The sequence below is a fragment of the Chelonia mydas genome, chromosome 2 (genome assembly GCF_015237465.2).
Source record: "Chelonia mydas isolate rCheMyd1 chromosome 2, rCheMyd1.pri.v2, whole genome shotgun sequence".
Taxonomy (NCBI): Eukaryota; Metazoa; Chordata; order Testudines; family Cheloniidae; genus Chelonia; species Chelonia mydas.
Genome location: NC_057850.1, coordinates 8,714,703 through 8,786,791, shown reverse-complemented (window position 1 = coordinate 8,786,791; position 72,089 = coordinate 8,714,703). Strand labels below are relative to the sequence as shown.

The following is a 72,089-nucleotide window of genomic DNA, read 5'->3' as shown; positions in this document are numbered from 1 at the left end:
AGGACCAATCCCCAACTAAATCATCCCAGCCAGGGCTTTGTCAAGCCTGACTTGGGTCATTTCAAATTAACCTGGGCAAAAGGAGGCTGATGGGACTGCAAAGAGAGAATTCAGCACTTTGCAGGGCAAGGACCTGGGTGCTAAGAAATAGAATACCTTTTGACACTAGAAATCCAACCAAAACCCAAAGAGGTTTGGGTGTCATTCTGGAAAGGAGCCTGGGATGCCATAAGAACAACAGAGGAGGGATATTACTAAGTTAGGTATGGAATCCGGTTCATTTTCAGTCAAAGCACTTGCATCATTGTCATAAATATAAAGGGAAGGGTAAACACCTTTAAATCCCTCCTGGCCAGAGGAAAAACCCTTTCACCTGTAAAGGGTTAAGAAGCTAGGATAACCTCGCTGGCACCTGACCAAAATGACCAATGAGGGGACAAGATACTTTCAAAGCTGGAGGGGGGGAGAAACAAAGGGTTCTTTCTGTCTGTGTGTCGCTTTTGCCGGGACCAGAGCAGGAATGCAGGTCAGAACTCCTGTAAAGAGTTAATAAGCAATCTAGTTAGATATGCGTTAGAGTCTGTTTTGTTTAAATGGCTGATAAAATAAGTTGTGCTGGATGGAATGTATATTCCTGTTTTTGTGTCTTTTTGTAACTTAAGGTTTTGCCTAAAGGGATTCTCTATGTTTTGAATCTGCCCTGTAAGGTATTTACCATCCTGATTTTACAGAGGTGATTCTTTTACTTTTTCTTCAATTAAAATTCTTCTTTTAAGAACCTGATTGCTTTTTCATTGTTCTTAAGATCCAAGGGTTTGGATCTGTGTTCACCTATGCAAATTGGTGAGGATTTTTATCAAGACTTCCCCAGGAACGGGGATGTAGGGTTTGGGACGATTTTGCCGGGGGAAAGACATTTCCAAGCAGGCTCTTTCCCAGTTATGTTTGTTAGGCGCTTGGTGGTGGCAGCAGTAAAGTCCAGGGACAAAAGGTAAAATAGTTTGTACCTTCGGTAAGTTTGAACCTAAGCTGGAAAAATAAGCTTAGGGGGTTTTCATGCAGAAAACTAGAGTTCAGAGTGGGGAAGGAACCTTGACAATCATGTTTCTCTGTCACTTTCAAAGATCCCAAAGCAGAATGAGACAGAGAAGTTGGCGTTTCTATGGGGCCATTTTGCTGCTCCTTTAGGGCCTCCTAAGGGAACATTCTGGAGGAGTTTGGTTTGAAAGCATTCAGTTAGACAATTGAAACAGCATAATCTTTTTTCCAGGAACCCGAAATATGTTCCCCTGAAACAAAACAGGCCCTTGCCTCCATCTGGCAAAATATCACAGCTGTCATCCTGATGCCCTGAATTTCATTTATTCTCCTTCTAAACTGCACAGGTATGAGAAAGTGTCAGCAGCAAAGATGCAGGGGTTCAGATGCATACAGGCTGCTTTAGGGCTACCACACACAATTATAGGGTAGTCACAATGGTACACTGGGGAAATGGACATTTAGAAAACTTGGTGGCTTGAGGGGGAGATTTTCCCCATGACATTGAATGTACAGTCATTCTTATTAAGCATCATGGCCATCACACAATTCTGTGTAGGCCTTGTCTGAATTCAACTTTTTTATTTCAATGAACTCGTTCCCAATACGATCTTTTAAAAGTGTCCTTCCTCCAACTAAATGCATCTCTGTAATTATTTGAATGGGCTGGTTCCTGGAAGAAAGACTGTGCTGTTTCAATTGTCTAGCTATATCATTGATGTCTTGCATGGGAAAATCCAGACCCTTGTCCCCACAGCTATAGTGGGAGCTGGCTATCTATTTCCCCATGTCTTCTGGTGTCAGGCTTAAAATGGGAGCCTCTGTGAATGATCTTTTTTGGACTGATTTGGTCACAGACACAAAGGCAGCTGTGGTAGGTGTAAAAAACACAATCATTTTCTCACAAAAAATACATGGAAAAACCTTTGTGTAGAAGATTTATCACGTTTGGACAAAGCTCAGGATAGTTTCTGGGTACCCTTTAATGCATTACAATCTCATTTAGGTTATGAGTTCTGCCTAGAAAATAGGAAAGCTTCTTAGTCAACACAGACTGCAATGTGATTAGTTTCTGGTCTTTTCAACACTGTAGCATCCTCGCTGCATACTTAACACATACTACTTTGTTTCCTGATATGGGCTAGGAACTGCTTTCAGATAATGCAAGATTCATTTCCAATTCTTTGCTCAAATAACCTTGAGTTTTTCAAATTTCAATGTTCTCCAAAAAAACCCCGCCCCCTCCAGTTCCTTATCTTGGCCTGAGGAGTTAATGGTATACATTTGATTGAAGAAGACAAGTGGATCTTAGTATGATGCATTATGTCATTTAAGAAAAGTCACAGCCTGGTTACAGTTGATAATCTCACTCTGATTTCATTAAGCCCCAATTTAGCACTTGAGAACAACCAGCTAACTGGATGCAGCCAATTCACCCCATTCAAAAATAATTCAGCCAGACAATAAGGTGAGCATAAAATGAGATCAGTTTCAAGGAAACCCACCAGCAGATGCTCAGAAGGACGTATCCTGCACTCTTGTTGCAGCTGTTCTTGAATCTCTCTCTCTAAGCACCTTCCTGTAGCATGACTCTGGTAAATAAATGTATGTATAAGAGCAGATTGTGGAGCTGTGTAGGGGAGCAATCTGTGGGTTCCCATCCACGCCTCACCCAAATACTCCATTATGGACAGCCACTTTGGGAGACTGCAAGTAGGATTGGAAAACCCCCCCCCCACGGTGCAGTGCCCACCTCCCTGTGTAGTCCAGGAGCAGGATAGAACTGCAGTTCCCTGGGGGAAGGGACACGCCACTGTATGTGGGAAGAATTCTGCTTCCCCCTCCATCCTCTTTCTTCTGCCGAGATCCCCAGCGCCCAGCCCAATTACAGGGGCTGCTGTGCCCAGCTATGACTGTGTGTGTGAGAGAGTTTCATCACTGGGGCAGACAGCGGGTGTTTGCACCCAGCACGGCTCAGTGCCTTCCGGGGGGGTGAACAGGGAGAGGCAGCTGCTATGCACCCTATTAGAAGGGTGTAGTTTACACTTCTCTGTATGCCTTGCCAGCTTCATTGACCTCTGTGGGAGAGTCATCCCCTTCCTCTTCTCTGCCCTTCTGGGAAAGGCTAGCCCCAATGGAGGTGCTGTCTCTGAGCAGCTCTGGGATTCAGCGGGGCATGGGGGTTGCAGCTCCGGCCAGCCCCTGGACACAAGGGCAGGTTCTTTATGGCTGTTTGACATCAAGGGCATTGGCATCATGCAGCAAAGAGACTTTTCACCAGCTTGGGACTAGGCTCGGGGAGGAGATTGGGGACGAGGAAATAAAGGAGCCAGGTGGCTCCCCTGGAGGAATGAGGGACATGGAAATGGCAGGCAGGGTCCCTCTCTTTCTCCCTTCACTCCCTAGAGGGGAAGGGAACCCGCAGGGGGAACAGATCTTTCCATAAAGGGCTGATGGGGGTCTCCCCTAGCTTAGATATTCCTTCTCCCCTTAGATGTGGATGCTGCTTCACCTACCAGCAGGAAGTCAGGGGATCCCAGAAACTCCCCAAGCAGATGCCAGTTCCAAATAAAAAGAACCACAGATGTAGTGCTCTACACTCCTGTTTATCCAAATGGCCTGGGGACATCTGAGACTTTTGGATAACTGGGCATTCAGATTAACAGAAGTGCTATTAACTAACATAGGGCTACATGGGAGACACCCTGTGGATTTGGATAACTAGGATATTCGGCTAAAGGGAATTTGGATAACTGGAATTATACTGTATTTTTATAGTCTCATGATTTTAGAGGCCCTGACTCAGAAGTTTTGAGCATTTAGACACAGGGAAAGTCCTCTAGAGGTCTGACAATGCAGGCCCTGGTGACGGATGATGTGTGCCATAGGGGTTAACAGTGGAGAACACCCGTTCAGAATTTTCCCCTACAATATATTTATTAGTGAATACATTTCTTTCTAAGTTGAGAGAGGCTCCAGCCTCAAAGTATTTATCTGGATTTCAACTGGGAATTTGATTTGGCCTATTATAAAGACAGGGACTGATTACGATTCAGGTCTGCATTCAGATTTTGAATTAACTGCTCATGCTGAGGGATGTTTGGAGTTGTATTTCCTCCTAAATATAATGATGCTTACCTGGGACAGGAACCCTCCTTGTGTTGTAGGTTTGTGTAGTGCCTAGGGCCATTGGGCCCTGATCTCTGATTGGGATCCTTAGCCATTAATTCAATAGAAATATAATAATTAATAATAAATACCTACTTAACATGGGTGTTAGGAAGCTAAATTAATTAATTAATGTTTGTTAAACCCTATGAAATTTTAGATTAAAACAGGTAGATGCTATAAATGCAATGCCTTGTTAGGGCCCAAAAACACAGATGACACCTTTGTAATCCAAGCTAAAGGCTATTAACATTCCTCTCATTACCAGATTGCACTTCATGCAGGAACATAAACAAGGCTTCGGCAAGCAACAAAAAGAGCCCAACGCAGCCACAGCATGGCATGTCTCAATCCCAAGCAATAACCCTGCATTTCCTGAAGACCATTTCTGAGCTATACATAAAACACACAAAAAGCACATGAGCTTTACCTCTCGTTGTCACAAATGCATGAATAATATATTTGCACAGCAAAGGACCTGGCACACTGAGGGCACGTCTACACTGGCAAAGTTGCAGCGCTGGCAGTTACAGCGCCGCTCAAAAAGCGCTGAAGGGAAACCACTGTTGTGTGTTCACACTGTCAGCTGCCTGCACAATAGCGTGTTCACCCTTGGGGCACTTGCAGTGGTATTTGGAGCCGTGCACTCTGGGCAGCTATCCCACAGAGCACCTCTTTCTCTTCTGCCGCTAAGTCTTATGGGGAGGCGGATGGGGTTGTACGGCATCCTGGGTCCTATCCCAATGCCCCGTGAGGCATTCAACGGTTTGTGTACGGTGCGCCCTGCCTCTTCGGGCTGCAGGAATGGATCCCGAACTGTTGACCAGTATGAAAGATATAAATCTGATTTAAGTCTTCCGCATCATACTTTCTATTTAAGCAAGAGATACCACACACTACAAACTGGAGGCCAATGTTAAGTGCATTGTCATTTGTTAATCCTGAAGTTGGACACTGGTTCCGAACAAGACTGGCAAATGCTCACTATCTTTCTGAAAAAACTCAGGTGACTGTCTAGAAACATGAGGTGCAACAGTGAAAGACTCAGCAGTTGAAAAAGTGAAGAACTCTGTCACCATATTCAAAAAATATACATACATGGCTGATAAATGCACCAATGTAAATAGGCATCAAGTATTAAAAAGTAATTGTGTACGTTATCTTGATGTCTGTGGTAGGCCAGTAGATGCATTCTAGATGTTCAGGTTATAGAAGACACATCAGCTGCACCTGTGACATCTTAGAAGAGTTAAATGCTTGTAAATTGAACCCCAACCAGGTGGCTTCTTGTGCATTTGATGGAGCTACAAACTTATCTGGAAGACATAGTGGAATACAAGCTTTGCTCAGAGAAAAAATGTAACCCTAATCTCTCCCATACACACTGCAGAGGCTATCTACTCCAGCTAACACTAGTATGAACTGCAGAATTTTCAAAAGACATTAAAAAGCCATAAATTTAATGGCTTTGTTATACTCTTTATTTCAACAAGAGTCCAAAAGGACTGAACATTTTGGAAACAAATAGAAGATACACGGGGACTAAAGTTCAAATTAGTTCAACCTGGGAAAATCAGCTGGCTTTCTCATGAGTGATCCTTGGCTGTGTATTGTCTTAAAATTACTGCAATCGTTATTACTGGCTTTGGAAGTATCTACCGAGGTAGGACAGATCTAAGTAGTAAAACTGGTGGACTACTTTTGTTACCAAGTTCAGAGAAGACTATTGCCGTTCTGTCTCTTGTAAGTCTACTGTTGAAACCATTTGGTTCATTAAACAATGCCATCCAGGCATCTGCTACAACAGTAGTAGATCTTTGTCCAGCATAGAAGCTACCCTTGGATCAATCAGAGATATCCATTGAAAATGTACTGGAAGAAGCAAAGACTTCAGTCCGGAAGTTGACTAATGAAGGCAAGTATATTGACTCTTTAAGTGAAGAGGACAAGAAGTGTTTGTTAAGCCAGCTGAAAAAGTACACAGACTTGATTCTTACAATAGCAATTTCTGGATCCTACTCAACCTCTACATAGTTTTTACAGATGCCTGTCTTATAAAACACCTACAATTGAGTGGAGTGAGGTGCTACCAGCAATGGGGCTGCCATGTGATCTGGACAGAACAGAGAATTTTGAACACAAAGTGGAATATCATACGACGAACGAAGATTTAACTTCAACTTCTTCTTCGTTATCATCACTAGTGGTTCAACCCAATCTTTGTGCTATGTTTCCTGGGAAGCAAGAAGTAGGAATTCATCTCTTGCTACTCCCACTCACAACAGCTACAGCTGAACATTCTTTTCCCTCATTGAATAGAATTTTGTGTTCTGAAAGAAGTCGCCTTCTGCCTGATCATGAGCATATCATGAAGGACTGGAAGTAACGGACACACAAGAAGACACCAAAAAGTTGTGCAAAATTACAACAAGAAACTGAGAAGGATGTAGATGTAGTGCTTCACAATAGGCTTGAGTAGCCAACTTTAATTTCTGGGATGATTTTAAAACATGAGATAAATCTAATAAAATGGTCGTGAAATATTTTTCAGTTTTTACTATGGTACCATACAGCCCACCTTCACCCTCATGTCAGCCCTCACCCCCACCCCCGCCCCCGTATATTCGAACATCCCCCCCTAATTTCAATTCTTGGGGAAAACAAGGCCATGGGTGTTACAGGAGTTATACTTAAAAGTGATATAGCACCATATATGGGAGGTTATGTAGCAAGTTAACAGAGCGCCATCTACTGGCACAAAAGAATATGTAACTGTTCATAATTTCATAGGACTACTAAAATGAATTGTTGCTGTGCACTGCAAATGGCTTCCATTGCAGAGCTCTTAACTCTGGGCAAACAGGAGCGGTGAGAGCAGGCTTTACAGCACCTTGCAAGCAGGACTACCAATGGAAAGAAGAGGAAGAGAAGTATAAAGATACCATGTGGCCCTTTACCAGGGCTGGGTGAAATACTCACAGCTACATTCAAACTCTGTAAGACTTAAGAATTTCTTTTCAAAATCACAAGTATGGGCCAAATGCATGAACAGTCTGAAAAATGTCACCTTTCTTTCTTTCTTTCTTTCTTTCTTTCTTTCTTTCTTTCTTTCTTTCTTTCTTTCTTTCTTTCTTTCTTTCTTTCTTTCTTTCCATAATAGGCAAATTAAAATGCTGGATCTGGAATTGGCAGTTGCAAAATTGGGATCCAAATTTAAACTTTTCCCAAATGTAGGAGGTTTGGCTTCAGCTTATTAGAGACAAAAGTTTCAGCTGTAAAGTTGAACCTGCACCTGACAAGCCTACCTCTACTTTGAAGGATAGTTAGAGCACTAAAGTTAGACTTAAGAGGCCGGTGTTCAAATTCCTGCTCTGGCACAGACTTTCTGTATGACCTTGGGGAAGTCACTTAGCCTTTTTTCTTAAGCTAACTTCCCTTCCCCGCACCTCTCTGTTAAAACACAGCTCCGCCTTGCAGCAGTTTCCCTCATCACTGTTTCCAAATCTCTAACCCAGTCATTGTCCTTCCCTCCCAGACAGCATTGACCCAACCAACTTTATTTCCCATGTCATGCTTGTTTGACTTTGATAAAGCTGTTCCCATGACACCAGTAACAAAAATATGACCAGGTTCCTAAAAGGTATGTGTCGTGTTTAGATGTTTTTTGTAATTATTAGAATTGGGAGTACTGGCTGTTGGGACTCTGAAAGGACAGGAAACAGGAAGGAGCTGGGAGGAGTTGGGAGGCTGGGAGAGAGCTACAGAGGGTGCAGCAGCAGCTTGGTAAAGAGGTTACCCCTTTGAAAATAAAGTCTTGTTGAAGCTTGTTCGTACATTGCCTGGTTGATGGAACATTTTGGCGATGGATCTTCTGCCTCTGAACCCACTTGCACCCTTTCTGCAATGCCCAGGTGAGCCTCCAATTGCTTTTACTACCTGGATCCATATTTTTGACACTTATCTGCTTGCAATCAGTGCTACAGAGATTTCTAGAGTAAGAAAGCATGCTCTGCTAATCCACTGCCTTGGAGCAGAAGGGCAGCATATATTTTACACTTTTCTCCTTGCAGATGATAAATATGAGACTGCACTCACTGCATTAAAGAATTTTTTTGTGCCAAAAGTGAATGTAGTAGCTAATCGCTACAGATTTTGCCAGCGTGAGCAGAAACCAGGGGAAACTATAATGGAGTATATTGCTTCCCTGAGGGGTCTGATTGTAATTTGTGACTTTGGGAATATGGCAGATGAGATGATTAGAGACCAGCTCATTGCGAAAACAACCATGCTTCATGTAAGAGAATGCTTACTTCTAGAACCACAACTTACACTAGAAAAAGCAATAACCATTGCTACTCAGATTGAGTCAGCTACAGCTGAAGCCAAAATAATGAGCATGAATACAGGAGGCACAGTCCAGGCTGTGACTCCTTTGCAGAAAAGTTCACCACCACTGCAGACACACAATTGCAAGAGGAAAACTAATGAAAACCCACCTAATCAGCAAATTCAAAATACAGTAAAAGCATGCTTTCGCTGTGGATCCCCACAACACCTTGCAAGCTACGGCAAAAGTAGCTCAGTGCAATCACTGGAAATAGACTGGACATTTTGCTAAAGTATGTCGCAGTAGCCAGTTCAATCAACAGGTGCATGCAGTTACAATACCAGATGTTACTGTGCTGAGTGTGGACAAAATCACTACTGCACATATTCCAGAACAGATAAAGTGCACTGTAAATGTTTCTGCCATACCCTCAGGCAAACCACACTCTATTCAGCTAATGTTGGACACTGGCTCAGCAGTATCTATACTAGCTGATTCCATCTATCTGCATTACTTTAAAGATGTGCCTCTTACTGAACCCAGACTTCACTTGGTGTGCTATTTGAAAAACCATATTCCAGTACACGGCTGCCTGCCAGTAATAGTTACTTTTGGTGACTGCTGTGTAACTGCAGAGTTCTACATTGTCCACAAAGGCACTCCTATCCTTGGCAGAGATTTACTGGCTGCTTTAAATCTCAGGGTAGTTAATGGACGAATTGATCTTCCTCAGCAAAGCACTCTTGCCGTACACATACCAGTTTCAGCTGGGACCCAACACCAGGTTGAGGAGAAACTTGGCTGTGCTTATGGGCTTCTGCATAAAGTTAAAATGCGGAATAATGTGATGCCTGTACGACAGAAGTTACAGCGCTTACCATTTTCAGTTAGGGAAGCTGTTTCAGAGGAACTTAGAAAACTTGTTCAAAAGGACATTATGGAAGAGATCGACTCCTCGGAATGGGTTTCACCTATAGTAGTGATGCAGAAGAAGGGTGGAGGCATTCACCTTTGTGTGGACTTAAGGGAGCCAAATAAATCTATTGTGATTGATAGCCATCCTCCTCCTCACATAGAAGAAGTGTTTGCAGAACTCCGTGAAGCAAAGATGTTTTCTACTCTTGATTTGCAAAGCGCATACCACCAGGTTATGTTGCATGAAGATAGCAGAGACCTCACAGCATTTATTACACATGAGGGACTATTTCGTTTTAAACGTGTTCCGTAAGGTCTTGCATCTGCCCCAAGTGCCTTTCAAAAAATGATGTCATTGATTCTGAAGAATCAACATGGAGTTCACTGCTATCTGGATGGTATTATTGTGTTTGGAAATACTTCTGAGGAGCATGACAATAACCTGCAGTCTGTACTAAACTGCATCAGTGCAGCAAGCCTCCAGCTCAATAGGTCCAAATGCAAATTTAGACAAACTGAACTCTCCTTTCTGGGGCATACAATTTCACAGAGTGGACTAAAAGCTGATCCAGATTATATCCTGGCAATTTCAAATGCTCCTCCTCCAACAGATTTGCAAACCTTATGTTCCTTCTGGGGTCTTACTTCCTGGTATGCAAAATTCATTCCCAATTATGCTTCTGTCATTGAACCGTTATGGGAATTACTATGGAGAAGTTCAACCTTAGTGTGGACAACGGATGCACAAGCTAGTTTCAAAATGGTGAAAGACTTGATTGTACATAGTCCAGTACTTGCACTATTCAGTCCTGCATTGCCCACAATTGTAACTACTGATGCTTCTGATTATGGACTTGGGGCTGTCCTCACACAACTGCATGAGGACAACACAGAGAGGACTGTTGCATTTGCTTCAAGGACACTAAGTAATGCTGAGAGAAAATATTCTACGGTCGAAAAAGAAGCACTTGCTTGTGTCTGGGCTACTGAAAAATGGAGAACTTACCTGTGGGGCCGCACGTTCAGGTTGCGCACAGACCACAGGCCTTTGATGACATTGCTCACCACAAAAGGACTGGGAAGAGCAGGATACCGTATTGCTCGATGGTCTGCAAGACTACTCTCTTTCAATTATGAACTGGAATATAAGCCTGGAAACCAAAATGTGGTCGCTGATTGCCTTTCTCGCCTGCCATTGCCTTCACCAGATGGTCCACCGGAGGATGAGGATGTAGCGGTTGCACTTATTAAAAGCACTCTCACTGCAGCTACAAGAAAACAATTTCAAGCTGCTTGTTCAGTGTGTCCAATTCAACAAAAACTATGGGAATTTCTGACAAAAAGATGGCCCAGTCACCCTAAAAACCTTGACCCAATTTTGCTGCCTTATTTCAGAGTTCGGGATGAACTTTCTTTGTTTGATGGCTGTGTGCTATGAGGTACACACCGGCTCCTTGTGCCAGAGGAATTACAGTCAAAACTCATACACCTGGCGCACGATTCTCATCAAGGAATTGTCCAAACCAAACACCGACTACGGGATCTGTATTGGTGGCCAGGGATGGACTCTCAAACTGAAGTACTCATAAAATCCTGTGTCACTTGCCAAATGCATGATAAGACAGCAGTGACATGTACCCCTCCATTACAGCCTGTTCCTCTTCCTGAATCTGCATGAGAAAAAGTAGCGATTGACATTGTAGGACCCTTTGATACTGCTTCAATTGACTGCCGTTATGCCATCACTTTAATAGACTATTGCAGTAAATGGCCTGAGGTAGCGTTTACATCACAAATCTCTTCTGCTACAGTAATTAAGTTCCTCTCTTCAGTTTTTAGCAGGGAAGGTAACCCCAAAGAACTGGTTTCAGATAATGGTAGTCAATTTACTTCCCTGGAGTTTAAAACTTTTCTAGCACAGAGGAACATTTTACACAGAAGGTCATCCCTATATTACCCTCAAGCCAATGGGGAAATCGAACAGTTTAACAGAAGTTTGAAAGAGAGTTTGCAATCGGTTAAACTAGAAGGTCGATTGTGAATACCCTTTACTACTGATTTCTTGCAAGCATACCAGGCTACATGACATGCCACAACGCAAAGATCACCCCCAGAGTTACTGCATGGGAAACAGATGAATACTAAACTGAACATTGCTTTGGATTGTTAAAGGCACGACCTAATGCCCCAAATGAGGATGATGTGAAAAAAAACAGTTGAACAGAACCAAGCAAAGTCTAAGGCTTTCACAGACAAGTGGCGGGGTGCTAAGGAACCAAAGTTTGAGTGTGGTTCCCTCATTAGAATATGAAAACCTGGAATTGTACGCAAAGGGGACCATAAACTCACAGCTCCTCTTAAAATCATAGTGAAGAAGGGACCTTACACCTATCGACTTTCTGATGGGCGGGTATGGAATGCTTCTTATCTTGCACCTGTCTATGCACCAAGAAGAGATTATGCCAACACTCAGTCTGCATTGGATGACTTCACCGTCGTACCAACACAACAAGACATTGCACTGGAACTGGGGCTTGAGAGACGGCCTGTCACACCCAGACGACCGCCTGTCTGGACTAGAGACTATGTTATGTAGTATCTACAGTGTTTTCAGTGTAATATTTCTGCCAACAGTATAGTGTCTTGTTTCGTATTTGTTCCTGTGGTTAGAACAACAATGTTTATTTTAATTGGGAGAGTTTCTTAAGAGAGGAGGGAATGTGGTGTTTAGATGTTGCTTGTAACTATTAGAATTGGGAGCACTGGCTGTTGGGAGTCTGAAAGGACAGGAAACAGGAAGGAGGGGGGAGAAGTTGAGAGGCTGGGAGAGAGCTACAGAGGGTGCAGCAGCAGCTTGGTAAAGAGGTTTCCACTTTGAAAATAAAGTCCTGTTGAAGCTTGTTAGTACCTTGCCTGGTTGATACAACAGTATGATACAAAACCCATTGGAACCAACGGAAGCCATTCCATTTACTCCAGCAAGCTTTGGATCAGGCCCAAAGTCATGCTGCAGACAGTGTTCCCCTGGATTCTGGCAGGGTGGCAGTCTCCTTTTTCCCCTGGAGGGGTCAGGGACATGGAGGTGGTAGATGAGGAACAATGGTGGGGTGATGGAAGCTGGTATTGCTGAACCTGCTCTGGGGTTAGAAAAAGAATTTCAACCTCTGGGCCCGTCAGGCCAGCATTTAATGTATGTGAAGAAGCCACTGACATGACTAACAGCACCGAGGAGCCACAAAAGATTTCATAGTGGATAACAGGGATTACACAAGGTGAGACATGAAGAGAAGGAGAGAGGGAAAGACGATGTGCTGAAATGGGGGTAGGAAAGAAGAGTGAGGTAGAAAATGAAATTAAAATCAAATCTTTTTTTTTACATATTTTTATTTAGCTGTTAACAATTCTGCTGCATGGATGAAATTCATCCATGTGGAATGGCCCTGTTCCACACTTAACTCTAAAACTGGGTGTAGGGGGGAAACATTTTGATTTTTTTTTAATTTTGTTCTTGATTTCTAATATTTGTTAAAATAGATATTTGATATTTTGACAATTTTTGATCAGCTCTGTAGTTGGTGGGAGATTATGCAAACAATTAATTGGAATTTTTTATTCCTCTTCAAACTTCAAAATTCCATTGAAATTTCAAAATTGTTACTGGCTTTACTTTATTCCCACTTCAACCCGGTGGCTGCGATCCTGCAAAAACTTAAGTGATGAGGTATTTCCAGTAGAGATAAGGAGGTGTTGAGTACCGTTATACAAGGCACTGATGAGACCTCATCTGGAATACTGTGTGCAGTTCTGGTCTCCCATGTTTAAGAAGGATGACTTCAAACTGGAACAGGTACAGAGAAGGGCTATTTGGATGATCTGAGGAATGGAAAACCTGTCTTATGAAAGGAGACTCAAGGAGCTTGGCTTGTTTAGCCTAACCAAAAGAAGGCTGAGAGGAGATATGATTGCTCTCTACAAATATATCAGAGGGATAAATAACAGGGAGGGAGAAGAATTATTTAAGCTTAGTACCAATGTGGACACAAGAACAAATGGATATAAATTGGCCATCAGGAAGTTTAGACTTGAAATGAGACGAAGGTTTCTTACCATCAGAGGAGTGAATTCTGGAACAGCCTTCCAAGAGAAGCAGTGGGGGCAAAAGACATATCTGGCTTCAAGACAAAGCTTGATAAGTTTATGGAGGAGATGATATGATGGGATAGCCTAATTTTGGCAATTAATTGATCTTCGACTACTAGTGGTAAATATGCCCAATGGTCTGTGATGAGATGTTAAATGGGGTGGGATCTGAGTTACTACAGATAATTCTTTCCTGGGTGTCTGGCTGGTGAGTCTTGCCCACATGCTCAGGGTTTTAGCTGATCGCCATATTTGGGATTGGGAAGGAATTTTCCTCCAGGACAGATTGGAAGAGGCCCTGGGGGTTTTTCGCCTTCCTCTGCAGCGTCAGGCATGGGTCACTTGCTGGAGGATTCTCTGCACTTTGAAGTCTTTAAACCACCATTTGAGGACTTCAATAGCTCAGACATAATTTAGGGGTTTGTTACAGGAGTTGGTGGCTGAGATTCCGTGGCCTGCATTGTGCAGGTCAGACTAGACGATCATAATGCTCCCTTCTGACCTTAAAGTCTGTGATTCTATGATGCTATGACTTAAGTTATGCACCTGTTGAGGCCCTGATTCCAGAAAGTAGGTATATTCAAGTCCAAGCAAGTGCTTAAATCCATTCCTATTCAGGAAAACACTTAAACATATGCTTAACTTTAAGCACATGGTTAAGTTCCATTGACTTCAGTGGGACTGAATGCTTAATTACGTCCTGAATTGGGCCTATATTTTTGGTCTAGTATCGGGCTGAAGGATATAAATCTGATTTAAGTGGTGGATAAGTCTTGTGCTGGTCCTCTAAAAATGCATGAATTTCTCCTCAGAAGAATAAAAATCCACTACCGTTTCTCAGTTGTTTCCCTTTCAGGCATTTTCTTTTGCAAGGCTAATAAATAATCATGACTCTTTTTCACCCTCTTGCATTTTCTCTTTTACAAACATGTGGGCATGAAGGAGTTAACGGTCCTTACGGCAGTAGCTTGTCTTTTTCTAAGAAAGACCAATAAACACTCCATTTTAATGTATAATTTGCATAAGCCTTCCTTTAATTTGTTACTTTCATTATGGCAACAGAATGAAAACAACAGATTACACCAATAAAAAAATATACAGCAATGGCAGTACCCAGAGTCATTACACTGTTAACTGAATTGCATCTTCCTCATGGTCATTATTATTATTTATAAAGAGCCTTGTAAAAACCTCCAACTAGCACATTGGGAACGTTTTCGAACTTTACCAAGGAAAGAATAAAATACCAAAATGAAAAAGGACTCCAGGAGGGCTTGGAATTGATAATGAAATGCAAAGCAAAGGATAGGTCAGAAGAGACAGGCCAATGCAGACTACTTGTGTTCTTGTCTATAGTCATCCCACCATTATTGTTACCTGCAGTACTGTAGTGCTTGGAGGTTCCATCTGAGACTGACCCAATTGCGCCAGGTGCTGTACGTATGCATTATAAGACACAGTCCTTGCTCCAAAGAGCTGACAGTCTAGACAGGATGGACAAAGGGTCGGAGAAAGGATGTATAATTGTATAAATGGGGAGCTGTGTCACAGAGGATGAGGGTGAGCCAGGTGTTAGGGCTTTAGCCTGGGAACAGGGAGGCCCAGGTTTAATTCCCTAGTCCTCCAATGGCCTCCTGTGTGACCTTGGACAAGTCACTTAGCCTCTCTGTGCCTAAGTGCCTCATCTATGAAATGAGGATAACAACACAGCCTTACATTGCTATGATTTAAATCAGCAAGCAGGAAACCTCGACTATTTTAAATAATTGATTTTAATCTTGGTTTGCATTTTGTACTTTTCAGTTATTTTACCGAAAGCAAGTTTCAATCTCATCAGCTGGTATAACCTTTAAAACATGTTGATTTGCAACTAAATATAGCTTTTAGACATCCTTTGGTACTTCTTTTTGCTAACCAGGAAGATATCATATATCTATACCCATTTATTTAAGCAATTACATAATTAAACATACATTGATTCAGATTCTAAATTTTTACATTTCTTCTTCTTCTTATGGGGCATCTCCATTGCTGGAAGTTGGCAACCATGTTCTATAGGTTTCTCTGCTAATCTCTTTGTGGATGAACAGCCCTTTTGATCCATCCAGGATTGCACATCATCCATCCATAAGAACGGCCATACTGGGTCAGACCAAAGCTCCATGTAGCTCATTATCCTGTCTTCCGACAGTGGCCAATGCCTGGTGTCCAAGAGGGAATGAACAGAACAGGTAATTTCTCCTCAGAAGAATAAAAATCCACTCCTGTTTCTCAGTTGTTTCCCTTTCAGGCATTTTCTTTTGCAAGGCTAATAAACAACATCCTCTGACAAGGAGTTGCACAGGTTGGCTGTGCATTGTGTGAAAAAACTACTTGCTTTTGTTTTAAACCTACTGCCTATTAATTTCATTTAGTGACCCGTAGTTCCTGTGTTATGAAAAGGAGTAAATAACACTTCTTATTTACTTTCTCCACACCAGTCATGATTTTATAGACCTCTATCATATCCCTCCTTAGTCTTCTCTTTTCCAATCTGAAAAGTCCCAGTCATTAATCGCTCCTAATATGGAAGCCGTTCCATACACCTAATCATTTTTGTTGCCCTTCTCTGTACCTTTTCCAATTTCAGTATATATTTTTTGAGGTGGGGCGACCACATCTGCATGCAGTATTCAAGATGTGGGCATACCATGGATTTATATAGAGGCAATATGATATTTTCTGTCTTACTATCTGTCCCTTTCTTAATGATTTCCAACATTCTGTTAGCTTTTTTGACTGACGCTGCACATTGAGTGGATGTTTTCAGAGAACTATCCACAATGACTCCAAGATTTCTTTCTTGAGTGGTAACAGCTAATTTGGACCCCATCATTTTTTATGTATAATTGGGATTATCTTTTACAATATATATTACTTTGCATTTATCAACACTGAATTTCATCTGCCATTTTGTTGCCCAGTCATGCAGTTTTGTGAGATCCCTTTGTAGCTCTTTGCAGTCTGCTTGGGACCTAACTATCTTGAGAGGTTTTGTATCATCTGCAAATTTTGCTACCTGAATGTCAAGATCCAAGATCTTCTTTTTTTGCCTCATGTTCTTCTGCCATCTACTTTCCCTTCCAGTGCCCATAAACATTCATCTACCGCTGAACCTCTTAAAATGTGTCTGCAAATCAAATCTTTCTTGTCATTAGATCTCTAACTAGCATTTGCTGAGTTCCAATCATCTCCAATATTTTTTTCATTGGTTACACGGTCCATGATATTTTCAGAATGCTTCTATAACACAATGATTCAAAGGATTGTAATGTATTTATTATGTTTTGTAATGTTAGAAAATGGTGAATGACACATTTCTTTACCAGATGATAATTTCTTTACTCAGGATTTGTGTCAAGCAGCGTTTGGATGGCTATTGGAATTCAATTAAAAATGTACAAAAACAGCATTTTAAAATAGTTTTTATTAGTTAAAAAACCCTCTCCATTAAAGATGTCATATACATAAGCAAATAAAGTTAAGTTTATCAAAATGTGTTTTTCTTTTAAAACTAAGCTATTTATTAAACAGAGGAAATATGAACTGTAAACGAATTGACAGATTGCTTCTGGTCACCATGGGCCCAATTTTCAAAGGTATTTAAATACCTAAAAATGCAGAATAGAAACTGAAAGTACTTGTATTTGGAAAAATCTAAATAGCAGCATTTGCTCCATTGCAAAGACTGAAAATAATATAGATACTTAATGCAGTGCATGACATCATAACATATTTATAATGTTTGAGATCACCTCAAAAGTTAAATATGCTTTTCCCCTGATGCTGCATAGAATTAAAAAAGGAACTTTTAACTCATTAGAATTTGAGGAGGGCTCCTAGATGCAGCATTATTTATTTAAATTATTTTAATAGATTATCATAAATTAAGACCTTAATATATGCTGACATAATTTCACATTTAATTTTAAACAGACCGTATTTAAGGCATTTAATTTAAGTTAAAAAATAAATGTTAAAAAATCATTTGAAAAATAATTACAGATTTTTGTATCCACCCTGCTAAGTGACTTGGCCAAGGTCACCTTGTGATTCTATGGCAGAGCCAGGAATTGAATCCAGATCTGCGGCATCCCAGCCGGTGCCGTACGGTCCGCAAGACCAGGTTTCCTCTCTCCCTGGGCTGCGGTATTTTCTATTAGTGTTGCTACTTATCCTTTTGAGATCAGAAGAGGACATTTGTAATGTAACCATCTCAAGTATGTAGACTGTATTATCTAAGTAATAAAAATACTTTGCACTTATATAGTGCTTTCCTTTTGTAGACCTCAAAGCGTTTTATGAAGGGTGTTAGGAACATAGGAATTGTCATGCTAGATCAGACCAGTGGCCCAATTAATCCAATACCTTATCTCTGACGGTCGTAATTACCAGATACTTCAGAGGGAGGCACAAACTCCATATTGCGCCTTTAAGGAATAAACTGCCTATATGGGAAGTTTCTTTCTAGCCCTTGGCTATTAATGCTTACCCTAGTCCCTGAAGCATGAGGAATTACAAACCAATTTTTATGAATTTTTCACCCTATCTAATGTAACAATGGAGATTCTCTTTGTCCATATAAATGTCTAGTCTCCTTTTCAAATCTGCCAAGTGTTTGGCTTTCAGGATGTCTAGTGGCAATGTGTTCTGAAGGTAAAGAATGCACTGTGTAACATACGTATTGTTCTCTCCATTTCACAGAGTGGGGGAGAATGAAGGCCCAGAGAAGTCAAATGAACATAAAAACATAAAAACAGCCATACTGAGTCAGATCAGTGGTCCATCTAACCCAGTAACCTATCTTCTGACAGTGGCCAGTGCCAGATGCTTCAGAGGAAATGAACAGAACAGGGCAATTATTGAGTGATCCATCCCAGCTTCTGGCAGTCAGAGGCTTAGGGATACCCAGAGAATGGGGCTGCATCACTAACCATCTTGGCTAATAGTCATTGATGGACCCTATCCTCCATGAACATACCTAATTCTTTTTGAACCAAGTTATACTTTTCACCTTCACAACATCCCCTGATTCCACAGGTTGATTGTGTGTTATGTGAAGAACTACTTCCTTATGTTTATTTTAAACCTGCTTCCTATTAATTTCATTGGCTGACCCCTGGTTCTTGTGTTGTGTGAAGAGGTAAATAACACTTCCTTATTCACCACACCATTCATGACTTTATAGACCTCTATCACATCCCCTCGTAGTTGTCTCTTTTCTATGCTGAACAGTCCCAGTCTTTTTAATTTCTCTTCTTCTGGAAGCTGTTCCAGACCCCTAATCATTTTTGTTGCCCTTGTGTCCACTTTTTCTAATTCTAATATATCTTTTTTGAGATGAGGTGACCAGAACTGCACACAATATTCAAGCTGGGGGCATACTGTGGATTTATATAGTGGCACTATGTTACTTTCTGTCTTATTATCTGTCCCTTTGCTAACCTAACATTCTGTTAGGTTTTTACTCTGCCTCTGCACACTGACTGGATGTTTTCAGAGAACTATTTACAATGACTCCAAGATCTCTTTCTTGAGTCGTAACAGCTAGTTTAGACTCCATCATTTTGTATAGGATTATGTTTTCCAATGTGCATTATTTTGCATTTATCAACATTAAATTTCACTTGAAATTTTGTTGCCCAGTCACCCAGTGTTGTGAGATCCCTGACATGACTGCTTACTTTGCTTAAGAGCCTTTGGTGAGGGATATTGTCAAAGGCATTCTGACGGTCCAGGTATACGGGACCACCCTTGTCCACATACTTGTTGATACCCTCAAGGAATTCTATAAGATTGGCGAGGCATGATTTCCCTTTATAAAAGTTGTGTTGATTCTTCCCCAACATTTTGTGTTCATCTGTATGTCTGATAATTCTGTTCTTTACTATAGTTTCAATCAATTTGCCTGGTATTGAAATTAGGCTTGCTGGCCTGTAATTGACATGATCACCTCTGGAGCCTTTAAAACAAATCAGCATTATATTAGCTGTCCTCCAGTCATTGGTATACAGGGTGATTTAAGCAATAGGTTACATACAACAGTTAGTAGTTCTGCAATTTCATATTTGATTTCCTTCAAAACTCTTGGGTGAATACCATCTAGTCCTGGTGAGTAATTAATGTTTAATTTATCAATCTGTTCCAAAACCTCTTCTACTGCCACGTCAATCTGGGACAGTTCCTCAGATTTTTACCTAAAAAGAATGGCTCAGGTGTGGGAATCTTCCTCATATCCTCTGAAGTGAAGACCAATGTAAATAATTCATTTAGCTTCTCTGCAATAGCTTTGCACTTCCTTAAGTACTCCGTTAGCAACTCAGTTCTCCAGTGGCCCCACTCATTGTTTGGTAGGCTTCCTGCTTCAGATGTATTTCATTTTTTTTTTTTTTTGCTGTTAGTCTTTGAGTCTTTGGCTAGTTGCTCTTCATATTCTTTTTTGGCCTGCCTAATTATACTTTTACACTTGACTTGCCCAAGTTTATGTTTCTATTTCCTCAATAGAATTTGACTTCCAGTTTTTAAAGGGTGTCTTTTTCTCTCTAACTGCCTCTTTTTACTATGTTGTTTAGCCAGGGTGGAAGTTTTTTAGTCCTCTAACTGTTTTTTTTTTTATTTGGGGGTAGAGATTTAGTTTAAGCTTCTACTATGGCAGTGGTTCTCAAACTTTTGTACTGGTGACCACTTTCATATAGCAAGCCTCTGACTGTGACCCCCCTTGTAAATTAAAAACATCTTTTTATATATTTAACACCATTACAAATGCTGGAGGCAAAGCGGGGTTTGGGGTGGAGGCTGACAGCTGATGACCCCATGGCCCCCCATGACCTCCCATGTAATAACCTGGTGACCCCCTGAGGTGTTTTGAAAAGTTTCCTTGCAGCTTGCAGGCATTTCACTCTTGTGACTGGTTCTTTTAATTTTCATTTAACTAGCTTCCTCATTTTTGTGTCGTTCCATTTTTTGAAGTTAAATGTTACTGTGGTGGGTTTCCTTGGTATTTTTCCTCTACAAGGATGTTAAATTTAATTACATTCTGGTCACTATTACCAAGCAGTTCAGTTATATTTATCTTTAGACCAAGAGATTTGCCAAAATTCAGAGGTGCTGTGTCAGCTGGTGTTAATGACAAACAGATCAAGGTAAGGGATGCTAAAGTGAGTGTACATTGGTTTAACTTTTACACCCAGAGGACAGAAGACAGGGATATGAGAAGAAAAGCAGAAAATGATCTTGAGGGATATAGTGAAGTACAAACTAAATATGAGTCAACAATGTAATACCATTGCAAAAATAGCGAGCATAATTCTGGGATGTATTAGCATGAGTGTTGTAAGCAGGATATGAGAAGTAATTCTTCCGCTCTACTCAGCACTGATAAGGTCTCAGCCTGTGTACTGTGTCCAGGTCTGGGCACCACACTTCAGGAAAGATGTGGAGAAATTGGAGAAAGTCCAGAGGAGAGCAACAAAAATGATTAAAGGTCTAGAAAACATGACTTATGAGGGAAGATGGAAAAAATAGGTTTGTTATGTCTGGAGAGGAGAAGACTGAGGGAAACGTGATAACAGTCTTCAGCTATGAAAAAGGTTGCTATAAACAGGAGAGAGATAAATTATTCTCCTTATCCACTGAGAGCAGGTCAAGCAATGGTCTTAAATTGAAGCAACGAAAGGTTGGATTAGACATAAGGAAAAACTTCCTGTCAGGGTAGTTAAGCACCAGAATAAATTGCCTAGGGATGTTGTGGAATCTCCATCATTAGAGGTTTTTAAGAGCAGGTTAGACAAACACCTGTCAGGGATGGTCTAGATAATACTTAGTCCGGCCTCAATGCAGGAGACTGGACTGGATGACCTATCGAGGTCTCTTCCAGTCCTACATTTCTATGATTCTAAAGGAGGGTGCAAACTATCATGGTGATGAGCATGGTATAAATTCTACTGACGATAGATAGATTAGATAGATAGACATTATTTATTTATATTACTATCATGCCCATGAGCCCTAGTCATGGACTAAAACTTGCTGTATGAATTTAGATGGCATAAATGGGTCCAAAGTCAAAAGTGATAACTTGACCTTGTCAATGTCCAACATTAAACAGTGTTAGACAAGGTGCAGGGTTTGATACACTGAGACCTCAGCCTGCTTAGAATCATGGAAAAACAGTATTAAAATTCCTTTAAACCTTTTATTAAAGATTGTGATGGGGTGTGCATACCCCGCGCTAGGTAAGAAATGGTTAACCCCACTCTATGGGCAGTGGAAGTCCCACCCTTCAGATCATACTGGGCATGCTCCAGTTGCTGCCTCCATATAAAAGGGAGCAACCCAGCTCATTCTAGGCTGACCACCGAGGAGGGAGAATGCTTGGTGGAGGCTCCAGCTCAGGAGCCACCTCAGCATCTAAATGTGGGAACCAGAGATTCCCGAGGACCAGACTGGAGACGGCCAGCCAACTGGAGCTGGAATCCCAGGGAGCTACCCACACCAAGGAGCTTGGAGACCCCAATGATGCACAGACCCCCGCTTCTGGACACACGGTAGGAAGTGGCCCAGGGAGGCGGGATGAGTGGTAACTCCCACCCAAGGAAGGTTGGCGTGTTGTGGTAGGATCCCTGGTGACTGGGTGGTGATCACACCCACTGGGTCCCAGCCCAGGGCCCTGTCATTGGTGAAACAGGAAGGGCCCAGGTCCCCCTGCCCCTGCTGTCACCACCCCAGGTGGTGGCCTCTGACCCTGGCCATTAGGCCACACAGCCCTGATCTCCAGGGCTGACCCTGACTCTGAGCACTGGGCCACACAGTCCTGAACCCAAGGGCAGCCATATTGACTCCAGCCATTGGGCCATGCAGCCTTGAACCCAGGGGGCGGCCACATAGGTGCTGACTCTGTGGTGTTCCAGCCCTGAAGTACACACAGAAAAATATTTGTGGGTGCTTAGCACCCACTGGGAGCCAGCTCTCCCACATATCCTCACTCCCAGCACCTCCCGCCTGCCGCAATCAGCTGTTCCACGGCAGGCAGGAGGTGCTGGGGGTGGGGGAGGGAAGAGTGGGGGGGGTGCTTGGGAGGGGGGGTGGAACTGGGTGGGAAGATGTGGGGAAGAGGTGGGACAGGGGCACAGTGGGGGTGGGAAGAGGCAGGCGGGGCCTTGAAGAAAGGGGTGGAGTGGGGGCAGGGCCTGGGGTGGAGCTGGGGCAGGAAGAGGTGGGGGTAGGGGCTTGGGGAAAGGGGTAAAGTGGAGTGGGGTGCAGGGCCTGGGGCTGAGCAGGGGTTGAGAACCCCTGGGAAAAAGAGGAAGCCAGTGCCTCTGGGCAGCCATATTGGCTCTGGCTGTTAGGCTGCACAGCCCTTGCCCTAAGGGCAGATATATTGACTCATGCCACTAGGCTGTACACCCCCGAATCCCAGGGGCAGCCATATTGACTTTGGCCATTAGCCCACACCATCCTGATCCCCAAGGCAACCATACTGACTCCAGCCAGTGGGTCATCAGATAGACGGTAACCACAGTGGTATCACAACCCTGACGTGCCCCAAAAGGAGATGGAGTGTGCATACCCTGTGACAAAGATACAGAAAAGAAGAGGGGAAGGTTAAAGCATTTGAAATGTTAAGTATGAAGTAAGGCTTTCCTTGTAACAACATCCCTTGTTCCCATTCCCTTTAGCTGAAGAAAGTTTTTAAAAGGACCCATCTCCCTGCACCCTTTCCATTTGACAGTATTTCAGATAGCAGTAAAGGTAGTGATAACTGTCCTTCTGGGGAAGAGAAAAAACATTAGCTGAGCTGGGCTGGTCCTGCTGTTGTTGCTGATGCTGTTAAAGTCCATTTCCTAAAAGACAAAACATCTCACAAAAGGGGAAAGCAGAGAACAGCAAAGGTAGAAAATGCAGCTTCTGTCTCTGGTGTTGACTTTCACTTGCAACCTCACAGCTGGAAAAACACAAGCATGGCACACAATCTGATCAGTCACTCCAAGCTCTGACAAATTCGAAACAGCATCGGGCTGTTTAGGGCATTGCTTTTATCTTCCTCTCTGATCACAGGCTCTCAGCAGCACTGCAAAAGATACAGTGTTGGCCAGCTAAGCCAGACCCTAATTAAAAAGAAGGCAAAATGAGAGGGATAGGAAAGAGAAGAAACAAAGCTGGGGATGAAAGAGGACACACCGGGTGATGGGGAGGGAAATGACAACAGCTCCCATCCCAGATGGTATTTGGGATGTAGCCAGAGCAGGTGGTGGTGCCTGTGACGGGTTGGATCACAAAACCCCTCTTTGGGACTGCCACCTGATGTGCCTAGACTACCTTTGAACCTGTTTTCCCTGCCAGCTTGGGACTTCAGTCCCTTGCCTGGTTTGAGCCAGACACGCCTGCCTGCTGCAAACACAGACCCAAGTCTGAACGGCGTCCCCCACAAACTGCAGGCTTAACTGAAAACAGCTTAAGAAGTGTTCCTGTCTCCAGCACTCAGATACCCAACTCCCAATGGGGTCCAAACCCCAAATAAATCAATCATAAATTATTCACCCTCTATAACACTGACAGAGATATGCACAGCTGTTTCCCCCCCTCCCCGTATTAATACTTACTCTTGGTTAATTAATAAGTAAAATATATTTTTAATACAAAAAGTAGGATTTAAGCAGTTCCAAGTAATAACAGACAGAACAAAGTGAATTACCAAGCAAAATAGAATAAAACATGCAAGTCTAACCCTAATAGAGTAAGAAAACTGAATACAGGTAAATCTCACTCTCAGAGATGTTTCAATAGGCTTTTTTCACAGACTAGATGCCTTCCTAGTCTGGGCCCAAACCTTTCCCCTGGTACAGTTCTTGTTCCAGCTCAGGTGATAGCTAGGGGATTTCTCATGACTGCAGCCCCCTTTGTTCTGTTCCACCCCCTTATATAGCTTTTGCAGAAGGCGGGAATCCTTTGTCCCACTCTGGGTTCCCACCCCTCCTTCTAAATGAAAAAGCACCAGGTTAAAGATGGATTCCAGTTCAGCTGACATGAGCACATGTCACTGTAAGACTTTATTACCCACTTGCCAGCACCCATGTCTACAGGAAGACTTACAAGTAAACAGAGCCATCTACAGTCAATTGTCCTGGTTAATGGGAGCCATCAAGATTCCAAACCACCATTAATGGCCCACACTTTGCATAATTACAATATGACCTCAGAGTTATATTTCATATTTCTAGTTTCAGATACAAGAATGATACATTCATACAAATAGAATGAATACATGCAGAAGAACATAAACTTTGCCCAGATGTTACATGGCATATCTAGCATAAAACATAATCCAGTTATGTCATATTTACACCCCATAAGCATATATTTATAAAGCATTATGGGGTGCAACGTCACAGTGGCGATGTCATTTGGGTCCCCATCTTTGGTCCAGGCTGGTCAGGACATCTTCTGGGATCAGGATGAACAAGGTCCAGTGATGTTACGGTAAATTACAAGGTTCAGGAGATGGTGGGGGTGGCAGCCATGATGGCAAAGCTCAATGCTTGCCCTTCTCTTGTCTTTCAGTCAGACTGCTTGCATCTGTCTGCCCATTTTCCTCCCAAACTCTCTTTTTTAAGGACTCCAAAAGGCAGTGATGGGTGGAATAGCCCATCCCCTCATGTTGTTCACCAGTCTGGCCTGATTTCTATCACACCAATTTTGACTCACTAGTTTCTGGTCGCACAAGGTTCTTGTTTACCAGGCAAAATCTTAGCACAATCTTTGAGTTATATCAATACGCCTTTTCATTTGGACTAATCCATTCTGTCTTTCTTTTGTATCTTTTCCCATCAGCATTTGTTGTTATAGGTTATTGTGACTTTTTATGAACTTTCACTCACTATTCACAGTTAAGCTAACAATTAGGGTAAATTTGTAGTCCCAGTTTTCACAACAGACCCCATTATGCTAGGCACTGTACAAACACAGGATATATAGATAGATAGGTAAGGTTTAAAGTAGCCCCATCTTCCACTGAGAGGTTGAAATCCCCAAGCATGGTTGCTTATACTGGTATAAAGGTGCTTATACTGGTATAGTTTATTCCTGTAAGAGAGGAGGAATAACCAAGCCACTATAAAGAAAAGGAGTACTTGTGGCACCTTAGAGACTAGCCAATTTATTTGAGCATAAGCTTTCGTGAGCTACAGTGAGCTACACCTCACTTCATCGGATGCATTCAGTGGAAAATACAGTGAGGAGAACCTTACTGTATTTTCCACTGAATGCATCCGATGAAGTGAGCTGTACCTCACGAAAGCTTATGCTCAAATAAATTGGTTAGTCTCTAAGGTGCCGCAAGGACTCCTTTTCTTTTTGCGAATACAGACTAACACGGCTTCTACTCTGAAACAAGCCAGTATAAGGCACGTTTGTACTGGTATAACTGTATAAACTGATATAACTATTTTGATGAAAAGCCACACCCCCACCCAACATAATTATATTGATAAAAAGTTGGTGTGGCCAGGGCTTGTCTGTGATGGTGCTGCATCTGTGCATGCACTGAAGGTGTGAAAAATGCGGATTAGAAGCTAGTTCCAAAGCAGTCTTCTAAAAACAAAGAAACAAACATATGCTCTCTATGCTCAGTAGGCCCCTGTATTCTGATTGACTCTTTCGATATACTCCCATCTAAATGGTTTCAATGCCCTTTGCTCCTTTTATTTTCTAGGCTGAAGTACCCGGCTTGTGAGAGCTGCTTGGGTCTTTAACTCATTATGTTAACTACTGAGCTGGAAGGATTCATTCGTTGATTACGATAAACTCTAATTAATGTTTGCTGTTGGAGTAATTTACCAAATTCCCAGATACGACCCACCGCCCCCATGCCCACCGGCGTGAGATGATTCATCTTGAAGGGGTAATGACTTGATAAAATATTTAATAAGTGACATTCACAGTAGATGCCCTCACCATGGCTGTTTGCACAACCGCTGTAGCTCAGCTGAGGTGGTCTCTGTGTTGTGGCCTTGTAATTTAATAGGGGAAGTCTGATGATATGGAGAAAATATTCATTCAATGCGTCTGAATGAGCAGCCTGGAAGCAGCATGACTCGACTTCAGCGTGGGCCTGGCTCGCTGCTGGGAGGAGAAGGAGCACGCTGAAGGACCTTTTGATCATTTAGGCAGCATGTGCCAGGGCTCTGCTGACATGATGGGAAGAGAGCTCTATACTGAGGCCTGGGCAAAAACTGCTCACACAGCAAGGAGGTGCCACAGACCTGATTGAGCACTGCTTGCCCAGCTGGTACAAAGGGGCTGTAGGTTAGTGTCAGGCCTCACCGATACAGAAGCTCCCGGCACAGGAGTGTTGCAGAGTGGGGTGGGCCAGAAAAGGGAGGGGACAATCTGGAGGTGGAAAGAGTCTTGGCTGGGGAGGGCCTGTGCCCTTCCATTTCTGCACCCCTGAAGTGGGCATTCCCACCTGTACTTTAGCACAGGAAAAACCTGTGGTATCTCAGATGTTGGGGTAACAACTGAGAATCAGTGACGCTTGGGGTTGCTTATTTTGCAGTTATATCCCGTGGCTGGCCTTTGCCAGCTGACTGGAGCTTGCGGGGCTCGGGATAAGGGGCTGTTTAACTGTGGTGTAGACATTTAGGCTTTGACTGCAGCCTGAGCTCTGGGACCCTCCCACCTCACAGAGTCCAAGACCCTGGACTCCAGCCCAAGCCTGAACGTCTATGCCACAGTCAAACAGCCCCTTAGCCTGAGCCGCATGAGCCGGAGTCAGCTGGCATAGGCCAGCCATGGGTTTTTAATTGCTTTCAGAAGCCCTGAGTCAGGCCTCAAAAATCATGAGATTGGCTTAAAATTATGAGATTTTTAACAAAGCTAATACATTGGGTTCTTTATCTTTGTCTGTATCCATAAGGGTTAGAAATTGACTTTTTAAATTGAAAGCTGAGATTCCCATGTGATCACATGACTCCAGGAGCTGGGGCTTTAAAAAAAAACATCAAATAGAACAAGAATTAGCAACACTGTCACTACCTAATTCCCCTGATCCCACACCTTCTCCTTTGATCGAATAGGGGAACAGACGATGAAATTAATTAGTGGCTTCTTGTTCACTTTGTGTTTCTGTTTAGCAGTGGTGTTTAAGTATCTAGCTGGATACTGCTACCTACGGGCAAGTCGACACCTCCGTGCTACATCGATTTAGCTGCACCTCTGTAGCGTGTCTGGTGAAGACCCCCTATGCTGACGGGAGCATGCTCTCCTGTCGGCATAATCACTCCACTTCAACGAGAGGCTGAAGCTATGCCGGCAGGAGAGTGTCTCCCACCAGCATAGTATGTTGTAGACACTGCTTTAAGTCAATATAACTTATGTCGCTCAGGGAGATGGCTTCTTCACACCCCTGAGCGACATAACTTACATTGACTTAAGTGGTAGTGTAGACAAGCCCTAAATGAATCTGTATATCGAGATAGCTGCTGCTTTCTAAACTAATCTATCTGTTTCTCTATGGTGTTTTACCACTCTCATCTCCATAGTTTCTGAGCATCCATCAAATTTTAAAAGAGAAGCACAAGACCTTCTCTCCTTCCTAATGGGGGTGGGGTGGGGGAAGGGGACCAAACCCACATTCAGTGTTACACGTGGAATATGTGGGGAGTATCTAGCATAGGTAGGTATCATTCCTCCTCAGAACTCACCTTTTCTGTAATGCACACAGAACATTGCAGCCTGATAATGGCCCTGCAGCTTGTGCATTTGGATTACCACTTGTGATTGGCTAAGAGTGGCACGCAAGCTGTTATTTCTGGTGACCTGTCACTCACATCTCCATCCTGCCACTTGCTTGTCTCATCCACCTCTTATATCTTTCCTTTTTACAGTGTAAGCTCTTTCAGGCCTGGACTTCCATGGACTATATGTTTATACAGCACCTGGCACAGTGGGACCCTAATTTAGTTGGCCCCTTGTTGCAATAGAAATGTTTCACAATAATAATGATGATGGTAATAACCACATGCCTTTGCCATGTGTAACTGCATGCGTGGTGCGTGGACATCTGGTGTAACTTATGTCCGTACCTTATGCAAGTCCTTGTTTGCAATAAAGCCACATTCCATAAGGCAGGTGCTATGATACTGTCAAGCCTGGCATATGTTCATCCTCAGTAATGGTTATATGTAATGGCAAAACAAGCTCTCCTAAGGTGCTGATGGTTGAACATGTCTCTTGCCGTGAAGTTACTTTCCTCTAGCCCCAAAGACCTCAGTTTAGCAGGGCACAAATGCAGGCATCTGTCACAGCCGCTGAAAACTGTTACACTGCTGTCTGCCTAGATGGCTTCTTTTCTCATTGATTTTTTTTAACTCCCCCAATTCAAGTTCTACATTTTACAAGTCAGCTGCCCAGCGGTGCCCTGTGGAGAAAAATGCAGCACATTAAATAATGCTATAGGTCACAGTGTGTCTAATGAAACATAGTGGAGGCTAGAGAGAGCGTTCAGAAGAGATTGAAGAGTATTCCCTGTCTGCTTCTGAGCTAGATGATCAAAACCAGTCAGGCCCTGAGTCACTATACACAGCTTTGTGCATAAAATATGTCTCAGAACTGAACCCTGCAAGACATTTTATAGAAAGATTGACAGTGACATTCCCATATCCCAGCCCTAAGTCCTCCCATCTGTGTCCAATAGCAGAGGTTAATATCTGTTCTGATACTAAACCAAGAGGATTATCACCTTTGTGCTGAAGTCAGGGTGTTTTACAGATGTGGGAACTGAGGCAGAAAGAGGTTAAGTGACAAGCACAAAGCCATGCAGGGAATCAGTGGCAGGGTTAACAGCAGAATCTCTGAGTGAAATCCTGGCTCCAGTGAGGTTAGTGGCAACACTCTCCTTGATTTCAATGGGACAGAATATATTACCCCATGTTTCTCCTGACTTCCAGCCCTATATCCTGTCCGATGGACCATTCTGCCAAGCACTCCCATTTGAATTCCCGAGGCCAGTACTGTCACAATCAGTACACTTTTCAAATTAAACAGGACAGGTGGGTGATAATGTTTGGGGGTGACTTCGAACCTCAGAAAGGTTCCATTTGAATAAGCAACTAAAAACTTTAGGCCAAAATCCAACAAGAACATCTTGTGTGATTTCTTTGTTGTCAAATGTTAACCTCAGCCCAGATTCAGTTGTAAACCTCAACCCTTATTTTTCTCCTGTTCTGGAACTACATTTCAGCCCCATCTTCTTGACCCTTCTTTATATATCGATCTGTCTAGGCCCTGACTCAGCAAATAATTTGAACAGGTGAGGAATCCTGCCTCTATACAGTACAAGATTTAAGCACAATGCATGCTTATGCCATACTGCCTTCGAATTGCTGTTTTAAATTGCTGTGTAGTGTTATTGTGTACTGTTAAGCAGCTGCTGCGGTCCTCTCCAGAGGGGTCGGTCTTTCAGTGGTGCTCCTTATTTATCCCTTACCTACCTCATGTAGGTGTTGTGAACCTTAATTGATGTTTGTGAAGTGCTTTGAGATCCACGGATGAAGGTTGGTACTGAAGATTCAAAGTATTGTTAATATTTTTATTTTTAATAAATATTATTTCCTCAAACTACAGTGCACTGAATTCATACAGAAAATATTGTCCTTAATGAAGATCACATTACATTCAAACTATCACATAGTAACATAAGCTTTAACTCAGAGGATTCTGATGAGACATAGAATGCTACATTCTATACTGAGTGGGAGTTTTAAAATGGAGACTGGGTGTCTTTTTGAAAGATACTCTCAAGGAGAAGCTAAGGGATTCACACAGGAATCACTGGGTGAAAGTCTATGGCCTGTGTGATGCAGGAGATCAGAAAAGATAACCATAATGGTCCCTTCTAGCCTTAAAGACTAAGAATATGTGATGTAAATAGAGAGTAACTCCGTTGAACTCAAACCCTGTGGGACTCCATAAGTGAAATCCTGGCTTTGTTGAAATCAGTGGTAAAACTCCCATTGATTCAAAAGAGCCAGGGTTTCAACTCATGTGTAGATAATTTGTCTTATTAACTCCTCCCCTTAGTACAATCTAGCTTTGGCTTTTTGGAACAAAATCATGCTGCATTTCAGAGTTTTTTGTTTTTTATTAGGAAGAGTTAGACAACTTTCCTTCTTGATTCTATGCCTGATGGCTCATTTCTGTAGTGCCATCCGGTGTGCATGATGCTATCTTTTCCAAAGAAAGCAGCAGGAAGAATGACTAATATGCAGGATGGTTTGTTTCTGTGCTGCTCAAGAGCCTGGAGAATAAAAAGTACAAAAGTAAAAGTACAAATAAAAGTACAAAAAAAAAAAAAAGAGCAGGGGGTTCAATCAAGTGTCACCTACAAAAAGACACAAGGGATTTTCTTTATTTCTGAGAGCAACTTTACATGAAATCTCATATCCTAGCTGAACGAAGGAGAGAAAAGCGAAGAGGGGGAAATGATTCTAATGAGCTGCAGACAAGAGAAAAGGAACTTTTTCATAAAACATAATTGGTTTTATTGTTCCTTTATAATTAAAAATGAGACAAGGAGGGAGGGATGAAAACCAGAATCTTTTCTCTTTAAAAATGTTTAATTTGAAGCTGGTGTGCTGCCCATAAAAGAACTTTGAAAGCCACCTCCTTCTGCCCCCCAGTTCTTTTTTTGTGTTTCCACGTTAATTCTTGTCTGCTTTCTTTTCTTCCTTGCTCCATCGTATGCCTGTTTCTCTATATGATAGACGGCAGGTTTTCCACAGACACCCTGTTTTAATGCCTCGCACATTATGGTTAGAAAGCAAAATGAATCCTGTTAACCCAAAGAGCACAGGCTGTTAGCTGGTGTACATCGCGGTGACAATAGGATGAAATTAGGAAGGGGACAATAGAGGCTGAAGATCCTAACAGTGGAATAGCCTCCCCAGGGAGGTGTGGAAATCCCGTTGCTTGGCCCATTTAAAACTAGGCTTGTACAAAGCTCTGGGGAATATATAGTAGGAAGCTGTTCTGCACTGAAAGAGGATGGGACTGCTTTACCTAATGGGTCTTTCTCGCCTCTAACATCTATGATTCTCATCCTCTGCCTCGGTCTATAAATATAGATCAATTATTAATCAAGTTTATTACAGTAGTGTGAGGAAGCAACCAAGCTCGGGGACAAAAACACAGTCCTGGCCCCAAGTTTACAGTCAAAACTGACAAGACAGATGCAGAATAAGGGGAAGGGATAAAACACACAGAGCAGACAATGGGGTGATAGCAAATGGCATGTGTGATAAATGAAGGAGGTGGGAGTAGCTCTCTTTTATGGACACCCAGCCAGCCAGTAGCTATAAAATCCCTCTTAGTAGCTGTTCTCTAATTGCTCTACCTGTAAAAGGTTAAAAAGTCTGACTGCATGCACAGGTAAAGGGAAGTGAGTGGGCACCTGACCAAAAGAGCCAATGGGAAGGCTAGAACTTTTTAAAATTGAGAAAAGACTCCCCTTTTGTCTGTCTGTTGTTGTTGTTCTCCGGGTAGAAGGGGACAGGGGAGCAGTTATGTTGTAAGAAGCTTGGGCCAGGTATGAAAACCCATCAGTATCATACCTAGAAACTACTCATTTGAAACCCCAGATATGTAAGTAGATCAGGAAATGTCTAGGAAGATGTGATTAGTTTTATCTCTTTTATTTCTTTATGACTTGTGAACTCCTCAGTGCTAACCCCAGGTGGCTTTTGTTTTGCTTGTAGCCTTTAAACTGGACCTCAAAAAAGCTATTCTTGGTGCTTAATCCTTGTAGTTTTTTTTAAATCTAGCAAAAGCCTAAGTTCCCAGATGTATTTTCTTCTTTTTTTAATTAATAAAATGTACCTTTTTAAAGAACAGAATTGGATTTTTGTGTCTTAAGAGGTTTGTGCACATGTTTAATTAGCTGGTGGCATCAGCTGATTTCCTTTTTTTTTTCTTTCTCAGCTCTTCCCCCAGGGGGTGGAGGGTGAAAGGGCTTGAGGGTAGTCCACAGGAAGGAATTCCCAAGTGTGCCTTCCTGGGCTCTCAAAGGGGTTCTGCACTTGGGTGATGGCAGCATCTACCAAGCCAAAGTGAGAGAGAAGCTATGACCTTGGGAGTTTAATACCAGCCTGGAGTGGCCAGTATTAATTTTTAGAATCCTTGCGGGCCCCCACCTTCTGCACTCGAAGTGCCAAAGTGGGGAATCAGCCTTGACAGCATGTTAGTGCCACAGTTTCTGGGGGGACAGTTAACTGGGAGGGGAATCAGCTAAATGGAAAGGCAAGAGAAGGAGGTGATGGGGCAGGGCAGAGGACAAGAGTGAGGGGAGGAATGTAAGAGGTCAGGTGTGGAGTGAGGCTAAGGTGAAGAGATTGCAGGGACGGAGGTGGGAAAGAATTAGAGGAACAGCTAATCAGCACAGGGCAGAGAAAAACCTGTGAAAACTGTAGAAAATGTTATCTGGTCCATGGGCCCCTCCAGCATAAGCAGGGTGCTGGGGGACTGGACAGGGACCCTATTTCACCCCCCTCCCTGCGGTGTAGCAGTAACTGCATGATTCACTTTCTGCAGCTGCTGCACTGCCTTCAGTCTCAGCCCCTTTGACATCAGTGGGAGTTCGGCAATTGGATCAGTGGAGGCAGGATGTCACCCTCCGGCTGCCATGGACACCATAAGCCACTGGACAAAACAAAAAATCCCGTATGATTAACGTACATTGTATGGAATACCCGTCATCCCTGACTTCTCATCCGACAGCATTTCACCACTTATGGGCCAAGTTTCGCCCTGACCTACATGCACACTGTAGGTGCGATTACACTTGCGGTGGCATGCAGCCCAAGTATAAAGAGCAGTGTAGGTGCGAGGCACGGCCTAGATGAGCAGAGGAGAGAGCCCTACGTGCCTGAACCCTAGGGTATATACCCTACACAGCTCTCTACATGCCCAATGAATACCTTCCATGTCTATTGGTATCAGTGTAGTGTACTGTTGCCTCCCCTCTGCCAGAGCCTTTCACTGCCACATGGAGCTACCAGCCACAGTGACAAGTGTGGACACAGACTGCCTTTCATTGCCGCGTGTATCTACAGTACGGTACCTGTACTCTACACTCTGCCGCAAACATAGACGCAGCCCGTGTGTTCTCTCTGAAGCCAATGAAAACCAATGCGGTTGCAGAGCATGTAAATCATGGCAGGATCCAGCCCCTAAAAGTCTGGAGGAGCATTGCAGAACATACGGGTGTCCTAGCGGTGCTTCATCAGCGATGGACACATACCATCTCTCTGTTATATGCTGGTTTGGAGCAGGGGAGTGTCACCATCTTTCATACGGAGGACCAAATCCTTTCAGTTTGCCTTTAACTCACGATGATCAGCATGTCGCTCGAGTTCAGCCTGGTGCTCCTGAAGAGATGAGCCAAGAATTACTTGGGTAAGAAAGTCAATAAGATGCCAAGCGCTATTTGTTGTTTAAACCTTCCAAATGCCCCACCACATGAAATATTCAGCAGTGAATTATAGTACCTGACATCAAGCGGAATTATTTGTTCTTGTAGCAAGTTGGTTTAAATGGAGGGTAATTTTGCTACTCCTTTTGGAAAGTATGAAGGAAGGCGTCCTACTTACCATTTTCAATGGCCCAAGGATGTAGCGTTCTTGAGAAGAAATAGTAAGTAAATAAATGCAGAAAGTATTTATGGCTATGCCTTTCTTTTTATTTCTTTTTAATAGAAATGTTTTGTTGAGGAAATTTTATCATGAGTTTGCAAGCAGAATTCACACTCTATCTTAATCTGCAACAAATAAGCTTGAAAAGAACACAGTGCTGCTTGGGGCAGAACCTAGGAGATTTACAGTTTGCCAAAATGAAAAAAATGCAGAGTTAGAACATCATCTGGAATATTTCAAGGGCAGGAAAATGATGGCATTGACGGAGATGGAATAACTGGGGTGGGGGAGGGAAGGAACCAATCTCGATTGGGGATAAGTCTGGAATCTTCCAAGGCAGGAGATGATAGAATGTGAATCAATAACTGTAGGGCATGGGATTGGACGTCTCCGGAAAAACACCTGCAGGGACTCTCAGAGCAGTAATGATACTTTCCCCCTTCCACTCTTTTCTAAATGATTCATTTGATCCAGGGCAAATTTATTTGGGACTTTATTATTACCAGAGGGTTTCTTTTCCCCTTTCTGTGACCAGCTGGTGCCAAAGCAGGGTGAGAGTCTTACTTTCCTTTTAACCTCTTACCTCCCATACCTAAGGGAAAGGAAGGTCTTATGGTGGAAGCACTAGACTAAGACACCGAAGATCTGGATTCAGTTCCCAGCACTGCCACAGTTTCCTTGTATGACCTTACTCTCTATGTGCCTCAGTTGCCCATTTGTAACATGGGGATAATACTTCCTTTCTCCATCATGTCTATTTAATTTGTAAGCACTTTAGGGCAGGGATTGTCACCTACCGTATGTCTTTACAGCACTGACGCCAATGGATTCCTGGTCTTGGTTGGGATGCACAGGTGCTACCCTAGGCATGGGAACTAGAGGTGCAGGGGGTGCTGTAGCACCCCCAGGTTTGTCCAGGCCTCCACTCCCCAGCCTGGGGCTTGGGTCCTGACCGCCGGCCCTGCTTGCTGGCCTCATGCCTAGGGCCCTGCGCCTGGGCCCCTCTCCTGGCCCTAGGCCCCGGGCCCGGGACTCCACTCCCTGGCCCTGCGTTCAGGCTCGGATTCCAGCCACTGGCCCCGTGCCCCTCTCTCTGGCCGCTAGCCCTGCGCCTGGGGCCCTGCACCCGGGGCCTCACACCCAGGGCCCCATGCCCAGGCTCCGCTCCCCGACACTGCTCCCAGGGCTCGGGTCCCAGCTGCCGGCCCCGCTTCCCAGCTGCTGGCCCTGTGCCCGGGGCTCCACGAACAGGGCTCTGCTCTTGGGGCACTGGCCCCACTCCCTGGCCACTGGCCCCGTGCCCTGCACCCGGGCCCCTATTGCTGGGGCTCTGCTACTGGCCCTGCATGCGGGGTCCTGCCTGTGGGCCTGTGCCTTGGGCTCTGCTCCTGTTCCATGCCCACCCTGCCTTTGCCCCCTTACCCCTGTCTGGGTCCCCCCTTCCCAGAGCCACGGCACTGCTCCCGGCCTTAGCTGAGGGAGGCGTGGACAGGGATAAGGGGGCTGGCTGTCAGCACCCCCACTATTAAAAGGATTCCAGTGCCACTGGGTGCTCCTGAAGTACAAATAATAAATAAGATGAACGTCTGTCTGGGACACATGTTGGAAGCACAAGCTGCAGAAGTGAATTATCAAAATGGAGGCTTTGTCAACCCTTTTCAGGAGACCATGTTTGGAAGCAGAGACTGAGCACAGAATTAGATAAATTCATGAAGGATGTAGGTGAGAGAGCCTGGAGCCTAGGGCCTGGCGCAAGACCTGAGGCCTGAACCATAATCAGCAAAGTCAGGCCATGTTGTGAACCAAAAGTCAGGTCATCTATTAAAGCAGATGTTTACAAGTTCACTGTCCAATACATGAACTTGGCAAGGGCTTTGCTAGCATTGCTAAAACACAAGCACTCCCAAGAAGCAATAGTTATCTGGTATGTGTGTGAACACACTCCAAAAGATTAGCCCAGGTACATCCTGACCTAACACCAGATAAGAGGGTTTAACAGAAGTGATCAATAGGGATGTTTTGCCCAAGACATTTGGAGCCAGGTACAAGGGGAAGTAACAAGCAGATTTCATGAGGCACATAAGGTGGTACGTAAGTTGCTTGTCCCAGTCTATAAATGTTGGGGTACATCACCTTAACAGAGGAGACAGCAAAAGTTCCCGCTGCTGACTGAGCCATTCCTTGCCACGGACACTCATGTGTTAATGTACCTGTAGCTCCTATGGGACGCTAAGAGGGCAATAAACCTGGCTTTTGTCCCTGAACCGTTCCTGTGAGTTTTTTTTATGAAGTAGCAGGCTGCATTCTCTGCTAGTACTGATAACACTGGAGCTCCAAGAACAGAAGCACTGAGCAGCTGTAGCTACATTCTTCAGCAACATTCTTAACAACAGAGGAGAGGTCCATCGATGGCTGCTAGCCAAGATGGTCATGGACACAACTCCACGCTCAGGGTTCCTAAACCTTTGACTTCCAGAAGCTGGGACTAGATGAGAGGAGGTGAATCACTCAGAGTTGCCCTCTCTGTGTATTCCCTCTGAAGCATCTGACACGGGCCACTGTTGGAAGCCAGGGTCTTAGACTAGATGAACTATTGGGCAGCCTCAGTGTGGCTGCTCTTACGTTCATAACCCAGGGGTTGGAAAACAAATAAGAATTAACACAATAACTAGCAGCACCTTTCATTGGAGGATGCGATAACATTGTGCAAGCATGATTTCACCCCCATACAAACTCCTGCAAGGTGGGTAAGTATTCACAGCTCCATTGCACCAATGGGGAAACTGAAGCAGAAAGCGATCCAGTGACTCTAGGTCATGCAAATAGCCAGTGGCAGATTTGGATAGAGAAGCTGGAGGATTGATTTGCAGTCCTTTGCTCTACATACTAGGCCACACTCCCGAAGGGAGGGGAACAAGGCGAATTGTGTCTAAGGAAAGATTGGGTTACAAATGGAAATAAAGTGGCAATACCCGTGCCCCCAAAACTTGGAATCTCCACTGCATGCACATCACCAACTAAGGGCTGGTCTACACTGAGAATTTACATTGGCATAGCCATGCCTCTCAGGGATGTGAAGAATCCCGGTATAGACAGTGCTAGGTTGACAGAAGAATTCTTCTGTCAGCCTAGCTATTGCCTCTTGGAGAGATGGTTAACTACAGCGATGGGAGAACCCCTCCCGTTGGCGTAGGTAATGTCTACATGAAGCCTTGCAGCTGTGCCACTGTAGCATTCTCAGTGCAGGCGTACCTAAACTTCTGCATTATCCTCTGCCTGTGATCCTCCTTCTCCATTCCCTCATTCCTCCTCTTCCCCAGCAGTAATTGTAGGTGTCACTTGTCAGACTGGGTGCAAGCAAATGGCATGCCTTTTGACACAGACAAATGCAAGGTCATAGAATGTAGGCTGCACTTTCAGGGTGGAAGATTATCCTGGAAAGCGATGACTCTGAATAGAATTTAAGGGTCACGGTGACTAACCAGCTGAACATGAACAATGCAGGGGCTAAGAATACTATCCTTGCACGTATAACCAGGGGAATATTGAATAGGATAGGGAGGTATGTATTAGCTCTGTACACAGTATTTGTGTGACCACTAATGGAACGGAGTGGCTAGTTCTCCTGTCCACACTTCAAAAGGGAGGTTCTAATATGGGAGAGGGCTCAGAGAAGAGCTACAAGGATGATTCAAGGTCTTGAAAATCTGCCTTATGGTGAAAACCTAAAGGAGCTCAGTCTAGTTACATTACCAACAAGAAGGTTAGAGGTGACTTGATTATTACACACACAGTGAGAAGGTATCTGATGCCAGTCCTCCTGCCTGGGTTCACAAGTACAGAACAGACATGTTTACAGTTACAAAACAAAACTTACATATTACCCTATAGCATGGGATACAGACATTACAAGTAAGATTAATGCATGCAGCATCTTACACACATTTGATAGAGTCTAAACACTAAACACATCCTTACAAGTCTAACACCCATCTTGAACAATACTAACATACAGGTGAGCTTGTCTTGTTTCCAGCTATGAATCTGTCAGTGTTCAGCTGGGGCCTACAGCCCTGGCAAGAGCATCAACCAGCATCACATACCCACTGAGAACATAAGAAAAACATAAGAATGGCCATTCTAGGTCAGACCAAGGGTCCATCTAGCCCAGTATCCTGTCTTCTGACAGTGGCCAATGCCAGGTGCTTCAAAGGGGATGAACTGATTGTCAAGTGATCCATCCCCTATTGCCCATTCCCAGCTTCTGGCAAACAGAGGCTAGGGACACTATCCCTACCCATCCTGGCTAATAGCCATTGATGGACCTATCCTCCATGAATTTATCTAGTTCTGACAAGCAGCTGTGCCAGCTGAGAAACATGGACGTTTTCATGGAGAGGTTGTCTCATGGGCACCTTGCCAGATTTCCTAATCCCAACCCCATATGCCATCCTACAGCCTCTCGGTGGCAAGAACACCACTTGCTTATGTGCATAAGTAACCCTGGGGACATATCCATGGGTATTTATCTAGGCTTCATGCACGAAGGGTTTTGTTCTCTCTTTTTTTTTTAAATCAAACACATGCTGCTTCCTTTTGCCCTTCTCTTCATCCCCCTGGTCCCTCTCTCTCTCCTCCAGGACCCCCTGCCATTGTGTCCTCCTCCCCACTCCCCCCCCACGTTACCCTGATGGCTTGTCCTGCTCTCCTTCTGGTTTCCTTCTCCCATTCCCTGCTGCTCAGAGACCTAGACCTCCTTATCCCCTGAACATACCGTCCAGTGACTATCAAGATTCCAGAGACTGCATATCTGTCTGTGAAGTATGGAATAGCCCCTTGGCAGTGGACCATGATCAAGGGGACATTAGCAAGTTGATCCCCTCTCCTCGCCTGCTGCGTGCTGGTTACTGAATACCGGGGCTGAGGATACTGTTCCTTAGTGACTCTGGTCAACGTGCAACAAAGCACTTGTGCTTTGCCCCATGCCTTATAATTAGGATCCACAGGCCCCAGCTTATCTCATACAGCAGGCATTAGATAGAGGTCAACTGCAAATAAACTTTTTGAGTCACTATGGCTTCAGATTGGTGGCTTAGGAGTAAAAGGTTCTTTTGCCCAGTTGCAATATCTCTGTTTCACTCATTCCCCACCTTTTAATTAAAATTCCTCCCCACATCACGACATTCTAAGCGCTGCGGGTCAGATTCTGACATCAGTGAGCTAGTGTAAATCTGGAGTAAATTCATAAACTTCAGTGAAACAAAATGGTTTAAGACGAATCCCATATATAGAAACGTCAGTGGAATTATCTGGATTTACAAGGTATTAATGAGAGTAAAATCTGGCTCTTTTCAGGTATTCTTCTATATGAATCATGCATGCTACCTAAATTAGCTTTCTCCCCTCATTGTTTCCATATAGATCAAAGCCTGTGCTGTACTTACTGTCACCATGTTAAAGCTCTATTTGAAATTTATTTAACCTCTGATTCACTTATCTTATTTAAAGTTAATTATACATGGAATAATTCTTGCAAATTTCCCGTGCTCCTAACAAATGTGGGACTGATTTATTGTAACTCCGAGTTCATTACATCACAAATAATTTTATCTTCTTCAACTTCAGTGGAGGACTTTCCTGTCAATTAATAAATGTTTTATGGGATCTCAGTTGGAAGGGGACTCTGACTTATTTTGTAAGTGTTACAAAGTACCTTTCAAAACTTTTTATCAAAAGGCGACAGGTGCCATTCCCTAGAATCATAAGATGCGACAGATTGCTCCAAAATGACCCTCTTATAGTCAACATCTTTAGTTTAAATTGAAAATCCTTAAACACATTGGGATTACTAATTGCTCATGGCAAGGCTGCCGAAAATGTAAATTTCTAATTAAAATATAAATTAATCCTCACAAATGAATACCTGCTATCTCCAGAATGATGAGCAAAAGTTTTATGCTGCTAATTAATGTTATCGCCTATTAGCTTTATTTACATAAGTAGATATAATTCATGCCACTTTGCTTGTGCTGATATGTAGCACTTTAAAAGTTTTTTTTTTTTTTTAAATAATGACTGATCCTGCCTTGCATATTCTAATCACAGGTTTGTTGGGTTCTCTTTCAACATGCTGGTAAAGGTATTTTCCCTTGGTTAACTCTATACTTGGTACCAAGAGGTAGGAATGGGTGGGGGGAGTAAGCTGGAAATTGCTTTTGAACATCTCTGTATAAAAGAAAGTTAATACTCATTGTGTTCAAAGTCTTGATGGAGTAGATAATTATTTACTATTCCTAGCTTTGAATATTTTTTTCTTTAGCCAGTTAAATAGACTATAAATGTTGCATAAAACCCTGTAAAGTTCCTTCCGGATTAATAAATCATTTTCAATGCTCCAGCATTCATCTTATAGATATGAATATGCATAACAATGTGGTCTGCACTTTAGGCTCATTTTCCAAGGAAAAGGTTGACCTTTTATTACAGTCTCTGTATAATGGTGCCATGTAATAAATAATACAGCATGAATTACCAACAATAGCAGCAATAAAAGGGAATACAGATCTTATTTATAAATGGGAGCTTTTGGGCTTATCTCAGTAACTTTTTCCTTATCCACAAAGTACTTAAAAAACTGCACTTTTTCTGCAAATGCATGTGTCCTGGCTAGTATTAGGAAGCACAGTTGTTTTTGCTTCTCACCTGTTCACACCTGCTGAGTGGCTTAGTTTTAGGCTGCAAGGTTTGAATGAACCAAAAACCTCCATCCAAATCTCAGTGAGGACGATCACATTTCATCTAGTTTCCACCCAAGAGGGTCCTACCCAAAGCCATGACGTGACCAAAGTCCATATGGATTTAACCCAGGTTGGAAACTGGTTTACAGTCCCTGCCAATTTCATTTTGAAATACAAATCAGAGTGACAACCATTTCTTATTCAACACAGGCCAGAGCTGCAGAATTCAGATCCAGATGTGGATATGGAACACCCCAAAACTGAGCAGGATTTGGATCCCGGGTGGTGGTCCAGCCCATTATCATGACGAGGGCCATTTGTAAAATTTGGATCTGGATCTGAGTTTGGGTTTAGGAAGACCCTCAAGAGTCTGGGGAGTTTAGCTGTGCAGGTTGTTATTGTTGGATTGAGCAAAGTATAGACTCAGAGAAATGTAGGGCTGGAAGGGAACTCAAGAGGTTATAATGGTTGAGATTCCTATGGCTTGTAATAATTTGGTCTTGCTTCCTTTGTTTGGTTTAGTGGGTGGATGCTGGGTGGTGCCGGTGGCCTGTGATATACAGGAAGTCAGACTAGATGGTTTAGTGATCCCTTCTGGCCTTACACTCTATGACTATATGACTAGTCCTGCCCCCTGGGCTGAGGCAGGATTGAGTATACCTAGCTCATCCCTCACAAGTTTTTGTCCAACCTGTTCTTAAAAACCTCCCATGATGGGGACTCCACAACCTCCCTTGGAAGCCAAATCCAGAGCTTAAGTATCCTTAGAGTCAGAAAGTTTTTCCTAACATCTAATCTAAATGGCCTTTTTTGCAGATAAAACCCATTATGGGTCTTGTACCTTGGGTGGACATGGAGAACAATTGATTAGAATCCTCTTTATAACAGCCCTTAATGCATTTGAAGATTATTATAAAGTGCCCTCTCAGTCTTCCATTCTCACAACTAAACATGTCCTTTTTTTAAACCTTTCGTCATAGGTCATGTTTTCTAAACCTTTCATCATTTTTTTACTCTCCTCTGGATTTTCCCCAATTTGCCATATCTTTCTTAAAGTGTGGCACCAATAACTGGACACAATACTCCATCTGACGCCCCGCCAGTGCTGAGTAGAGTAGGACAATTACCTTCCATGTCTTACATACGACACTCCTATTAATACATCCCAGAATTATATTGGTTTTCTTAGTAACTACGTCACATTGTTGTCTCATATTCAATTTGTGATCCACTATAAACCTAAATCCTTTTCATCAGTGCTACAGCCAAGCCAGTTATTCTTCATTTTGTGGATGTGCATTTGATTTTTTCTTCCTAAGTGTAGTACTTTGCACTTGTCTTTAATGAATTTTATCTTCTTGATTTCAAACCAATTCTCCAATTTCTCAAGGTCATTTTGAATTCTAATCATGTCCTTCAATGTGCTTGCAATCTCTCCCAGGTTAGGATCATCTGCAAATTTTATAAGCATACTGTCCACTTCATTATCCAAGTAATTAATGAATATATTGAATAGAACCCGGGCCCAGGTCTAATTCCTGTGGTACCCCACTAGATACATCCTCCCAGTTTGACAGTGAACCATTGATAAATACTCTTTGAGTTCAGTCTTTCAACCATTTGTGCACCCCACCTCTAGATCCCATTTCCCTAGTTTGCTTATGAGAATGTCATATAGGACTGTGTCAAAAGCCTTACTAAAATCAAGATATGTCTACAGCTTTCCCCCCATCCATTAGGCCAGTAACCCTGTCTAAGAAGAGATTTAGGTTGGTCTGACATGATTTGTTCTTGACAAATCCATGTTGGCTAATACTTTTCTCTAGGTATTTACAAAGTGATTGCTTAATCATTTTTTCCAGTATCTTTCCTATCTTTCCAGGTATTGAAGTTAGGCTGATTGGTCTATAACTCCCCAGGTGAAGAGTTTTTATTTATTTATTTATTTCCTAGAGCCAAAGAGGGAAACTATGGATTTCTAAGAGGAGGTGAGACTTTGGGGAGGGGATGCAGGAAACTATCCAAAGCTAACATTACAAGAGAGGACATCATGAACAATTGACACTATTTAGAAAGGTTCTAATAAGAATGTCTCCCATTCCCAGGGACATTTATGTAGGGATCTGTATGTCCTTTATGCAGCGATACCTATATCCTTTAAAGGTCTGCACATACCGTATCCTTGAATTCACCATTTGTATGCATAGTGCAAATGTACATCATGGTATAAATGCATTTGTGCACCTCTGAATAAAATTGGGGTCCTGATTCTGATCACATGCACAGTGGTGCAAATCTGGATTAACCCTACTGAAGTCAGTGGAGTTACACTAGAACTGCACTGGTGTAAGTTAGATCAGAAAAGGCCCCAGATATCTTTGCATTAGAAGATCACAAAGGAGTTATGTGAGCAGGTGTTCAGTCTGTCGTGTAATCTCAGCCCATATAATATGTAAAGTCCAAATGTACCCCACATATGAACAAACAAATCAGCAATAATCCATCACCAAATTTGGTTCAAAATTTGTTTTGATTTGGCTGCTCCTAGGATTCCTCCCTCAGGACTGCTTAGCTCACACACTAGATTCTCTCTTCCCCAGAAACCACCCTCCACCTCCATTATAGACAGTAGGGGTAAGAAATCATTGAGTCAGCAGAAAGAACGCACTTAACTCTTTCCCAGCAAGGTCAACTGCCCACAGGGTGGGGTGTTTTAGGCAAACCCTGCTAGCCTCTTACAAGCTCCTATTTTATTCTGTGTTCTGTTTTCACATTGCCATGACTCATGGTGTGTGCTTGTTCCAGAATCCTATTTATGGATACCATTAACTTTTATGGTATTACAGTGGTAAATGCTTATGACCAGCCTTTGTTGGATTAATCTTTAATGAGGTTTTCACTAAACAAAACCAGAGTGCTCTCTGACCTGCATCCACAGTAGCCCATTTAGACTATAAATGCCATCACTCCTGCAAATTTATGACATTGCTACTTAGAGTTCACTCTTTGTGAATGACAGGTATTGTTTTAATGGGCATCTGCAACTTTAGCACTGACAAAACAAAGAGAGTGAGACAAAGAGACATCAAGTTATTTCTGTTCTCCTCTAGTCCAAAACGATGTCGCAGGCAGTTCATCTTACCCCTTCCTCTGTGCTAGAGCAAAGCTGCATTCCCGCTGTACACGTAGATACTTCTAGCCCCAGTGTTACTCCAGATTCTATCTGACCTCACTGCTGATCTTATCCCCTGGGATCCCATCCACTCCTGGTGTAACTCCATTGATTGTAGATGGAAGTTACACCAGGAATGAAATTGGCTGCTGAAGTTTAACATACATTTACCCTTCCCTAATTCCATTCATTACATCTGGCTATACCCCACTTTAACCATCTTAAGTAACCCATCACGATTACTGCTTCTGGTAGTAACACATGGTTATCGACCTCTCTTCGTCATATTCTCTAGTCTAACCCTAGGGTGCCAGATCCTCTGCTGCTATAAATCAGTGTCGCACCACTGATTGCAATGGACCCATGCCAGTTTACATCATCTGAGGATCCGGCACATTAAATACCCTTAATCTGTGTTAATGGGCCATGCCCTCCAATTCTTTTCTCATTTTCGCTTTATGACTATTTCCCTATGAGACCAACAATCATGGTAGCAAAGGAGAATATTCAGCATAGCTGTCTGTATTTTTACTTACAATCAGATATGCTGGCAGGCCTCATTCCCATTGTAAAAATAAAATAATGGATAAGAGTTTCCTTTCTCTGAAGCACCAGGTACTGGACATTGTCAGAGGCAGGGTACCAGACTGGATCACTGATCTGATCCAGTGTGGCAATTCCTGTGTTCCTGTGTTTACATAGTGCCTTTCATCCCAAAAGATCCCAAAGCATTTTCTAGACTGCATATATATCAGGAAATTCTCCACCCATCTTTGAGGTGCAGTTGCCTCTTGAGTAGAAGGCCACAGATGTGTAACAGTATATAATGGTTTAGGGCAGGAGGTGAAAATTACCATTATTCACAAGAAATTTTAGAAGAAGTTAGGAAGGAAGAATATAACCACCCAGATTAGAATTTGTCCAGGACATTGGGACTAATGCCCCAAATGTTGTTAAAAGTACCATAAGAACATGAGCACATAAGAATGGCCATCTGGGGTCAGATCAAAAGTCCATCTAGCCCAGTATCCTGTCTTCCGACAGTGGCCAATGCCAGGTGCCCCTGATGGAATGAACAGAATAGATAATCACCAAGTGATCCATCTCCTGTCTCCCATTCCAAGCTTCTGGCAAACAGAGGCTAGGACACCATCCCTGCCCATCCTGGCTAATAGCCATTGATGGACCTATCCTCCATGAACTTATCTAGTTCTTTTTTGAACCCTGTTATAGTCTTGGCCTTCATGGCATCCTCTGGCAAGGAGTTCCATAGGTTGACTGTGCATTGTGTGAAGAAATACTTCCTTTTGTTTTTTTAAACCTGCTGCTTACTAATTTCATTTGGTGACCCCTAGTTCTTGTGTTATGAGAAGAAGTAAATAACACTTCCATATTTACTTTCTCCACACCACTCACGATTTTATAGACCTCAATCATATCCCCCCTTAGTTGTTTCTTTTCCAAGCTGAAAAGTCCCAGTCTTATTAACCTCTCCTCATATGGAAGCTGTTTCATACCCCAATAATTTTTGTTGCCCTTTTCTGAACCTTTTCCAATTCCAAGATATCTTTTTTTGAGATGGGGCGACCACATCTGCATGCAGTATTCAAGGTGTGGTCGTACCATGGATTTTTATAGAGGCAACATGATATTTTCTGTCTTATTATCTATCCCTTTCTTAATGATCCCCAACATTCTGTTCAGTTTTTTGACCAGAGGATCTTTATCAAAATAAACAACCGTTATCAGATCCTTGTTTAGAATTACACTGAGCACCAACCTTGTACCTTCCATCCGAGGATCTCCAAGTGTTCCCAAAGCATGAAGTGGGTGCCTCCTAACATCCCTGCTGTGGACAAGTGGTCAGAGCTTCCATTACATATCGACCTCAAACCTGCAGCTCTGACAGCACCATGCCTGTAGCAACATGCAGAGACATTGGCTCAGGGCTGACTTAGAAGGAAAAGTTCTGTCTACTCAACCATCAGCACCACTCTCTGCAGCACCACTGCTTTCCTTGTCGGCCTCCCAGCCACAGGCTGACTTTAGGGAGCTGTTTCAATTGTGCTTAGTGATAGCTTCTCTCCTATTCCTCTTCTTACATTGCCCTCATCACCATAGTATCTGAGCGCCTGCATCTCAGCAATAGATGGTGAAGCCGCCCCACAGCATACAAACACACACTCACAATCTCTTTTCTTCATTTATATGCACAGCTTCAAACTATTCCCTGTGGAGCTGCACACCTAGGCTCGGTTCATCCTGTATATACAGGTAGACATTAACCTGGTGCAACATGTTATGACATCACAAGGAATCATAGAATCATAGAAGATGAGGGTTGGAAGAGACCTCAGGAAGTCATTTAGTCAAAGCCCCTGCTCAAAGCAGGACCAACCCCAACTAAATCATCCCAGCCAGGCCTGTGTCAAGCCAGGCCTTAAAAACCTCTAAAGATGGAAATTCCACCACCTCCCTAGGTACCCATTCCAGTGCTTCACCACCCTCCTAGTGAAATAGTGTTTCCTAATAGCCAACCTAGACTTCCCCTACTGCAACTTGAGACCATTGCTCCTTGTTCTGTCATCTGCCACCACTGAGAACCGCCGAGCTCCATCCTCTTTGGAACCCCCCTTCAGGTAGTTGAAGGCTGCTATGAAATCCCCCCTCATTCTTCTCTTTTGCAGACTAAATAACCCCAGTTCCCTCAGCCTCTCTTCATAAGTCATGTGCCCTAGCCCTCTAATCATTTTCGTTGCCCTCTACTGGACTCTCTCCAATTTGTCCACATCCCTTCTGTAGTGGGGGGACCAAAACTGGGCGCAATACTCCAGGTGTGGCCTCACCAGTGCCGAATAGAGGGGAATAATCACTTCCCTCCATCTGCTGGCAATGCTCCTACGAACGCAGCCCAATTTGCCATTGGCCTTCTTGGCAATGAGGGCAAACTGCTGACTCATATCCAGGTTCTCGTCCACTGTAATCCACAGGTCCTTTTCTGCAGAACTGCTGCTTAGCCAGTCGCTCCCCAGCCTGTAGCGGTGCATGGGATTCTTCCGTCCTAAGTGTGGACTCTGCACTTGTCCTTGTAGAATCTCATCAGGAGGAGGGGGGCAAACAAACTCTGCTTGCACAACAACTAATTTTGGAATGACATTTGGAAGGCACGAACAGGAAGCATTTAACATCTGAGATGAACTGATTCTTCAAGCCCCTGGGACATCGGGAGCTCATTGCAGTCCACGTTAGTAGGCCAGTATATGAAGACATGAAGTGTGGAAGAAGGAGTTAGTAGTTCCAAAGGTGCATTTGGGGCCAGGTGACACTGTTCTAACTCAATCATTGGCGGACCTACTCCACTTGTAGCGAAGGATATTATCTAATAAGAAACAGCTTCCAGTGTAAATGTTGGGGCTGGAGGGATCCCTATACTAAGGATGATGATACGAGTCTAATCTAGGTCATCAGTGTGCAGGCTCCCCTTGTTAACTCAGATTAGCCCTGCTGGTTTTTAGCTGATGCTCCTTCTTTTGAAAATTCCTTTATCTGAATGGCCTCTAAGTGCAAAGGGCTCAGTTCTGCCATGCTTCATCTGTTACCATGATTGAAATCAGCGATGCTATTTGCAGAGTAGTGTCTCACTCAGGGTGAGGAAAGGTGGTAGGATCTGGTGCATGGAATGTATGAACATTCCATATCAGAACTTTGGAACAACCAAGGGAGAGAAAGTAACCCTTTCTTACTTACCTGTAGAGTCTCCTGTGCCTAGTGGCATATAGATTCATAGATATTTAGGTCAGAAGGGACCATAATGATCATCTAGTCTGACCTCCTGCACAACGCAGGCCACAGAATTTCACCCACCACTCCTGCAAAAAACCTCACACCTATATCTGTGCTATTGAAGTCCTCAAATCATGGTTTAAAGACTTCAAGGAGCAGAGAATCTTCCAGCAAGTGACCCGTGCCCCATGCTACAGAGGAAGGCGAAAAACCTCCAGGGCCTCTTCCAATCTGCCCTGGAGGAAAATTCCTTCCCGACCCCAAATATGGCGATCAACTAAACCCTGAGCATATGGGCAAGATTCATCAGCCAGATACTATAGAAAATTCTTTCTTGGGTAACTCGGATCCCACCCCATCTAATATCCCATCACAGGCCATTGGGCCTATTTACCATGAATATTTAATTACCAAAACCATGTTATCCCATCATACCATCTCCTCCATAAACTTATCGAGTTTAATCTTAAAGCCAGATAGATCTTTTGCCCCCACTGCTTCCCTTGGAAGGCTATTCCAAAACTTCACTCCTCTGATGGTTAGAAACCTTCGTCTAATTTCTAGTCTAAATTTCCTGGTGGACAGTTTATATCCATTTGTTCTTGTGTCCACATTGGTACTGAGCTTAAATAATTCTTCTCCCTCTCCGGTATTTATCCCTCTGATATATTTATAGAGAGCAATCAGATCTCCCCTCAACCTTCTTTTAGTTAGGCTAAACAAGCCAAGCTCCTTGAGTCTCCTTTCATAAGACAGGTTTTCCATTCCTCAGATCATCCTAGTAGCCCTTCTCTGTACCTGTTCCAGTTTGAAGTCATCCTTCTTAAACATGGGAGACCAGAACTGCACACAGTATTCCAGATGAGGTCTCACCAGTGCCTTGTATAATGGTACTAAAACCTCCTTATCCCTACTGGAAATACCTCTCCTGATGCATCCCAAGACCGCATTAGCTTTTTTCATGGCCACATCACATTGGCAGCTCATAGTCATCCTATGATCAACCAATACTCCAAGATCCTTTTCCTCCTCCATTACTTCTAATTGATGCGTCCCTAGCTTATAACTAAAATTCTTGTTATTAATCCCTAAATGCATGACCTTACACTTTTCACTATTAAATTTCATCCTATTACTATTACTCCAGTTTACAAGGTCATCCAGATCCTCCTGTAGGATATCCCTGTCCTTCTCTAAATTGGCAATACCTCCCAGCTTTGTATCATCCGCAAACTTTATTAGCACACTCCCATTTTTTGTGCCGAGGTCAGTAATAAAAAGATTAAATAAGATTGGTCCCAAAACCGACCCTTGAGGAACTCCACTGGTAACCTCCCTCCAGCCTGACAGTTCACCTTTCAGTATGACCCACTGTAGTCTCCCCTTTAACCAATTCCTTATCCACCTTTCAATTTTCCTATTGATACCCATTATCCAATTTAACTAATGATTCCCCATGTGGCACAGTATCAAATGCCTTACTAAAATCTAGGTAAATTCGATCCACTGCATTTCCTTTGTCTAAAAAATCTGTTACTTTCTCAAAGAAGGAGATCAGGTTGGTTTGGCACGATCTACCTTTTGTAAAACCATGTTGTATTTTGTCCCATTTACCATTGACTTCAATGTCCTTAACCACCTTCTCCTTCAAATTTTTTCCAAGACCTTGCATACTACAGATGTCAAACTAACAGGCCTATAATTACCCGGATCACTTTTTTTCCCTTTCTTAAAAATAGGAACTATGTTAGCAATTCTCCAATCATACGGTACAACCCCTGAGTTTACAGATTCATTAAAAATTCTTGCTAATGGGCTTGCAATTTCATGTGCCAATTCCTTTAATATTCTTGGATGAAGATTATCTGGCCCCCCCCGATTTAGTCCCATTAAGCTGTTTGAGTTTCGCTTCTACCTCAAATATGGTAATGTCTACCTCCATATCCTCATTCCCATATGTCATGCTACCATTATCCATAAGATCCTCTTTAGTCTTATTAAAGACTGAGGCAAAGTATCTGTTTAGATATTGGGCCATGAAGCACTTAATCCTTACACTGCTGTTTGTCCAGAGCAAAAGGTTTGACTCAATCATAAATTGTCTCCATGATGGCAGCACCTTTTCAGTCATCCTATTATAAGTCACCCTTCGTCCTCCATGCTTTCTCTCCCCCGCCCCCCACTCCAGAGAGATCCAGTCTGAGATGTACCTTGTGCTTCCACCATGGGGTAGCCTGGTGACATGACCAAACCCCAATAACCATCTCTGTCAATTACTGAGTCCGTGGCACAACATTTCCTCACTGATGACACAAGCTCTTCCAATGAATTACCAAGATTCTTCTTAGGCCAGGTCTACATTAGGAAATTAGGTTGGTATAACTACATCACTCAGGGGTGGGAAAAATCCACGCCCCTGAGTGATGCAGTTAAACCGACCTAACCCCCAATATAGACAGCGCTAGGTTGACGGAAAAATTCTCCCATCGACCTAGCTACCACCTCTTGGGGAAATGGCATACCGACGCTGATGGGAGAACCTCCCCTCCTCCAGTGTCTTTTCTGGAAAGGTACAGTGGCATAGCCACACCGGTGCAGCGTTTTAAGTGTAGACTGGCCCTTAAACAAAACATTCAGCTTCCTGTTGCGAACTTTCACCCCTGCCATGTTTCCAGTGCATACTGTAGTTCTGGGAGGACAATAACATTGTACAGTCTCATTTTAGTGTGTAGCTGTATCTTCTTACTCTTCCAGATGTTTGACAGATGGGAAAATGGACCACAGGCTTTGCCCATTCTTCCCTTCACTTTTTTAGTGAGCTGGCCATTAACAGATATTGTATTTCCAAGCTAGACGAAGTCATCAACTCTTTCATACTCTTCTCCATCAATCTTACACATCCACCAGTGTTGACAGCATTCTCTCTTATCTCTCTTATGCATCTGAAGAAGTGGTGTTTAACCACGAAATCTTATGCCCAAATAAATCTGTTAGTCTTTAAGGTGCCACCAGACTCCTTGTTCTCTTATCTCTATGATCTTTGTCTTCTGTGAACTGATATGAAGTCCCTCTTTGGCAACTTCTGCTTTTCTGCTCATAAAGAGTCTTTTCAGTCCAACCAAGCTGGTATTCAACACAGCCAAATCATCTGCAAAATCTAGGGCTTGCAGCTTATCTCTCACCCAAATAATATCAGTGTCCTTGACAGCAGCCGTTACTCTTTTCATCACAAAGGCTATGACAAGCAGAAGAAAAGTGGGAATAATGTATAACCTTGCCATATTCAAGTAACAATCTTAAACCATTCCATGTCTCTGCTCTCTGTCCTGATGCAGCACGCAGACTCATCATGCAAAGTTTTTATCAAAGTTAACAATGTTTGCTGGAATTCCTTTGTGTCTGAAGATCTTCTAGAGGGCTTCTCCTTGGACACTATCAAAAGTTTTCATAAAATCAATGAAGTTAAAAAACATCTTCTATGAGTATTCTGCAGTGAGCCATCTCAGGATGAAAATCTGATCTGATGTGAACACGACCCACGGGCTTGAAATCCAGCCTGTTCTTCCCTGAGTGCTTTGTCAACAGCAGTTTTCATCCTATTCAAAAGGATAATGCAAAACACTTTTGCAGGTGTGTCACCCCCTCTAGTTACCACAAATAAGCTAGTCCCCCAACACACGCTCTCAGGCTTCCAGTCACGTTGTTGTTGCCTTTCCTGGGTATCTGCAGTCTGAACAGTTCCCTCTCTTCACTGTGTTATTCCCAGCAAAAGACAGTCCGCCTATGCAGACCTGCTGGCTTTCTCTTCAGAGACCGATAACCATGTAACTGCCCCCTGTTAAGTTATCACACAACTCTTTCTATGCACGTTTATTTATTCTTGGGGTAAAAGCATTACAGAGAAAACATATTAAAACCATCAAAGAACCTATATGCAGGCTAACATGCTTACCAGAGATCACCCCAACTCTCACATGGGCGGTCGCAGGAGCAGTCCTTCAGAACCTCATAAAGGGTCTCTATTATGGTCACAAGTTCATAACAGCCTCAGCTCAGAACTAACACCCAGTCTTATGGGGCCTCAACAGGTCCCTCAGGACTGGGACCCTCCATGGACCAGGGGTCCTGTCTGTTTGCTGGACCAGGAAGAAGGCACTGAGTCACCTTAAATTCAGGCTATTTATCCAAAAGTCATTTTTTTGTCTGTTGGTCCCTGGAGAAACCAGACTGGGTCCTTGAACTGTCCTCCTGTGACAGGTGATCAGCAGATAAAAGATCCTCCCTTCATGACAAAGCTTCAAAGACTGAGTCCTTTGGAGAAAAGGTGCAATCCCCTTCTCCCCAGTTCTTCCTGGGAATTCCACTTCGCACATATCATCACCAAAACTCCTTTGATGTTTCTAATCCTTTCCAGAGATTGCATTAGTCAGTCCCCTAGAGAAGTTACGTACAATAACACATACACAATTGAATTTTTAATACAGTGGGCCCCAAAAGTATTGAACTTAATTCAGTGTTTATCTTAATTTCATAAAGTTTGTCCAGAATATTGTCATATCTGTCACAATGTCTTCTCTATTCTTTAGGATAGCTCTCCTTTCCCCAAACCATTCTATACAGCCTGCACATGTAATTTACCATCACTTCCTCTCCAGTTTTTAACATTTCAGCATCCATCTTATTATAGCTTGGTGTTTACCACTCTTCAGCTGGTTTACAGGCTTGGTTACTTCCTCAAAGGTGATTACTTCTAGTCATGTAGGTAAGTCCAGGTAAGTTCATGTAAGGGGACTGTTGCCCCCTGACTAACATTCCGTGGAGGTGTTTTAGTTGCTAGCTCCCAGTACTAAAAGTGGGGTCGATGGGAAATCAGGACCCTGAGACTGATAGTCCTCAGGAACAATGGGGAGAGGCCAATACTCCAGGTCAGCCTGAATGACAGGGCGGGCAGGCTAATCAGGGAGTCAGGAGGCCAGGGAGGTCCTGTCTTCCGTGTGAGCTGGAATTGCCTGGGTCAGACAGAGGGGGGCCGAGCTAAAGAGAAAGCAGGGGTGGAAGCTGAGCTGGGGAGCAGAGATGTGCCAGATCCAGTGAGAGCAGACCCTGTCCGGGGAGCAGAGCTGCAGCCCCAAAGCCAGAGGCACAGCCCAGAGAGAGCGGACTTGCCCTGGGAGGAGAGCTGCAGCAACCAGAGCCAGAGAGGCCAGAAAAGCAGCCCAGGAAGCAGGTCAGGGCTGGGAGCAGAGTCACAGAAGCAGCCTGCAGAGCAGACCTGTCCTGGGAGCAGAGCTGCAGCAAACAGAGCCAGGGGGCCAAAGAAGCAGCCCAGGGAGCTGGAGGCAGAGCAGCAGAGACAGAGTGGTGGAGCTGGGGCTGGAGCTGTCCGGAGCTGGGTGCGGTGAGCAGCTGGGAGAGCGTGGAGGGCCCTGGGCAGCGGGCCCAGCACAGGGAGACACCTCAGCCAAGAGGCTCTGCAGGCCGGGCTTGGATTGTACCCCCGACAGGGCGGGGGCAACGCTGGGAAGAAGGGTCCTACCACTTAGAGCCTGAGAGCGTGTGGCCACCACCAGAGCAAGTGTCCAACCCACAGCATCCCTACAGCACAGCCAGGGCCTGAGAAGGGGCCTGGGACTTACTAGGAACAGACTGTGAACTGCCCTGACAGTCCAGAGACACCGTTTGTGATGTTCCCTGCCACCGAGCAGGTTGATGTGTTTTCTTTAAACTTTCCCATTTTTCCTTATTCTTTTTAAAATTAGTTGTTGATTAAATAACTTGCATTTGCTTTAACTTGTATGTAATGGTCAGTGGGTCAGAGAAGTGCCCAGTGCAGAGAGAGTACCCCGGAGTGGGGACACCCTAGCCCCTGTCCTAGGTGACCACAGCAGGGTTGGGGGTCCAGTCCCCCAGGAATCCTGGGCCCAGCCTTGTTGGGGTTACGAGGACTCTGCCAGACAGGATAGTGGAAGGGGAGTCCTCAAGGTCAGGAGGCCACTGGGTAAAGGAAATGGGAGCGAGGACTCAGGTCCTTTCGCTAGCCCACTTCACCGGGGTAGTACAGAAGCCAGGAAAGTTCCCCACAATAGCGGGACTATTCCCCCGCTTACGTTCACATCTCTCAATGTGTGTGAGTGGTTCTGGTTGGTTGACCACAGTTTGGAAATGTTCCATCCAACAGGGTCTCTGTCCTTCCTCGGTGGTTAAAATCGTAGCACCTCGAGCCTTCACAGTACCACAAGAGTTTGAGAATTGTGATGTCAGTTGTTTAGATAATAAAAGAAGCTTTTTAGAATCCCATCTCTTCTATGCCTCCTCAGCTTCTTTTGCTTTGTTTTTCCTTCCATTCTCTCTCCTTTGGCCGATCTTTTAACTTCCTTGTCTTTGTCCACATATTCTTTGTTGAAGAATAGCTTTTACTGCCGTCTCATTCTTTGTTGAATTCTCTACTTTAATTGTTTCCTTTCTTCAGTAAGCCTCCATGTATCTGGTTGGAGCCATTCTTCTTTTTTAGATCTCCTCACCCCCAACTGCAGTCCTGGGTGCATCCATCCTTGCTCCTTTGAAATACTGCCATTTTTCTTCTCTATCATCTGTTATTGTTGTTAACTCTTCAAATCTATTGCTGAGTTGCAGGTTGAAGTCTGCCTTCACGCCTGGATCTGCTATCTTTCTGGTATCACATATACCCTCTGCCTTGCTTATTAGTTTTAGTTTGATTGTCCCAATAACAAGATGGTGGTCACTTATCAGGCTTCTAGGTGAAGCCATCATTTGCTCTCCATGTCAGTTTAGGTCTTTCCTTGTGTGGAAATAGTGTTCCACAAATGCAAAGACTCTATAGGCTGCAGAGTTCAACGAAAGGGTCTCCATTGTCATTCTGTCCTGGGATACCCATAATGTGTCTGCCCATAATGAGTTCATATCCAGTATTATCATAATCAACCTGTGCATTTAGATCTCCCATGGGGATAACAAGGCCATATTTATTAACCTTGTGAAGGGCTGTCGGCAAGCTTTGATCTGTTCATCGTTATCATTTGTTGTCACATAACACTGAACAACTGTGACTTTTGCATGGCTCATGACAAACTGAGTAATCAGTATTCTTGAGTATACAGGTTCCCATTCCTTCAATGCTTTAGCAGCTTCGTTGCTCGATAATAAGATTACACCTTACTGGTGTTTGCCATCTTCTCCTCCAGAATGTAAGACAGTCACACCTTCTGATGATAGTTGGCCTCATCCAATCCATCTCATTTCACTCAGGCAAAGTAAACTTAGGACAAAGATTTTCATTTCTCTGATCACTTGTGCCAGTCTACCTGTGCTCCAAAGTAAGCTAATGTTCCAACACCCAGTTCTTGTCTTAACCTTAGCTGTGAAGATACCCTGCTTCTGATGAAGAACTTCCTGGCAGCTTTGATTTCCCATCAGCATGTTGTCAGCTGAATTTGCTTGTTGACCAGTACAAACTTGTCTTCTGTCCATCAGATAGTGGTTCTCCACAGTTGATGTTTGTATTTGCAAATCTGTGACATACTTGTCTTGTTTCAGAAAGTATTTTACCCAAACTGGGTGTTAGCCTGACTCAGAACCCCACCAGGAGAAGCGGTAGACTGCCTTTAGTCTGGCTCCTACCTGTCTGGCTGGGGTGACCTTACCAGGAGTTATATGCCCACCAACATAGTTCTCAGGGTCATCAGAGCATGCAAACCTTCCCACCACGTCAAGGTGCAGTCTACATTCTCTGCTTCCCTGTGGTTAACCTTGCTGTATGCTAGTATTCCATGGTGTGCACAGAGAGAGAGAGAGAGAGAGAGAGAGATCTCTTTTCTCTCTGATCGGAAGGCAGTGTGTGCTAGTAGCCGGTACACTGGGCTAGTTGTCAGAGAATCTGAGTTCTGTTCTTGTAGACCTTCACACCCATACAATAAAGATCTATATAACAGGCCTTTATCACTTTTCTCCTAGTTAGTGTAACAGCTAGTGTTGTTCCTTACAAAAAATGCCATCATACTTTGGAAGAGTTTGGATCCAGCTCCAAACTTGGTGGCTGGCCTCTATGTATCATGGGATGTGCATTTAAGCTGGCAACATCTTTAACTAGCACTAAGCTGCCTGTCTAAAATAAATGCACTAGAAAAAAAATCCCCCTTCCCGTGGCCAATGTGTGGGGACAAGCCAGAGGTGGTCATCTTAGACTTTTGAAGGCTGGAAGGCTGTGGGTAAACACAGATAACAGTTCTCTCAGCTGAGTTGGTTATATCCACCAGGCTCAAGGTACTCAGTTCTTAGCAAATTGCAGACCCGCACCAAAAAAAAAAAAAAAAGAAATGTCAGAAGATACAGTGAAGCTCTTTCTATAAGGGACAACGCATTGCACTCTCTTCCCATCCAACCAGCCAAATCCTAATTGGGTCTAACATCGGTGAGATGAAGAAAGGGACAGACACGTCCCCAAGGATGAGGTCTGTGTTTGTGTGCCTGTCAGAAAAGATTTATAACATCCCATGCAATGGTGTCATCATTTCATTTTCAGAGAATTGCAAAACAGGGGAAAAATAAGTGGAAACACGTGATTGCCTGATGCTTGTTTTGTGGTATTTGTAGATTTAGATAAACTCAGTTTCCACCCTCCCTTGTTATATAGTGTCTGGTTGTTAGTAGTGACAGGACCTGATATGAATGGGAAATAGCGACACCATAGACTATATTTTCCCCCTCCAAAAGAACACAACTAATAGACAACTGCATTCTGGTAGCTGCTGGAATGGAAGGGTTTTTGAGCCACAAGATGATGTGATCATTTAGCAACTGAAAATAATAAATGGACTGGATCCCCTCAGAAATAAGAACAATGTGGTAGCAATACAGTGTTGTTGGCCTGGTAGGATGCTCTCTCTAAAGGTGTTTAACATTTCTGAACAATAGAAGCTTGACCCTTTCTGGAAGGAAGCGGGGACATTAAAAATGTTATTTTTATTTTATTCATGATCTCAAGAGGTGCTCGATGCCTTGAGGGATGAGTACAGGCAGCCTCTCTTAGGAGGCACCTCAGCACCTTGCAGGTAAAGGCTCTTTGAGGGGAAGGGTGGCTTTGTGATAAGGTACAGGACTGGGAGTCAGGAGAGCTGGCTTCTGTTCCCAGCTCTAACGAGGACTTGATGGACAAGTTGCTTAGGACACAATTTTCAAACTCTGTTAGCCACCATTAGCAGCTAAATCCCTATTTAAGGGTACAAAGATGTGCCTGATTTTCAGCAGTGCTGAGAAGCCGCAGTTCCTCCTGACTTCAGTGGGAGCTAAGAACACTCAACAACTGTGTATGTGCTGATCTGGAACACTTTGGCCTTAACCCGTCTGTGTTGAAGTTTCTCTGTAGATAATATCTCCTGGCCTTTCTTTCTGGGGTGTTGGGAGTATTAGTTACCTTTGAGATCTTCAGGTGGAAGGTGCTATAAAAGTGTAACCAGAGCCGGTTGAAAAATGGAAACAAGTTAGTGGGAAAGATGTCACTGGAATTTCTTTTCTGTTTTCTGCTTCAAACTTCCTGAAGTTCTGTAATGTGAACTGGCTCTCCAAGTAACTCTGATTTTTGGTTGGTTTCTCTGAGAGGAAAAGAGGACTTGGGGTATGCATATCATGTCTTCTGTGTGGTGAATGTGGTAGAGGTATTTTAAAAATTAAATGAGTACATAAGAGTTTAGGATGACCGATCTGTGCCTCAACTGGTGGAAAGAAGTTTCTGGGAAATCCCCAATAAGTCCGGCCCCAGGCTGTCGTATGACAACACAAACCACCAGTCGAATGCCAGATTACAAGCACTACATCATCGAGACAAAACTTTCATTGGCTGATCCAACTCACAGGGTGCTACTCTGTTTCTAGCAGAGTCTGAAAGCTGCTATTTCCTAATTAATCCTTTCATGGCTTCCTCATACAACCCAGCAACTCAATTGATGACATACGCAAATATATGGTCATCGTATTCCATCGTCCATTAGACCTCAATACTGCAACGGGACATGAATGGGTGGAGACTCGCACCCATGTGGAGTTCTGTTGAAGTGAATGGGACTCTGAGTAGGTGTTGGGGTCAAGTGACTTGCATCCAATTACAGAACTGGCTTCACTGCTATCACCTTTCCAGGCAGAAAAATTATATGAAATGTTGCCTATGACTGTACACATGCCTCTGTTGTAAACCCTCTTTGAAGTCCATGCTTTACATAAAACCTTTACTTTACAAAAGGATGAGAGATTCCCCCTCTCCCTCCCCTGTTTAGTTTATCTGTAGATAGGTTTAATGATTTTTCATGCTGCCAAAATAAAGTACTTTTCTATGACAAGATTCTTTTTTTTCCTTACAGCCATGGCATGTTAAAAAAAAAATGTAAAAAACAATCAATGCCAGCTAAAAGATGGATACATTCACTCCCGAGTAAGCAAAGTTACAGCATATTGACAAAAAGTTCTCTGTATTGGATTTTTCATTGGACTCAAGTTGCCAGTTTCCATAAATCAGCATTCTAGACTTCTACTTAGTCAGTGTTTCCAGATGGCAGCTAAAGAGCATCATACTTTAAGCTGTAATGAAACATGTCAGTGAGCGAGCCTACTCCCAACCTGTGATGGAATCCATCATTATCACAAAGCATCTGTCATACTGCCGTATGGAGAATCATGACATCTAACATGATAGATGCTCCTGTCTCTCCCCAACGAAAAGACCCCAAGCAGAATGAAGAGGGAAGTAGCCTCATTAGCTTCCATGTGGCCTATATGTGAATCATGTAAGTTACCAGGAAAAGGTTCAATTCTCACTTTAAATTGGAGGTTGGGGACAGCAGGGGATGAATGAAGGTGACAACCTTCAAGGTGACCTGATAGTGGTTTTGTTCAAAAGGATTAAATGGTTTTATAAAGTCAGTAGGAATCACCTCTGGGATTAGACACGCTTCCTCTCAGACCAACTACTCTGTCACCTATTATTTATTAGTCTTTCTACTAAAGCAGCTACTAGATATTTCCCAAAGATCAGGGCCTTGTGGTAGGTGCTGTATGTGATGGGTTGGATCACAGAAATCCCCTTGCGACTGCCACCTGAATGTGCTGAGACTACGTCTAACCCCTTTTCCCCTGTCAGCTTGGGACTCCAGTACCTTGCCTCGTTGTGCCAGACATGCTAGCCTGCTACAAACACAGACCCAGGTCTGAACCACATCCCCCAAAAGCTGCAGGCTTAACTGAAAACAGCTTAAGAAGTGCTCCTGTATCCAGCACTCAGATACCCAACTCCCAATAGAGTCCAAACCCCAAATAAATCCATTTTACCCTGTATAAAGCTTATACAGGTTAAACTCATAAATTGTCCACCCTCTATAACACTGATAGAGAGATATGCACAGCTGTTTGCCCCCTTAGGTATTAATATATACTCTGGGTTAATTAATAAGTAAAAAGTGATTTTATTAAATACAAAAAGTAGGATTTAAGTGGTTCCAAGTAATAACAGACAGAACAAAGTGAATTACCAAGCAAAATAAAATAAAACACGCAAGTCTAAGCCAAATACAGTAAAACAGTGATTACAGATGAAATCTCACCCTCAGAGATGTTCCAATAAATTTCTTTTACAGACTAATCTCCTTCTAGTCTGGGTCCAGCAATCACTCAAACCCCTGTAGTTACTGTCCTTTGTTGCATTTTCTTTCAGGTATCCTTTGGGGGTGGAGAGGCTGCCTCTTGATCCAGCTGAAGACCAAAATGGAGGGGTTTTCCAGGGGTTTATATAGTTTCTCTCTTGTGGGAGGAAAGCCCTCTCTCCCCCTGCGTAGAATCCAGCTACAAAATGGAGTTTTGGAGTCACATGGGCAAGTCACATGTCCATGCATGTTTTCTACAGGACGTTCCCAGGAAAGCTCAGATGTGGATTGGTGTCTATCAAGGTCTATTGTTAACCAAGTACTCCCAATTACTTGAATAACGCCTTCACACTATGTTGACCAAATCTGCCTTAGGTGCTTTCTATAGCAAACACTTTAAATACAAGCATAGAACCATCACTCATAACTTTAGATATAAAAATGATACATGCATACAGATTGGATGAATACATGCAGAAGAACATAGCCTTTATAAAGATATGTTACATGGTATATCTAGCATAAAACATATACCAGTTATGTCATATTTACACTCATAAGCATATTTCTATAAAGCATTATGGGATGTAACGTCTCACTGTACACACACATAGTAAGCGATAGTCAATGTCCTGAAGAGCTTACAATGTAAACAGCTTGCAAATAGACAAAGAGCAGGAGGGGAAACATGGACAAAGGGAGGCGAAGTGACTCCCCCAACATCTCACAGCAAGTCAGTGTCAGAGCTGGGACTGACTCCGGTTTCCTCATTTCTGGGTCAGTGCCTTATCCATTAGACCATGCTGTCTACTTAGGATGTTGTGATCTCAGCAGTAAGGCCATTGGGGGTTCCCTTCCTCCTCTGAGCATATTCTCTGTGTATTATTCCCTTCCTCCTCTGAGCATATTCACTGTGTATTGTTCCCTTCTTCCTCTGAGCGTATTCACTCTGAGGTGGATGAAACTTTTGTTATGAGTTGAGTTCAAACCCCAGTGAGACTGACAGGTGTGAACTCGGGCTTCAGTTAACACAGCTGTGGGCATAAGCCCCCATCTAAGACAAAAGGTGTGTGAGAAATCCCCCAAAGAGCTTTTGACTGAATATTGTTTTGGGTATGTGTGTGTGAGGGGATGGGGGGGGGGGCAAGGAAGAAGAAACAAAAGACTGAAAAAAACAAGGCCAGAGAGAGAGAGAGAGAGAGAGAGGCAAAAAGCACGAAAGCTTATGCCCAAATAGATGTGTTAGCCTCTAATGCGCCACAAGGACTCCTTGCAGTACTTTGTCAGTGACACATTAAACTACGGGCTGCTGAGGCTGAGGTCTGGTGCAACAATTTTCCGGAGTCAAAATGGAAAAGGGGGCACAGATTATTTTTACTTCTCCATTCAGCACTGGATGTGTAATATCTGGCCCTTGTGCCCTAGACGGAGGACAATGGGTGACAAGCTTTTTTGCCTTCTGCATGTAGGTGGAGTGAGCCGATGGGCAATATTTTAGTTTCAGCCCAGTACAAGACAGAAGCTAATCCACCATCCTGTTTGGTCCCTCAGAGTTGTCAATCAAAGCTTAGGCCTGAGGTGGTTTTGATGCAGTATCTATTAGCCTCTATTTAATCCAGCTGTGATCCTCTCTCATCATCCCTTGATGGAGAGCAGGTGGCACTATTGTGATATGCCAGAAAACGTCTGGCTTCATTCTAAGCAGACCCTTGGCAATAGCGGCTGTAAAACGCTGCTGCAGACAGGCCAGTTTTGGGCTGCCACATGGGATGCTCAGATTCGGTTTGTCAGCTGGGTTTCTCTAAATCCCGAGGCTGGCATGAACGAGGAGTGCCCTGGAGACAGCGGGCTCAAACCACTTGCTCGGATGGCTTAGCAATAATTCTTCCACCAGGAGTAGAATTGGCTGGTTTCTGAAGGTGACCCTTGTCTTCTTTAAATAGAAAGATGGTGGCCAGGGTATGGTGAACATGAGGGGCTAACTGAACTGGAGGTATTCTGAGTAGTCCATGACACAGTACAGGCCAAAGAGCTGTGTGATATTTTGCTCAAGTGCGTTAAAACACAAAAACCAGCTGGAGGGATTTCACTAATAATTCCTCAGCCCTCCACTCTCCTGCTTGCCGGCCTATCTCTGTATTTAAGAGTGTTATACTGCCACTCAGCACTCTCATCCCAGAGGCTTCTGTGAGACCCAAAGACTTGCCTGGTGGTGCCATTGGGCCCCTGCTGAGCTATTGGTAGTGAGCAATTTATTCCATGGACTTTTCCCTTTATTTCTGTTCAGGAAGAGACTTTGATGGAAAACAAGTATTTATTTTGTTCCGAATAATTCTATGAATGTTTCATGCAAACAAATTTTAGCCTCTGGTCATGTGGCAGCTGCTTTTGCTGATTTTATTTGCTCTTCAATATTCATTACAGCTGTTGCAGCACTGGGGATGGGTGGGTTTAAGACCCTCCCCTCAGCCTAAGGGAGATGCCACTGGACCCAGGTGTCAAATAAGTTTGGGGACAACAAATGCAAAACCAGGGTTGGGACTGAGGGTCACAGGTATAAACTCAACTCATTTGGTGTTGGTCCTTCTTTGAGCAGGGGTTGGACTAGATGACCTCCTGAGGTCTCTTCCAACCCTGATATTCTATGACCCAGAGGGGGACACCAAGCAGAGAACCCTGGACAGCACCCACTGCTCCTTGAAGGTATCCAGGGAACCAGTGGACACGGCCCAGAGGAACTCTCCCTGGAGACGTGACTTGAGGGAGGATTGGAAGTAGGCTCCGGAGTCACAGAGCAAACCCCATCCCTCTGCCCAGCTTCCTCCTCCCAGTATGGTGGACAGCCGTCTGGGCCAGCGCCAAGAGGAGGTTGATGATATTCAATATTCATTACAGCTGCATGATTGGTCACCTTAGACACATGTTAGTTTTTATGTTCCCTGACTGGTTAAGGATAACTGAAATAAGGAGGGCAGGGTGTGATCACACAGCTGGAGTCTTTGCTTCTCTCAGGGATGAAGGCTGGTAGGAGTGGGGAACTTTTAGGGCATTTAAAACGTGTTTTTCCTTTCTAGGCCACTTGAGATAAGCCTTGCGTAAGGGTTATGGGTAGAAAATGTAAGGGGCTGTATTAACAGAAGAACGACCATACTGAGTCAGACCAATGGTCCATCTAGCCCAGTATCCTGTCTCTGACAGTGGCCAGTGCCAGATGCTTCAGAGGGAATGAACCAAAACAGGGAAATTATTGAGTGATCCATCCCCTGTCATCTGCTTCCAGCTTCTGGCAGGCAAAGGTTTAGGGACACCTGGAGAATGGGGTTGTGTCCCTGACCATGCACCAAACCTCGTCCCTCTCAGATTTTGGAAGGCACTTCAGATTCTTAAACCTTTGGTCGAGTACTGTAGCTATATTTAGAAATCTCACATTGGTGTCTTCTTTACGTTTTCTCAAATCTGCTGTGAAAGTGTTCTTAAAACGAACACGTGCTGGGTCATCATCTGAGACTGCTAAAACATGAAATATATGGCAGAATGCGGGTAAAATAGAACAGGAGACAGACAATTCACGCACCCAAGGAGTTCAGTTACAAATGTGATTAACACATTATTTTTTTAACAAGTATCATCAGCAGGAAGTATGTTCTCTGGAATGAAGCATGAAGGGGCATACAAATGTTCAGCATATCTGACACACAAGTACCTTGCAACGCTGGCTACAAAAGTGCCATGCGAACGCCTGTTCTCACTTTCAGGTGACACTGTAAATAAGAAGGAGGCAGCAGTATCTCCCGTAAATGTAAACAAACTTGTTTGTCTTAACAATTGGCTGAACGAGAAGTAGGACTGGATGTAATGATCTGGATGATGGGATCGATTGCACCCTCAGCAAGTTCACAGATGACACTAAGCCGAGAGGAGAGGTAGATATGCTGGAGGGTAGGGATAGGGTCCAGAGTGACCTAGACAAATTGGAGGATTGGGCCAAAAGAAATCGGATGAGGTTCAACAAGGCCAAGTGCAGAGTCCTGCACTCAGGATGGAAGAATCCCATGCATCACTACAGGCTGGGGACTGACTGGCTAAGCAGCAGTTCTGCAGAAAAGGACCTGGGGATTACAGTGGACGAGAAACTGGATATGAGTCAACAGTGTGCCCTTGTTACCAAGAAGGCTAATGGCATATTGGGCTGCATTAGTAGGAGCATTGCCAGCAGACTGAGAGAAGTGATTATTCCCCTCTATTCAGCATGGGTGAGGCCACATCTGGAGTATTGTGTCCAGTTTTAGGATCCCCACTCCAGAAGGGATGTGGACAGATTGCAGAGAGTCCAGCAAATGATCAGGGGGCTGGGGCACATGACTTACGAGGAGAGGCTGAGGGAACTGGGCTTATTTAGTCTGCAGAAGAGAAGAGTGAGGGGGGATTTGATAGCAGCCTTCAACAACCTGAAGGGGGTTCCAAAGCTCGGCTGTTCCCAGTGGTGGCAGATGACAGAACAAGAAGCAATGGTCTCAACTTGCAGTGGGGGAGGTCTATGTTGGATATTAGGAAAAACTATTTCACTAGGTGTAACGATGCTGGTTCTGGTGGGACCCAATTGAGAGTGCCAATTTAGGACAAATTGCTTAAAGCAAGGCAGTTACAGCCCAAGGCTGGGGTTCCTTTGCACACCAAGGCAAACCAAACCAGCCAAACAGAGAAGACTTCAGTTTTGCCCCATTGGCTAACCACAAGTCACACAAGCAATTCCCTTAGACACTCCAATTTCCCAATATCACCACCAGTGCCACTTGTTATGGGGATGAATGGTTATGAAAACCAATACCCCAGTAAAAGAAAAAAGGTTCTCCCGATCCCAAAGGACCAAGCCTCAGACCCAGGTCAATATACAAATCAGATCTTACCCACAAATCATGCTGTTGCCAATCCTTTAGAATCTAAAATCTAAAGGTTTATTCATAAAAGGAAAAAGATAGAGATGAGAGCTAGAATTGGTTAAGTGGAATCAATTATATACAGTAATGGCAAAGTTCTTGGTTCAGGCTTGTAGCAGTGATGGAATAAACTGCAGGTTCAAATCAAGTCTCTGGAGAACATCCACAGCTGGGAGGGGTCATTCAGTCCTTTGTTTAGAGCGTCAGTGTAGCAAAGTCCCTCCAGAGGTAAGAAGCAGGATTGAAGACCAGATGGGGGAGCTGCAGCAGCTTTTTATAGTCTCTTGCCATGTAGTCTTTGATTTCTTTTTCCCAAAGACAAGCTGTCATCACATGGCATGGAAAAACCTCAGAGTCCTGTCCAAAGGCATGTCCCTGCATGCCTTCCTGAGTCACAAGGTGTATCTCTGCCTTCTCTCAGTGGGTCAGTTGTGTAGCTGATGGCCCTTAATGGGCCATCAAGCAGGCTAGGCAGAGCTGACACCAACTTGTCTGGGGTGTCACTCAGAAGTATAGCACAAGTTTGAAATACAGACAGTATAGAGCCAATACTTATATCTTTAAATACAAAAATGATACATGCATACAGATAGCATAATCATAACCAGTAAACCATAATCTTGTCTTAGACACCTTATTTGACCCCCTTTATACAAGATTTGGTGCCACTGCAGGGCGTTGTTTGCAACAATGTTCTATACGGTCCCAGTTCAAGTCAATAACGTCACAATAAGAGGGTGGTGAAGCACTGGAATGGCTTACCTAGGGAGGTGGTGGAATCTCCATCCTTAGAGGTTTTTAAGGCCGGGCTTGACAAAGCCCTGGCTGGGATGATTTAGTTGGTGTTGGTCCTGCTTTGAGCAGGGGGTTGGACTAGATGACCTCCTGAGGTCTCTTCCAACCCTGATATTCTATGATTCTATGATTCTATGACTGAGTGGACTTGTAGGTGCTAACGTTTGGATTGTTTTGTTTTTGAGTGCAGTTATGTAACAAAAAAATCTACATTTGTAAGTTGCACTTTCATGATAAAGAGTACTTGTATGAGTGAATTGAAAAATACTATTTCTTTTGTTTATCATTTTACAGTGTAAATATTTGTAATAAAAATAATAATATAAAGTATGCAGTGTACACTTCCTATTCTGTGTTGTAATTGAAATCAATATGTTTGAAAATGAAGAAAAACATCCAAAAATATTTAATACGTTTCAATTGGTATTCTGTTATTTAACAGCGTGATTAAAACTGCGATTAATCATGATTCATTTTTTTGAGTTAATTGTGTGAGTTAACTGCGATTAGTTGACAGCCCTACTTTCTGTATAAACCAGCAAGGCATTATTTTGAATTTCTGAGAATCCCCTTTTTTTATTCAGCTGCCTCTGTTTGCCATGGTCATTGACACATAACAATGGTAACTTGCATCTCTGTGTACAGTCCAGTTGAGAAGTTTACACTCGGAGGTCTCAGTGGTTTGAGCATTGGCCTGCTAAACTCAGGGTTGTGAGTTCAATCCTTGAGGGGGACATTTAGGGATCCAGGGCAAAAATTGGGGATTGGTCCTGCTTTGAGCAGGGGGTTGGACTAGATACCTCCTGAGGTCTCTTCCAACCCTGATATTCTATGATTCATATATCCTCTGTGTGAGAGCTCTGGCCAGGGGGTTAGGGATAGACTGTTATGCTAATTAAGCCTTGTTTTATTTGTTCCTGCTTGCACTGGTTTCCGATCATGGAATGAGCTAGAAAGCGAAATTGGCCAAAGCGCTGCAAATTTAAATTTTTATTTTATTCTTTTTGACAGAACAACAAAAAGGGGACAAAGTTTTCACAACAGTTTTCCCTTTGCACACCTGTTTTTTTACCAGCTTTTCCAGAGACAGAAGTGGAAGAAGAGACAAAAGGATCTGCCAATGTGTTCCACGGAGCCCCCAAGCAGATGGCAGGGGGGTGGCCTGAATATGGGTATCATCTTCATTGTTTCTTTCTAACAACCAAGTGCTTCTGCTTCTGACGTACCTTGGAAATATGCTGCAAAGTGAAAACATTCTTCTCTGGACAAACTGGGAAAACCAGGCGCACTCCTAATGCTGCCCCTGTTTGAAATAGTCACCTCATTGCATTAATTTCCCAGCGATATGCACAGGAATAAAACTTCCCTTGAATATTTGCAAAATGCAAATATAAAAGGTCTTTATTAATTTTATTAATTGCTATTATTATTTATATTACAATAGCACCTAGGCCTCCTTGTGTTAGCTGCTGTATAGACAATAGGCAGTCCTTGCCCCAAAGAGCTGTGTCAGAGAGGCAATTGGTGGGCCGGGAGGATGAGATAATAGAAGGCAAAGGTTTAGCAGAAGTCACAGCTGACTACTTGCCTAACCAGATGGTAGAGATCTGCAAGCAGCATGGCAGAGGCAGGTTTTCAGAAGGTAGTTTGTTGCCATGCAGAAATACGTGTGCACAGAAATGCTTGTGAATAATTTCCCTCTACTATTCACCCCATTCTTGACCCATTTCTTTGTCTCTCCATGGCTTTAATCACCTCCATTCCTGGTCCAGCCAGCTTTCTCCCTCTTTGCTGCTTTTTTAGCCTTCCTTATCTGATCTATCGTATTTCTAGGGCACCCATCACTATCAGGGCTAAACCTCAGCACAGATAATAAGCTTCCCCCTGAGCATAGCAGATTGCTCACCGTGGCCACGCTGGGGTAGCCGTGGATAGAGGGCAACTGAAAGCACCAAGGAATCAAGCAGCAGGAGCTGTTTGTATTGATTCTTCTCTTGGCACTGCCACATCACAGAATAGCATCAGCAGTTCAGCATACCTGCGGCAATCATCTGGCCGAACTGGCTGCGACACAACAAAGAAACGGAGATCATCCCAGGAAAGCCCAGAACAGCAGTCACTGCAGCTTTGAGAAGCGAGGCAAACTAGCGGCGTTGAGGATATCCCAGCAAAGATGGATGATTAAAACATACTTTTAAACTCCATAAGGGGGCCCCTATGCTATTAAGTAGGAAGATCACTTAACTGGGCTAGTTTTCTGATGGTCTTTTTTGATGTGCCAGGATTTTGGCTGTTAAACAAACTCTGGCTGTTGCTGAACTAAAATGCACCTGCAGTTCTGTCCTGGGGAAAATCACCCATTGCCAGCTAGCCCCAGTATGGGGGATCATTTGGAAAAGCTCTAATTAGCCCTGATAGATGGTTTTGAAAGCCCGCTCCAACATGGAAGACTTTGCTGGGTTGCAGAATATGTTAAAGAGAGGCAACTGCATGATCACAGCCCCTTCCATGCAATGATTGCACGATGAGTTAATTCAGCCCAATGGGTGGCAGGCAAGCCCATTTTAGAGATGAGGAAGTGGAGGCACAATGGCGTTCAGGCCTTCATTTTAAAAAATCGCTTCTAAACTCAAGGGCCCCCATTTTGGGGTGCCCAGCTTTAGACACCTGCCCTTCAGGCATGCTGAGCACCCTGACCTCCAGCTGAGGTTTATGGGAGCAACAGATTCTCAGCACCCCTGAAAATCTAGTCCCCATGGCATTTAAAACTAAAACCAGGACACCCCGACTGGGTGAAAACTGGCGCTATTGTGGATTGCTCCGGGCCTTGCACCAAACCCCTGACACAGCCTGGAAAAAGAACTTCACGGCCACAGGCTGGCAGCCCTGCTCCAGTGGGACTGCAAGGAGAAGGCAGGCGGGTGGGCGTGGTATATGGCTGACTTCCATGTGTGACAAGGACATCGGTTTCCCTTCGTGAACATGGCAGGACGACAGCCCCCAGAGTGGTTGGTGCTAACTGTGTCGCGGACATTAGTAGTTGCATCGCAGTCACTTCCAGAGGCTGCCGATCATGCATCAGGTCCCTGGTGTGTCAGGTGCGGTACAAACATATAACAAAAAAGGCCTTCCTTGCCCAAAGGATCTTACAGTGTAAGCAAAGGACTGTGCATGATGGCTGAATATCACAGGGGTAAGAAATACAAAGCATCAGACTTGTCAAGTGACCCTCATTACCCACCCATGTATTCATGCTTTCCTTTAGCGCACATTAGGGCCTGATCTGGCTCGCTGATGAAGTCAATGGGATTTTTGCCATTACTTTAAATGGGCCCATGAGCACGTACTATAAAGGGCTGCCAGGCTGGAGATTATTTACTGAAATAAACGGAGGGTTTGGAATAACTGACTGCGCTAGCGTGTGGGGGAGCGTAGTTGACCGGTAATGAGCTGTCATCTCCTTACATCTCTTGCCCCTGGGTCCCCTCTGGAGCCTTCCACTCCTGGGCCAGCTCACGATTCCCTGTGGGAGGAGAACTCACTCCCAGGGCCCTTTCTGGGTCTAATTACCTCCAGTGCCTGGTGCTGCTCCTCAGATCCAGCTACAGAGCAGGGATGGAGAGCAGCCATCCAGAGCACCCTCAGGGCTGCTGTGTCTGTCGGCCCCAAACAGTGGGGAGAGGGGAAGGGAAGGCTAGTCATTGCCCTAGGCTAGGTTAGGCTCTCAGGGAGCCTCTCCTCATGGTCAGTTTAACTCTGTAGCCAGCTTCACCTTTTTAAAGCTTCCCTAGCACATGCTGCCTAATTGGAATGTCCTGAGTGCAGTCTAATTCCTGAGTGCAGGAAGGCTAGTTCGCTTTGCTCTCAGTGGCATGAGGGCATGTCCCATCATAGGGAGATAGTAAGATGAGCAACAGCCCGGCTTGAATACATGCTGGCCGGTCCGGGGCCTTAACACTTCAACACTGATCGGAGTTCCCTGAAAACGCCCGGGATGTGATTGAGAGACACAGTGATTGGGGAAGTGACACTAGGTATGTCGACACAGGAAAGAAAAACCCGTGGCTGGCCTGTGCCAACAGACTCGGGCTTGTGGGGCTCGGGCTGCAGGGCTGTGTCATTGCTGTGTAGACTTCTGGGCTCGGGATGGAGCTTGAGTTCTGGGACCCTCCCACCCTGCAGGGGCCTAGAGCACGTGCCCGGAAGTCTGCATAGCAATGAAACAGACCTGCAGCCCCAGTCGGCTGGCCTGGGAACAAGAGTTTCATGCCAGAACTGCTCACCTGCTGTTTGCAAAGTTCCAGACATTCTACAAGTGACCAGAAACAGTTCTGTGTGTCTTATGGGACCAGTTACACATCACAGTTATGAACAGTCAAACCCATAGCCACGTGGTTGGCCTCTCCACTGCCCTGTGTAGGCAAATTCCACCATCCTGATCTTGGGGAAGCTATATGCCCAGTTTGCACTGTGCAAATGACTATGCGAGGAGCAAGGCAGTGGAGAAGCAGCTCAAATAAATACTGGGCAAAGAGCCCATAGGCTGAAATAGATTCATCTAAAGTATTTGTCTTTGTTGAATGGCAAATAGAGCTGTCAAAGACAAAGGCTGTGTCAAGCCAAACATTAGGATGTTACAGATATACAGATGATACAGCTGTCTGCCCGTAATAACCAGTATTTGAACACCTTGACTTATTTATCCTCACACCACCATGGAGGTTATATTATCCCGATTTCTAAAAAAAAGGGACTCAGACAGACTAACTGAGCGCTCACAAACACCCAGGAAGCCTGCAACAGAGTCAGGACTTGAACCTGGGTCTATATAGAGCCCTAGGCTAACAGCTTACCCCATGGCCCATTCTTCTTCTCTGTTATGGATGAATGGATGCTATAAGCATGTTATACACGAGTAGTATGTCTGCCACCGAAAAATGCTCATTACGGTGTATTCACCCAGCTCTTCTGGTGCAGACTCATTTCAACCCTCTGGAAAGATCTTTTGCATATTTCTTTCCCTGCCTCTAAATTGCTTTAGACTGCAGAGGGTAACAATGGTGCCTTGAGCCACACACAAGTGCTCAGCAAACTAGTCGTGAGATCAGAATACACCCATGCACTGCAGGAAATGGAAAAAAATAGAGAGGTTTGCTCTGTGTATTGTGACAGGGTCGGGCTAGATGGCTATAGGAGAGTAATAGAAGGCAGATATATTAGCCCCAGGCTAAGTAGGTCCTTTTTCCCTGGGTAAGGTAATAGGGAAGGTTCCAGAACAATCAGGAACCTTCTGGAGACAATTAAGACAGACAGGCTGATTAGAACACCTGCAGCCAATCAAGAAGCTGCTAGAATCAATTAAGGTGGGCTAATCAGGGCACCTGGGTTTAAAAAGGAGCTCACTTCAGTTTGTGGTGTGCGTGTAAGGAGCTGGGAGCAAGAGGCACTAGGAGCTGAGAGTGAGAACGCGGACTGTTGGAGGACTGAGGTGTACAAGCATTATCAGACACCAGGAGGAAGGTCCTGTGGTGAGGATAAAGAAGGTGTTGGGAGGAGGCCATGGGGAAGTAGCCCAGGGAGTTGTAGCTGTCGCACAGCTGTTCCAGGAGGCACTCTAGACAGCTGCATTCTACAGGGCCCTGGGCTGGAACCCGGAGTAGAGGGCGGGCCCGGGTTCCCCCCAAATCCTCCCAACTCCTCATCAGACACAGGAGGAGTCGACCTGGACTGTGGGTTCAGAAAAACGGCCAAACTGAGGACTGCCGTGAAGCTCCAAGGCGAGCAAATCCAACAATAAGCACAAGACCCACCAAGGTAGAGCAGGAACTATGTCACAGTATGAAGAAAAGCCAGCAGAAAAGAACTGTAATTAGGATTATGTACGCTCTTCAATGGCATGGAGAATAGCAGAGCAAATGGTCATTTCTTCCTGCAATGAGCAAAACAGGGACAACTCTAAACAAGTCACAAGATTCAACTAACCCAGACAATAGGTGGCTGAAATGTCTACCAGGAAAGGTTGCTGCAAAGAGAGCCAGATTCCCCGGGGTGTAAAACCATACATCTCTATGGATGTTAATGGCTCTATGATGATTTACATCAGCTGAGGCTCGGGGCCAGAATTACTGTCAGCCGACTTTTCGTCTGGAGAAGAGAAGACGGAGGGGGACATGATAACGGTTTTCAAGTACATAAAAGATTGTTACAAGGAGGAGGGAGAAAAATGGTTCTTCTCAACCTCTGAGGATAGGACAAGAAGCAATGGGCTTAAATTGCAGCAAGGGCAGTTTAGGTTGGACATTAGGAAAAACTTCCTAATTGTCAGAGTGATTAAGCACTGGAATAAATTGCCTAGGGCGGTTGTGGAATCTCCATCATTGGGGATTTTTAAGAGCAGGTTGGACAAACACCTACCAGGGATGGTCCAGATAATACTTAGTCCTGCCTTGAGTGCTGGGGACTGGACTAGATGACCTCTCGAGGTCCCTGCCAGTACTATGATTCTTTGATTCTATATGATTCTATGAATGTGCCTGGGGTTGCTCCCCCGCCGGCTCTGCCCCAGGCCCCGCCCCACCGCTTCCCACCCCCGCTCTGCCCCACCTCTTCTTGCCCTATTCTGCTCCCTCCCCTGAGTGCACCCTGCCCTTGCTCCTCCCCACTCCCCCCAGCGCCTCCTGCATGCTGCGAAACAGCTGGGCCGGAGGCACTG

General features: G+C 43.9%; 1 long non-coding RNA gene across 1 annotated transcript; it reads left to right on the top strand.

Moving 5' to 3' along the window:
• Positions 1-30,691: 30,691 nt before the first annotated feature.
• LOC122464201 lies at positions 30,692-52,220 on the top strand. The gene is made up of 3 exons (XR_006288142.1): positions 30,692-30,702; positions 35,092-35,096; positions 52,121-52,220. It is a non-coding gene; the product is annotated as an uncharacterized LOC122464201 (long non-coding RNA).
• The last annotated feature ends 19,869 nt before the right edge of the window (positions 52,221-72,089 follow it).